Below are 72,089 nucleotides of genomic sequence, written 5' to 3'. Positions count from 1 at the left end.
ACCCTGTGAATGGTGATTTTGTCATCTTTCCCAAAAGACAAGATTCACACATATCATCTGATTTTAGGTCAAATGATTCCAACACTCCATCCTTTTGGAGTTGGGCTATGCGTTTCTTGTTAATGTGTCCAAGACGACAATGCCACAAGCATGCCTTGTCTACACTATTAGACAAGTCAATATTAAATACACTATTTCCTAAGCTATCAACACAAGTCACTGTTTCATACACACCATCACAAGGCAAAGCTTCAAATACAAAAACACCATTCTTATAAACAGAAATTGAACCATTCAAATCATTAAAAGAATATTTAAAACCTTGTCTGAACAATGCATGAAATGAAATAATGTTTCTCGTCATCTCAGACGAATAGCAACAATTTAATAAATCTAATCTAACATCATTACTAAGCAAAAGTTGATAAACTCCGATCTTGGTCACTGGTGAAGACTTCTTGTTTCCCATGATCAAGTTTATCCTTCCTCGCTCTATCTCCTCACTTTCTTTTAGCCCCTGTAAATCAGAACAGATGTGAAAACCACATCCTGTATCAAGGACCCATGAACGAGAAGATAATGAGTTATTAGAAGAAATAGTGTAAATACCTGCTGAAGATGGCTTCGCTTTGCCATCTTTGATATCCTGCAGATATTTTGGGCAGCTTCTCTTCCAGTGCCCTTTGTCATTGCAATAAAAGCAATCTGCATCTTTTGGATCAGAAACATGGGGAATGGTAGCATTGGGCTTAGCCTTTGGGCCATTACTAGATGACCCAGCTTGAGCCTTGTTCTTCCAGTTTTTTTTAGGAGGACCTTTCCTCTTTTTCCCCTTTCCCTGTCCAATAGCCAAGACAGGTGCACTTGCAGGAGTGGAGGCTATACTTTTATCCTTCATCCCTGCTTCAGTTGTCTGCAACAAGTTGTGCAATTGGGCCAGTGTCTGCTCAGTGTTGTTCAAATGGTAAGTTAGAATAAACTGACCATAACAATCAGGTAATGAGTTCAAGACCCTGTCAATGGCCAATTCCTCATCAAAGTGAATGTTGAGCTTGACCAAACGCTCTATGTAGCGTTGCATTCTTTGCACATGAGACACAACCGACTCCCCTTCTTTCATCTTGCAAGCCATGAGTGACTTGACTACTTCAAACTTTTCTTGACGAGCTCGCTTATGGTACTTTTCCATAAGGTCCTTGTTCATCTCAAAGGGCCAGTAGTCCTCATAGTACCTCTGCAGTTCTGGGGACATGGTTGCGACCATGATGCATGCCACTTTGGTAGCATCATCATAATGTTTCTTGTAGGTAGCATATTCTTCCGGAGTAGCTTTAGACTCATCAAGCTCTTTGAGCTCCTTTTCAAGGACATATTCTTTGTCCTCAAATCGAAGCGCCATCTTGATGTTACACATCCAATCGTTATAGTTAGAGCCATCCATAACGACTTTGGAGCAAATGTTGAGCAAAGAGAAGTTATGGTTGGAGGATGATGAAGTAGAAGTGTTTCCAGGAATAGACATCTGAAAGGAAGGAAAGTTTTAGTTAGATTTCAAGATACCTCAATATAATAACCCAAATATATAATATTAAGGTTAGGATCCAACTATGAAGATTCACAACTTAGAAATGGGATGTCGAGATCCAAGTGTAAATTTCATAAAGGTAGGTGAATGACGATTCACCAATTCCACCATTAGACGAAATAAACGAAGTGAAATTCCTAATTCTTTTGAGATACATTGAAACTATTCAATGGCATGTTTTAATCTCAGATTATGCTCTTCTATTTGTGACTGGGATGCCGAGGATCACAAACAAGATGTGAATAACCATGCAAATGTGCTTGGTAACCTCATTGTTTTTATCATTAACTATTGATGTGCAGGTAAACCACACACGCTCCATCAAAATGACAATTATGAGATACCAATTACTACTCTTTATTAGTGTCTTTTAGTGTGCTGGTTAACCACACACGCTCCACTAACGACCAATAAAGCATAATGTGCAATTTCATGGATTAGCATACTTTTCACATTTTTCCTAAAGTAACTAGAGTTGGGATTTTGTAAAATAATGTTCTAGTACTTTCTTTAATAACATTATACTTTTAATGAGATGTAGTTGTCCTATCAAACCCGTTCTGCTAACGACCCTCCACTAATCAAGGAAGCGGTGGGTGAGAGTGGACACCCATTCAACTACCATTTTATAGGCAGTTTCCTTATACCCCCCTTATAGACTAGCTTCGTGAATGAGGCATACTAGCGATTTGACTGGCCATATTCTTATACATATATAATATTAAACTTTTAATTATAATACATATATAAGGTGTGTTTTAAACTTTTTAAAACTTTAAGGTTTATATAAATTTCGAAAAATTAAACTATTAATTTAAATTTAAAATAAACCAAATAACTAGATTTAATAATTATCTATTAATTAACTTTTAATTAATTTATTAAATCTTGTAAGGATTATCTAATCAAATTAAACAATTAATTTAATCTTAATCCTTATCCCTCTAGATTTCGAAAATTAGGGTAAAGGATAATTTCCTTATTTTTCTCAATTATCCAATTAGGCAATAATTATCCAATCAAGTAATAATTATCCAAAATAAGATAAAACCCTAAAATAACAAGCAAATTTCGAAATTCAAGGGAGGAGGCTAGGGTTTTCCAAAACCCTAACCTTAATTTCGATTAGGGTTCATGGAGGCTAGGGTTTTTCGAAAAACCCTTTGAACCAAAAACCATAAAAACGAAAATTTTGGCCTTTAGGGTTTAATGGCTATAAACCCTAATTTGCAATTCAACTATTATAGAAATTCAATTTAAAACAAACAATCGCTCTGATACCACTGATGGGTTTTAGGTAAAACAAATAAACTAGAAAACAATTCCTAAGTTCACATGCAACCTACTTTGGATCTATGTTTTAACTATTGAACATATAACTTTGAATTGCAAAACAAGAACCCTAGAGGAGAGAGGCTAATTTCAAAATTAACAAACTAGGGTTTTAGATTTACATACCTTTCAATTGTTATAGTAAACAATTGATAATCCTCTTGAACTTGATCTTCTTGGAAGCCTAGCACCATAAATGTAATGCCTCTAATGGAATCACACCCAAGAACTAGCAAGAAGGAAACTTGAAGGAGAGAGGGTAGGGTATGCAAAATCGGCCTAGGGTTTCTTCCAAGGAAGGAGTGGCCGAATTTAGGAGCTGGGAGGCTCCTTATATAGCTGAGGGATCTAGGGTTTAGGGAAAACCCTAATACTCCTTTGCTTAGGGCCTAAGCTAACCAAAGGCCTTATCTAAAAGCCCCTTGGACGAAATCCTTAGGGTTTCCCCTATAGATTTCGTCCACCTCCTTCCAAGGAGGTTCTGGAGCCTTCCACTCAACTATTAGATAATTGCAAACTAGTCCCTGCACTTTATAATTAATACTTTTAACCCCAAAATTAATTCTGATTAATTTCTGGCTAACTATTAATTAAACATAATGATTTCTAATTAATATATTAATCTTTTAACATATTAATAAATCATTTATATCAATTTATTAATCTTATAATAAATCAATATCTCTCCTTTCATAATTTCCTTGTCCAGTTGCTAGGTTTGAGGGCAACCCAAAAGGACTGTGCTGCTATCAATTCAAGTACATACTAATTATAGTTATGGGCTTAGACACCTAATCCAACAGTTATATTTGAATTAAACTATTGATAACTTTGGGATTGCTGAGAATCCCCAGGGTTGCTGATAACCCCTTAAATGTGTTGTTAATCCACAGGGCATGCTATTATCCCACTCAGACTGCTGATAATCCCCATGGTTGTTAATTACCCATAACTGCTTTTTATGTTGTGTTGTATGGATATGTAGGGAAAGACTCACTAAGTTTTGTGCTTACAATTGTGGATTAAATGTGTTTCAGGTAGTTCTGATGACCACATGAAGGCGAATGCTTCAGTTTACACTCCAGCTGTCGATTTTGATGATTTTTACATTTTTTATACTCTGATTTGGGATGATTGTACTTGATATACCTGAGATTATATTTTTACTTGGTTTTATAACATATGGGGTTTCTATATTAAAAATGAAAAATTTTGTTGAAATATTTGGGTTGTTGCATGTACTTTGAGTTTTTTTGTGTAAAAATCAACAAGTATTACATAATTTGTAGTTTTGTACAAGTGATAAAATGGAAAAATGTAATCTTAAATAATATCCATAAAACGTACATCAGTTAACAAAAATTTTCATTCAACTTCAGTTGACATTTTCTTCATTGCTAGTCTCGTATTTCACAAGTGGTTTCATTGGTATATCTTTGGGAGGGTTGCATTTTTATTCTGATGGGGTTCTAATTGAGTTACATGTATTAATATAGTGGTGTTGTAATAGTTTGCTTCTGTTACGATCTCACATCGGCCGAAGTACTATAAGTTGGTGGCTTATAAGTCTAGGTGTCCCCTCCTCCTATAAGCTGGCTTTTGGGAGTGAGTTCTACACTTGCGCTTATGGCATTATACGGGCCTAGTATGGGATGGGTCCGTATCAATTGGTATCAGAGTCATCCCCATCTTTCGAGGTGCCAACACTTGGAGTGGTGGCCTACGGAGTGGTGGCTTGGACCCAAAAAAAGGGGTGCCAACCATGACCAACGTAGTCATGACCAACAATGACTCGGAGTGGTGGCTTGGACCAAAAGGGGATGCCAACCGTGACCAACGAGGACGTTGACTCTTCAAAGTGTGGGGTAGTGTTATGATCCCAAATCGGCTGAAAATACTATAAGTTGATGGCTTAAAAGTCTAGGTGTCCCCTCCTCCTACAAGCTGGCTTTTAGGAGTGAGTTCTATACTTGGGCTTATGGCATGATACGGGCCTAGTATGGGATGGGTTCGTATCAGCTTCCTTCTTGTACTCTTTGTTTTGTCGCCCAACTTCCCGCTAGCGTTTTTTTCTATATATTTTCCTGCTCTTCAGAAAAAAAATTTAACATGTAATAATAAAAGAGTTTTATTTATTTATTTATATAAATACTGAATCTGTTCATATAGGATAAAACTAAACAAAGGAAATGAAAGGTATTTTTACTGATATCGTCCTTCTAACCTTTCTTTGTTAATAATTAAACATTGATGAACAAGTGATTCTAATAAATAACCAGTTTAAAACATCGATGTCAAAGTGATTTCAAAATAAACTATAATTATATATTTAATTAAAAACATATCATAAGGCTTGAATTTATTTAACACACGTGTAGTAATAAAAAGACCTATTAAGAACATATTAATATTTTATCAAACTCACAATTTCATCTTCCACACGTAGACGGCAATTTCAGACACGAAGACACGAATCTGTGAGAGACACGACACGACACGAATACACGACACGAATACATCTTAAAAATTGAGATAAAGCTTATTTCTCATCGTGTAATCGTATCGTGTCAAATTCGTGGCTGACACGTTTTCATGACACGAATACACGAATTGTCAGGTCTATGACCACACCACACGTGTACTTTTGGCAGGCCTTGGCGCGGATAAAAGCCTACGGGTTTTCGAATGGCGAATGGGGAACATGTTTCATAGAGCATAAGGTAAATAGAAGTGATGAGACAAGCGGTAATCAAAGGGCTTCTAGCCTAGCGGTATCAGGTGGTGTCCTCCCTCTTTGAGGTTGAGGGTTCAATTCCCGTCGTGGACATAGTTGGATTTAGGTGTTAGTTTAGGAGTAGTTATATATTATATTTGCCGGTTAAAAAAAAAAACAGACAAGCGGTAGACAATAAACGACCTACATCACAAATATTATCAATAAAAGAGAGAAATTAATGTTATATATAATGTGCTAAAAGATATTATCGATAATATCAATTTAAAGAACATCCCCCTTAATAAATAAAGAATTTTTTTTTTCACATGTCGTATTCTAATTAATTTTGACACTTGTCATTTTGTGATAATTTTTAAATAAGTAATATTCACATGTCATTTTTTCCAATTTTTTAAAATTAAAAAGTCACATAATACTTATAGCTATATATGTAAAGTATCAAATGTAATAAATTTTATACTAAATTGCAATTAATATATTTCTTCATTCTTTAATTCAAAATTTTATTTTAAAAAATACTTATTATTTACATTTTAATATTTTATTTTTTTAATCAAATGTAATACAGAGGTTTTACATCTAGTACTTAATATGTAACCAATAAAAGGATAAAAGTCATAGAATAATGTTTTCCATGTAACTATGTTAGATTACCTTATATTTTCGGATCGATAAAAAGACATCAGAGACACTATTTTGTATGATTGTATCCAATTTTTATTCATGAAGGTTAATCGATCCTTCACTAAAATGTCAACTTACAATATAAATATATTTGCATTCTTATTTCTTTTTTTATTTGTATACATAGATTTCTAATTTATATTATAATTTTTTGTTCATGTTTCTTAAATTACATTACTTTCCAATTTTAAATAATAAATTGTTATTTTTTAATAATTGATTGTCTTTGTTTTTTCCAATCTACTTAATTTTATTTTTCATTGAATGACATGATAACATTAATTTAAAATTTAAAGAGTAAATTACACGAATGGTCCATCCGATATTGAATAGTTTGTGCGGTTGGTCTCTAACTCATTTTTTAAATTGGGTTATCCCTATCGTTTAGTTTTGTTTTAGATTTAGTCATGTTTAGACATGAAAGGGCTTTTGCACTTTTTTGTATTTGTCACTTTTGATATTAATGGTTTTGTTTTTTTTAATAATAGTAATCCAAGGACGGCCCAATGCAACAATTGCCAAAATGGTCGCCCACCATTGATCATTAAAAGGTCAAATGTGGTGGATTTAACATGAAGTATTTATCTATGGTAAAAATACAATGTTTTGTAATAAGATAGATAAAAAAAAGTCAGTCAAATCGTTCGTAATTCATAAAAATAAGTGTGCAAAAATTTATGTTATTTATACCATGTTCTAAAAGTACACATCTTCCCGGTCCCAGAAATATAAATTTTGTAAAAATCTAACTTCGATTGAAGAAGTTATGATCAACGGCCTAAATAAAGTTATTAACATCAAAATGACACTAAAAGATCGGTTAGGTTTTGGCTAGTGTCACCAAAATGAAAGTCGTAGTTCTCCTCGTGGTGAGAACTTTAAGACAAAAAATGCCGAAAACGGGGTTTGTATGAGAAATATATGATTTTTATAAAATCATTTAATTATACCCCGTTAGGCTAAAAGATGAGAGTTAAAAGTAGACAAAACAACCTAAAGATAAGTTGTAGTACTCATCAAGATCATCGCATAGATATAAAAAGCGTAAAAATCAGAGCTCGTACGCAAGATAAGTGATTTTTCAAAAATCATTTTATATGCACGTGTAGTGTGTGCGATGCACGTAGTGCACTTTGACATCATATTCGAGTAAATTGCGGATGACGTGGCCCAACGACAGTGGTACACGTGGCGACTCCCCGTTGGAGGCATGTTGCTCTTGCTAAACATATCTATAATAAAACCCTAGTTAACAATTAAGGTTTAGCCATGGTGCTCTAGCTAAACATATCCATAATAAAACCCTAACTAACTCACGAAAGGTCTAGGTTCACAATTAATCCTCCTTTATATAGAAGACCATTTTTCCCTTCTAATACTAAATCCCAAAATGGTTGACTAAAAGTCAAATCGATCAAAAAGTCAACGGTCAACCTTCAGTTGACTTAGGCCCTACGTAGCATAACCTACACCCTGCATATTTAGGCTACGCCCTACGTAGATCCCATGATCCCAAAACTTCTATTAAGCTCTTAATATAATAAGCCAAACTCTCAAACTCCCATATCTGATCTAAATGAATGTCTTAATGGATAAAACCTATGACTTTATCCATTTGCATGATCACAAAGAGCACAAAACCAAAACCTAGGTCCATAAAGATATATATTGCTCAAGAACTCATGCATGGATGGATGAGAGTGCCCAAGCTCTCATTTTTATGACTCTATAACCTCAAAAACATCATAAGGACGCACTCAAATCGTCTGGAGTAACCCATAGTCACAAGAACAAAGATTAAGGGACAAAAAGCATAAAGCCCCATGAGCTAATTAGATATAACAAATATAACATCAAGATGAAAGCTTTATACCGTATGGAGATAGGTGATGAAGTGCAAAGTCTGAATATAAAAAGCTTGGAGCTCACACTTTCTTCTCCAATGGACTCCTTCTTCAAGAATGCACCCAAAATCACACTAAGGCTCCGAAAACTCACAATTGGTGGCTAGGGTTTCAAATGAATGATAGGAGGTGATGGAGGCTGGTAATGGGAAGGATTCCAAGAAGTTAGAGTCGTTAAATAGGGCCCAAAACCTTAGGGTTAGGGTTTTGGTCAGCAGTGGCTACACCATACGTTGGTCATTAAACTCATGTTCCTTATTCAGCATCTATGCCTTGCGTAGCTTTCCTACACCATGCATAAGGCAAAACCCCAAACTTCTAGTTCAACTTCAAACAATCATAATTTCTTCGTTTCAACTCTGTTTTTGGCGTTTTATATGCACGTAAAAGTACTGAAGAGCCCTGCAATTCTATCTAGTTACTTTTGGCGGAACACTTGTTGAACTAAAACCATTATCCATGCAAGAAATCCAACAGATAACTTTTTCCTTTTTACCCTTTGGCTCCGGCACACACATAAGGGCTTAGATCTCATTACCCATATTATCAACCTTCAATAAGGTCTAAACTTTACTTCCTCAAAGCCTAAGGCCCTTATACAATCGAATTGCGGTCTAAAAATCCTGCATTAAGAAATGTCCCGAAACAGGGTGTTACGGTCTAGATATTCACAATGCAAAAGAAATTATGTGCCTCAAACTACACAAGTTCGCGTTTTTGTATCAGGATTTCATTAAAACTGGGAAGCCACAAATATACTAGTACATGTTGGCTTAATTAGATTTTAGATTTCGACTCAAATCATCCCGCACAACACTAGCAAAGTAGCTCTAATACAATAATATCACAATTTTTAAAAAAAAAGTTACTACATTTTTTATTTACACCATCTTTTCAAGTCTATATATTTCCATTTTTTTTAAATGTAGCATTAATTTTTTTTATTTCAATCTACCATGTTATTTTCCTTTTTTCAATTCCCTACTCCACACTTAATTTATATAATGTCTGCATTGTATATAATAACAATTAAAGCATATAAAATAAAAAAGGGAGAAAAGAAACGAACTTTCATTGGGAATATAGTCGCGAGATTATATTGACTGTTTTGGGTTGCTTGTTGATACTAGCCTTGAATTTGTCTGCTAGAAAACTTTTGGAACTGAACATCCTTGTTGTAATTAGTGGACTCTTGGCAAAAAAAAATAGGAGGCAGACAACTAATCTTCATACCTCGAAAATCTGACTAGGGCGTGGCCACGTTGTGGTAAGTGGTAGACGACAGGGTGGTCCCTGGAACTTCATTCGTGAGAAAATCTTTGTCACGACACAGTGAGAATTGGGCGTCATGGTCTTCATGTTGGGAAAATCAGTCTTGATGTAATAGTAAATCGTGTCGCGAGTTAGTTAGGCTTGTGTTGCGTCTTCGTGAAAAATCTAAATTCTTCATTGCTGAATGAATCGACCAGTCTGGAAGCAGCTATTTCTCGACCGGTCCCTCATATCAGTTTCTTCCCATATTTAGCATCAGTAGCTTAGTAGACTCGTCGTTTTTATTGCTCCATGTCAAATGTGCACCCTACACTTATTTGTGTGTCACGCTTCTTGCTTTCTTCTCGTAATAATCCACCCCACTCTTGGATTTTTGCCCATCATCAATTTCTTAGCTGAATTTTTTTTTTTTTTTTGCAACAAAAATAAGAACCATCAAAAGCACTTTTATTCAAAAATAAAAAAACTAAAAATAAAAATAAAAACCTAAAATAAAAAGAAATTGCAAACTAATTTAAAAAGTTGGGTTGCCTCCCAATAAGGGCTTCTTTTTGTGTGAGTCTTAAGTTGGACTCCCAACTTAATAAACTTATAATAAAGTCAATGCTCATCCATCCATTTCATTAAATACTCTTTTTGGACCAATTCGTAAAATTTGACTTTTTGTTTCGAAAATCGGCCAAACAAGCATGAATCTGTAAAATCCCAGAAAACTGAAATGGGTTGGAACCGGTTTGACACTCATCAGAAACGGATTGCACATCATAACTCTCCTCAAAGACGAAATTGTCGTCACGCCATGCTTCGAAACACAATCTGGACAAACAAGGGTCTGCGTTTTGGTAATGATCACACCACAATGTGGTTCCTGCAATTCAACTTGTTCTTGTTCTTCGTCCGAGAGCTTGTTTAAAATGGGGTTTTTGTTGTTTAAAATAACTAACTTGTTTTAACACTCAATTAATCAAACGAAACTAAAAGACTAAATGAAAACAGTAGATAAGAAATACTTCTACGAGAATACAAATCCCCTAAGTTTTTATGCTTGATTTATTAGAAATGTAATGGATTAATGAGTTGATTATTGAATTGTAAATTGAGTAGTTATCTTGCTCGGATTTCCTAGTACTAATAATTAATGAACAACTAACACAAAGATCATGCAATTAGTGAACACATAATTAATTAAATATATTCAAATTATGAACGATATGATCTAGTGATTACCTGTCAATACCCATTTCTAATAAATCTAGGTCGTCACCACCAACCTTCAAACCTATCGGGGAAATCGATTAAAGCTTGTCGATCAGCTATCATTAAAACTGCTCTCGAATCCAGTTTTAAAAATATTCATCTCATTCATCACCAGATTAACCCATCGGGTTAATTAACTTTAGTAATTTCCTGCAATGAAATCAATATTTAATGACCTTGCTTCCATTGAAACTATAGATTCTTAATCAGGGCTTTCCTTGTAGATAAAAGTTATAGAAAGGTAAATTTATTTGATGACAAATGGATATGGGTTTTTCTTTAGTTTGCAAAATGCTTATAAGTTTTTCGGGATGCAACTCTTTATTCTCATATTTCCGTCACCGCTAATCACTGGTAAACCACGATATAGTCCACCATTTTTTATTGTATGCGACTTAAATAACCTGTGGAATCGATTTTTGTTTGAAGCTCGAATTCTAAAAGGGTGGGTATGGAAACAATTTATGGGTTGAACCATATCTTGTAATTTGAGAATTGTGGGTGTGGAAGCGGGATCGAACCTTGATTTTTGGGGTATGTAAACGTAACAATGCCAATAGAGGGGGATTCGATGACATGAATAATGGTCGGCCATATCTTTTTATGGAAACAATAAACAATGAATGCATCACTTAATTTTGGTTTGAAGCACTTTATCTCTCTCTCTCTCTCTGGTTTTCTTCAACAACATACATATACTAGCACACATTAGGTTAGGTATATAAGAAAGGAGGGAGAGAGGCGAGAGGCGTGGGGGTACAAGTAGTGTGGGGGTGTTTTTTTATTTTATTTTCTTTTTTTAGGTGAAACTTAAATAAAGAAAAAGATAAAAGATCACTACTAGAAACTTGAGTTTCAGGGACAGATAAATTCGGTAGCAAATTTTAGGCTTATGGCGAGGGATTTAAGACAGATCAACGATGTTTTAGACAATCACTTTATTTATTCAACATATTTCATATTAGCGAGGATTTACATGGGAATCAGCTACGGATCTCACAAGTGTTTATTGACACACCCCCATCCCTCGCAAATCGGTTGAAACTGAAGGCATTAAGTGAGGGTAGCGACAGATAGAAGAATTGTCCTTTTTTCCAACTGGAACGTGTTTAGCGAGAGAACACCGATGGAAATTATATTTGGGGGATGCACATTTTGTTTTAGTATCGTCGATCTCTCGCTGGAATTGGCGCAACCCAATTCCAGTTTCACGAAATTGCTTAAGTTTCCTTCCCTCCTAAATCAGCTTTATCACTCTAGAGTAGGTTCCCTTCATTATGTTAACCTAATCTCACCCTCTCCGTTCAAACATATGACGACACCACTCACCATTGCTACTCTCGATTCCGGAAACCGTCACACCCCAGCATAAAATCCATAAAATCTAAAAGTAGTTTTCGTTAACTTCTGATTCAGGTAAATCTCTTGATTTTCTTTGCTTTAGTCATATATTAGGTTAGGTTTCGACGTTTAGTTTAGTTGCACAATATTTTACGTTAGAGTTTAATTTCTCCCTTTTTTTTCTTTTTCAATCATCATTTGTCTTATATCTCAGCAATAAATACGCGAATCACCTTGAATCGATTGCATCATGTAATTATAAACTCTATTTGTGATTCCTGAATCTCGTTCTAACTTGACATCTGCATTCATCCGTTGAATGTTTGTCTCAAATTCAACACGTTCGGTAGCTTTCACCGGTGTTTCTGAGTTTCCCTACACTTGTTTCTAAATTGTCTCTTCTAATTTTTTCTCCTCATCATCAAGATTTAAAGGTACATCTTCATTAGACAGACACATGTAATGATCTTGAGCTTGGAGGTACAATTACTATAATTTAGTGTTTCTTTCTACTTCCAATTTACACTCCCCCAACTATTTTATATAATGCCTAAGTGAAAGTCATGTTAAGGTCTTTCTAACTTCGTATATGAAAATCCAAACAGGCTGCAGATGTGAGTTTTTTCAGAGTTCTCTCTCAGGTGAGTATATGTTATTTCATCATTTTGTCACTTTCAAATGTTGAATTATATTTTGTTTATGAATATTTTAATTTGTTGATTAATCACTTAACAGCTAAAACCAGAGGCAGGAAGACTGATGAGTGGTACTATCACTTTTTTTATTACATCCACATCAAGTATCCTGATTGTATGTCTAAATCTTTTCATCACCCTCAAAATAATTTTGTTTTCAAGAAAAATAATTTTGTTTGTATTCCATTTCAGCCAAGATTTGGTGGGACAATATTTGATATTGTTTCAGGAGATCTCCAAACACATGAACAAAAAAGTGAATCGGTAAGCTTAGTCAATAGAACCATACTAGGAATCCTTCTTATTGTCATAATTAGCTATGAAAATTTCAAAATCTCAATTCCTCCATTTCCTGTAAACTAAAGTCAACTCAACTTTGACTCATTTGATCATTTCTTATGTTCAGTTCAATATCCACAACATTGCAAACATGGTTTTTTTCTTCTGCAAGTGAAAGAATCGTTGTTGCCTTAAGAAAAAATATTTTCGCGCATCTTGTTAATAAGGTAAAAATCATAAATGTCTTATATGCCCCTTTTTTCAAGACTCAAGATTCACTCACCCTTCTGCAAAAAATAGCTTTCTTTGATGTTACAAGAACAGGGGAACTTCTTAGTAGGCTTTCTGAGGATACCCAAATCATTAAAAATGCTGCAATTTCAAATCCAACATGTTTACCACATCATGGAAGTTAACATGTAAGACAAACATTACAGTAAAAAAAGTAACTTTAAATTGTTTTTTAACATAAAAACTTATTCATCTTTTTCTTGTTATTAGTATTGGCTTTGGTTGTTTTTCATCTCATTTCAATTGTTGTACGCCAAGTTGGAAGTTATCTTCATGAAGTTTCCCACAAAACTAAAGCTGTTGCAGACGTTGCTTCCTTAATTGATGAGGTGTGTATTGACCATTTTACCCCTATTTGTTATAATACTAAAGCAATTGTTATCACATCCAACATTCTTTTGTATCCAAAGTATCTACTACTATGAAAACATCCCAAAAAGAAAAAAATTACACTTTTGATTTTTTTTTTTATAAATTTGTAAGAACTTTTGGTGTTGTACGCACTGTGAGATCTTTTGCACAAGAAAATTTTGAAATTCCACGTTACTCTAAGAAAGTTGATGAGACATTACACCAAAGGCAGCTAAAGTCGAGGTATTTCCAATTCTTTTGTAGGAAAAAAAAGGAATCAAAACTTCCCCCCAACTTGGGTTAATCACTTAGTTAAAGCAAAATTGATAGAAAAAAATTTATTTTGTATATTGCTTCCTAGAAACAACAATAAATGATACGAAGATCTGATTTAGAGTAGTTAAAAGAATTAGAGGAAATGATAGGATGAGATTGATATTGATTATGTTGGGGATGCTGGTTTTATTAGGAAATTTAGGGACTGAGAGGACATGACTGTAATTTTTAATCATACCATGGTTGTGTTTATGTTAATGTATTATCAAATGAGAGTAAATTACAAGAATGTCTTTTTATTCAGTTTAGTGAACTAAAAAAACTTGAGGTTTATTCAGTTTAGTGAACTCAAAAAAAGTGTGGTTTTGATTAAAAAGTGTTTGAATTAAGTACTACTATATTAATAATCATTTATAGTAAACTTTTTGACAAAAAATAACATAAATAACATCCTTTTATATATAATTTTTCGCAAAAAAAATACATAAATAACAAAACTATAATTCATTTGAAGGTACTGTACATGTTTACCAGATAATGGAATGGTTTAGTGAACCAAATTTTCCCAGAAATATTTGAAAGTCCAAATGTTCCCGGTCACCTACAATTAAAGAGTAACAAAGATTTAATAGGAGGCTGATGAAATGGTTCATTCCATTCCTCAGTAATGATTGTAATGGAATGGAATGAACCATTCCATTCCTTTCCATATATAATTGCAAATTAAATAATATTTATTTTCTTCATGTTTTTTTTTTGATATAATAGAAGGCTTATGAAAGTGATATGGTGTAAATGGATGGACGCCAAAGCTGCAGAAATGGAAGTCAAACATCTAAATTGTTTTTGGATGTTTTGATAAACTTTGATAGTTGGTTTCTAGTATTGTAATGTTAATGTTTTGTTTTGTTTGTATAACTATTTGATGTTTTTCTTGTATAATAATTTGATGATTTTTGTATTTTTTTGTTTTAGATTCATAATAAAAAAATATATGATATTTATATGTTGATAATCGGCAAAAAAAAAAAAGAAGATATATGAATTTCGCGAGGGAGCTACGACGGAAAAAAAAGCCATATCTAGAGTTTGCGAGGGATTAGCGACCGAAAAATGAAAAATCATGACCGAAATTTGCGACGAAATACCTGATTTGCGACAGAACAGCAACGGAAAGTTGTTATCAAATTTTGTCGCCAATGTCCTAAATAACTGTCGCTAAGCTTGTCGCAAAAAACAAAACGAACCATCGCTAAATCCCTTGCTAAGTCATTAGCCATGTTTTAATTAGCTACGGTGAACATCTGTTGCTGATCCATCGCAAATAACATTTAGCGACGGATTCATCCGTCTCTAAAACTCAGGTTTCTAGTAGTGGATATTAAAAGGATAAAAATGTTATTTTATGTAGCTCAGGGACCAACCATGCAGGTTTTACAAACCACATGGACCATATGTGTTACAGAGGGACTAAACTTGCAAATACGAAAAACACAGGGGCCATTTATGTAATTTTGTCTAAACACAAACAACAGGACTCAAAAATTGTAATACTAGTATAACAGTAATGAGTGTTTACTCGTCAAGCTAAAGAAAAACATAGAAGAGAAACAAAAGGAACCACAGTTTTTCCCGTGATAAATTTAAGCAGGTTATGTTACAACAAAAAAAAAATAAAAAAATAAAAAAAATTTAATGCTCCAATCATTAGTTTTATTTTGAGAAAAAGAAATTGAAAGTCTACTCAATCAACTCATACTGCGTGCTGTATCTCAAAACTTTAGAGTGGTTTTGTTAACTGCCAGGAGTATAAGAGGTAGGAATCAAATGTAAGGGAACCTTTTTTGCTACTAATGATCCTTCGGTCTCTGACATATCAATATCCGTAGGATTTAATTCCTCAGGCAGTTTCCAGTCAAAATTGTATAGCATTTGAGCAAGGAGAAGTTCCACGGATACCATACCAAACGTTATGCCTGGGCACATTCTCCTCCCAGAACCAAATGGGATAAAATGATAATTAGTTCCCATGAAGTCAACTGAAGTATTTTCAAATCTCTCTGGCTTGAAGCTCTCAGCATCCTCCCAGTATTCAGGATCAGTAGAGCAAGCCCATCCATTGACAAAGACTTTCATTTTGACTGGTATATCGTAACCACCAATTTTACATTGCTCCCTACATACTCGTGGGAGTAATAAAGGGATTGGGGGGTGAAGCCGTAGAGTTTCCTTGATTACTGACTGCAAATAGCTCAAACCATTTAGGTCTGACTCCTTGATTTTACCCTTCCCCTTGAAAGCTTCTCTTATTTCGGCCTGTAACTTCTCCATCACATTCGGGTGTCTTATAATTTCTGTCATAGCCCAACCAATTGTTATGGAAGATGTATCAGTGCCTCCAGCAAAGATGTCCTACAGTAATGTAGAAAGAAAGTTTATATGATCAATATGAACATGCATTACAATTTTTGTATATCTTTCCTATTTGTTTTGCACAAAATCATTATTGCATGGGGGTCTTTTAACCTCCCACATGGACCTTGCTTGGGGGAATGACTTGCATTTTCATTTGAACATACTTGACATCCATATAGGACAAATTATATTACCAGATAATGATAAGCTTTTGATATTATAATTAGATGACTTTACACGTTAAATTAAATTAATATTGTAGAAGATAAATAACATTTACTAATAAGCCGGATCCTCATGACTGGCAGCTTAGCTGCGATTTTAAAGTCAATGTAAGGAGAGTTATGAAACAGGGAGAAGTTAATTAGCTAGTGCAGGTAGAGAAGTTAATTAGTTATAGTGGATATAAAGATTATTTTAGGAAGAGAAAGGAAGTGAAGAGAATTGAAAAAAAAAATGATAAATTATCTTGTTTCCCAGATTATTTTTTGAAAGGAATTGGAGAGAAAAGATGGGAAAAGAAGAAATGATTTTGCCACAAAATTTTCCTACTAAATTGGACAGACGAAGAATGAAGTAGGCTTAATCATATGTTTTAAATATGTCATTAAAACGTAATCTTTCCTTTATTTTCTTTCTAACCTAGGAACTTCAATATATAATTTTGAACAAATTACACGAATGGTCCTTAAGGTTTTGTTTTTTTCCCTAAAGTAGTCCCTACGAAACTTTTTTCCCTCAGATGGTACCTACGGAGCAAACTTTGCACACAAAAGGCCCTTGTGACTAACTTTGTTAACAGATTCTGTTAAGTTTTGTTAAATGACAAAAATACCCTTTGTTTTATATACATAGATGGTTCTCTCTCTCTCTCTCTCTCTCTCTCTCTCTCTCTCTCTCTCTCTCTCTCTCTCTCTCTCTCTCTCTCTCTCTCTCTCTCTCTCTCTCTCTCTCTTCGACACAAATCCCTAGTCTTAACTTGAAATAAACACCGGAGAACAAAAAACAAACATTATTCAAGCTCATGGGTTTCCGCCACGGAGAAGACGAACCACCGTCATTAAACCCTAATGCAACAGTGAAAACTCTTAAAGGAAAATTTGTCTCTCTTTCTTCTCCGCCATCTTTCCCAAATTGTTGGTCTTGTTCGGGTTCGACAACGCCAGAGTTCAGGTTCGAGTGTGTAGCACATGTGGCTAGAGTAAAACTTCGATCTCCGTCTATGGCTTGAGTTTGCAGCGCCTACGCCTCTTTAAAACCCTGGTAGCGGTGATACGAAACTCTCATATAAGATGGCTTCAGGGAGCAAGGGATGAAGCAATGAGTTGCAGGTTTCATGGGGTTTCTGCAAGGTGGTTCGGCAAGCATTGACAAGGAAACAATTTGGATTGGAGGCAACGACCTTCTTCCATCTGCAACTAAAACACACAGTAAAACCACACACATCGTTCACATGATTACTAAAAGCGCTCACCTCCAAAAATCATAGTTAGGGTTTCAAAAACAACAACAACAATAGGTGGTACGGTGGTGGTTTAGCAAATCGCGAGGAGGGGAGCCGATGGAAGGCTGTCGTTGGCATCTTCTTCCTTTTTTCTGGTCCAATCGGCAACAATCACGAATGGGGAAAGAAGAGCCCATTAATCGTCGAGGAAAACAGTGAGGGTCACCGATGGTACCGTTGATCGGAGTGGGAAGTGGAACAAGTGGCAGGAGGGAGGTTAGATCGGAGGCAACAACCTTCTTCAATCTGATTCATTTTTCCAACGAGCAAAGGAAGGGAGAGAGAGAGAGAGAGAGAGAGAGAGAGAGAGATAAGGTGGGCCCCACCTTTTTTTTAATTTCAAATTAACAAAATATTAAAAATAAATAATAAAAAACAAAGGCCATTTTCGTCTTTTCACACACACTTAACATAATTTGTTAAGAAAGTTAGTCATAAGGATCATTTGTGTGCAATGTTTGCTCGGTAGGTACCATTTAAGGGAAAAAAGTTTCGTAAGGACTACTTTAGGGAAAAAAACAAAACCTTAAGGACCATTCGTGTAATTTGTTCTATAATTTTCTTTTTTTCCACCCTTTCTTTTCTCTCCATATACTTCTCCACCTTCTTTTCTTTCCTTTATTAAAACCGTGAAACTAGCGTGAAAGGGAATCCATCCTCCATATCTCCCAACCCAAATGTCATATAGAAGTCATATTAGGTTATACATTTCCTGTTATTATTGGTAATATTTCTAAATAATAATATAAACCTTTTGGGTTGGCATTATTAGTTACGAATAATTAACAATAAGGAAATGAAGAAAAATAAATTGTTAATTTGTTATGAATTAATAAATTAATCGAAAATTATTTTTCTAATTAATTAAATAGTTTTAATTTTGAATAATAATTAATTCATCGAGATTAATGAGAAAATTCCCAGAAATCTTATGAAACAAGGCAGAAACAATATCTAGAAGGATATTCTACATTATAGCAAGTTTTTAAAAGGCAAAACTGCAAAATTGATCCATGTGGTTTAAAAAAAATAGTGGATAAGATCTAAAAAGTTTTCAAGTTGAATGGGAGGTCTAAAATCAAAAACTTTATGTGGTTTTGATCCTAAAATTAAGAAATTCTGGTGGTTTTGGTCCTAGAAAAACTTGAAATGATGATTTTTCCCTTTTCATTTCTATTTTTGTATTTTTTTTTATATTTCCTTTAATAATTTATTAATAAAAAGTAAAAATAAAAGAAAATGATCTCTTTCTCTGCCTATATATCTATATATATATATATATATATATATATATATATATATATATATATATATACCGTCTTCCCCCATCCCTTATCTTCTTTTGCCCCCTGAATCTCAATCTGGAAGATGTTTCGCAAATACAAAAAACTTCTAACCCATCTGTAAAATGATACCCATTTATCATCGTCTTCTCAAAACCATCATTACAACTCAACTTATCGACGCCCTTGTTCCCACTCCCTTCTTGTTGTTTGTTTCTGGCCACTGTATTCAATTCAGAACTCGCAGGTTCCTTGTCCGAAGCCGGCAGCCATTTATTTTAGTCAAGAGTCTCCTAAAAATGTTGACTGTAAATAATATCTAGCTGATTCTTGAAGCTGAGGTACTCCATATCCCCACTTTCGTCCCCATAATTACATAAATCTCAGTAGTAAAGGAAACAAAATCTCATGTTTTTGATGTATCTATTGCAAAAAAAAAAAAAAAAAAAAAAAAAAAAAAAAAAAAAAAAAAATCCAAAGATGTTAACAATTACCACTCATATTTCGTAACTCCCTTCTCTGATGAAAGTGAAACCAGATGCAGAAACACACACACACACATACCAGATACCTACAAGTCAATTATAGGAAAAGTGTTCATGACTCAGTTTCACTAGAGCTGGAGAATTCGTAATAGTCGAAGAAGTATAACTTAATAGAGACGGAGAACGGAGAATTCGTAGATGGGTTTTGAATCACTAGAAATGGAGAAGTTAGATTTATGGTTATCAAATCTAGGTTTTTTATTCACTATGTGCTTAATTTTGTGAGTATGAATATTTCTTCGATGAGGTATACGTTCAGATAGAGAAGAGAAAGAGGGGGTACCAATGGAGAGGGGTGGGGTGAGATTTTATATTATTTATTTTTAATTATTTAAATAATAAAATAAATAAAGAAAATAAAAAAAATGAAAAGGGTAAAATTGACATTTCAAGTGTATCATGGACCAAAATCACATAAAATTCTTGATTTTGGGCATTTCATGCAAGTTGGAAACTTTTTGGACTCTATCCACAGTTTTTCGAAAACCACAGGGATTAATTTTGCAGTTTTGTCTTTTGAAAATGATATGGATTATCCTCAGAAAACCTATTAACTTAAGGGTACAAGTTGTTGCCTATAAATACGATGCTAGGATGAAACCCTATACCAACTTTTCCTAATAATTTTTGTTCTCCCTCTCTCATATGTCTCTATAGCTTCGAAAATTATAACCCTCTCTCTAGGGTTATAGAATTTTTGACTTATCCCTTTTAGGGTTTTCTTATTTGCTTCTTCGAGTCTTGAGTCTGACTATATTAGAAGGATTCTCATTTTCATCCTACATCATTGCATGAGTTGTTAATCACATGGTCTTAATCAAAAGATCAAGCAGTTAGTATTTTTACTTTTCTTTAGTTGGATTTCAAAGCAGGTTCCTATTATTATAAAAACTTAAATCCTAGAGTGCATGTATACATATGTATTTGTTTTGTTTTTGATGCCTTGATCGTGTACTTTCCGCCGCCTTGATCATGTGCATAAATGCATAGGAAACCCAATAATTATTTGAATTGTTCAGTTGTTGTCTTGAATGCAAACGACCCATTTCGGTTTAAGGTGTTTAGGTTTCTGTTTGGTAATTGGGTGTTTGGGTGTTTGGGTTTTGATCTATTGTAGTGTGTAAATATTGTGTTAAGTTGCGCTACAAGAAATAAGGTCATTACTAGCAACACTATTAGCGGCGACAACGACTTTTAGCAGCGACTCAACCTTGATTCGCCGCTAAAAGTCGTTGTCGCCGCTAATAGCGTCGTCGTTAATGCTTTGGGGACCGAATACGCACTCACATGTTCTGGTAAATCTCAATCGTTCATTCGATGATCTAATCTAACGACTGGGGTTCATTTTCGCATAAACTTAATACCGACAATAAATTGTAGCCGCTAAAGGTCAAAATTGCCGCGCGCTAAAGGTGAAAAAAAGAAGCGGTAATCTTCCCTCCATAATTGTCGCCGTTGTTGATGTTTGTCATCGCTAAAGGTTTAAATGTCGCCAGTAAAGGTGTCGCCGCTATTACTGTTTGCAGATAACAAAAAAAAACAACGATGCCTGCTCTTTCACTTTTTGCTTATTTCGCTTCCATCTACTCTAATTTTTTTACTTCCCCGTTTCTGTCCATCGACTACCGATTCAACCAACGAGGAGATTTCGACAAAGGGGAACTCCCCATTGTGAGATTACCTATGAAGGGGAACCACATATTCCGGCGACACATGTGCATCTCCAGCGACGGTAGGTCTTCAACTTATGATTTATATTTCTCTTTCTCTTACAATATCCATTTCTAGCTCCACCTTATGATTAATTGCAAAATAATTATCAATTTCAGTTTTTTTTTTCTTTGTCTTGGTCACTAATGAGGACCACCAACAACACTACCCCATCTGTTAAATTATGGCCACCACAGGTTCTATATACTATGAATTTTGAGATTTTATGACAAAATATGTGCGTTTGTATATATTATGTGAATTTGGCATATGTATGTATAAATCGTGTATGTGTGTGAAAGTATGTGTATTTGGTGTAACTGTGTGTATAATATGTATGTGAAAGCATGTGTATTTTGTGTAACTAGGATGTTATTATGTATGTATGTGAAAGTATGTAAATTGGATATAAGTAGGATATAATTGTGTATTTGGTATATGTATGTGAATTCATGTGTATTTGCTGTATATGCGGTATATGTATGTGAAAATGTGTATTTGTGTCTATTATGTGCAAGTTGACATATGTGTGTATATTTGGTATAATATATGTGTGTATTTTTGTGTATATATATATATATATATATATATATATATATATATATATATATATATATATATATATATATATATATATATATATATATATATGATCTCGTGGCCCAAAACATCAAAAAAAAAAATAATAAGAAATTTTAATTTACAAAAGTATGATTAGTCATCAATATAAAAAAGGAAAGTTGACTAGGCACATCTAGTCCCATAGGAGCACGTCAACATCATGTGGGATTCTAATATCAGAAAGTCAATGTTGGCATGCTTAATTTCAATTAGATTTTGAAATGCTTAATTTCCACGTCATACCAACTATGTCAGGTTAACGGTGACGTACTAAATTATAGACATAGAATTACCCCAAATAAAATTACAGGTAAACATAGAATTACCCCAAATAAAATGTAGTCTTAATTCTTTTAGGTGGTAGATAATAGATTTGTACTTTGGATTTAGATACCAACTAGTTTCCTGGTTGTAATTCATGTACCTTTAAAATGTGTGTGATGAAAAAGATAGTTTTATACGTATGATTCAAATTGTTTCATGTACCTCTCTATTGAGTAAAATAATGATTTTGTGTGAATAATATATATATATATATATATATATATATATATATATATATATATATATATGATAATGATTTGATAATTTATATGAGTGTGAGTAAGTATAATAACACCCCATTAAAATCAAAGACTAAGAGCTGTTTCATAAACTTTTAAAATGAGTGTGATGAAAACTAATATGGATATAAATGTAGAAAAAAATCCAACGATTTTAAATTTGTATCTTAGAAGAAGTGAAATAATCAAATAATCAATGATACACTATATAAAATAATAAAAATATTTTTTAACCATGAAAAGACACTTCCCAATGCCAGATTCGCAAGTTCCAAGTTACAAGTCGATTAAAAGTTACTTTAGGTAACGTGTGAAAAGTATAAATATTTTTAAGTTCAGATCCCAGTACAGGAAGATAAACGTCTGGTTATAGTATCACTAACAAAAATTTTACCAAGAAAAATCTTAAAATTGAAATTCTAAATTCAAATATGATGGTAAAAATCTGAACATGCTATATAGATTGTGATGAACTTACCACAAAAATTGCTTTAATGTTGTTGTTCGTGATAGGGAACTCAAGACCTCCTTCCTCTTTGATTCGAAGAAGAACTTCTAGAAGATCTTCATCCTGATCGCCACCATCTCTTTTTCTACCTTCATGCTCCTCCCAAATGTCATCGAAGATCTTGTCAAGAGTTTTATGGAGCTTCATTAACTTCGATCTCAGTCCAGAAACCACATAAAGAAACTTAAAATCAGGAAACAGATCCGCCAAATGAAACCCACTATTGACTCTTGCAAACTCATCCAAGAACTCTAGTAGGGCATGTTGCTGTTTACAATTTTTTCCAAAGGAAGCTATGCAAACAACATTATTGATGAGTTCCGTGATAGTTTTGTGTAAGTTTATCGGTTTTCCTGAAGATAACCGGAGAAACTCAATGAACCCATCAAGTTCTTGCTCTCTGATTCGACTGAAAGATCGAACTTTTTTGGCACTAAGGAGTTCCAATGAGGCAATCTTTTTCATTTGCCTCCAGTACTCACCATATGGGGCGAGAGCTATATCGGTGTTCCCATAAAGCACAAGCTCACTCCCAAAAGTGGTGGGACGATCTGCAAGGGCAATATCATTGGTTTTGAGTACCTCTTGGGCTAATCGAGGTGATGAAATAATAACTGCTGAAATTTGACCGAGTTGGATATGCATAATGGGGCCATGTTTTCGTGCTAAGTCTCGAAAAGCACGATGTGGGAGTGTTCCTGCTATCTGGTGTACATTTCCGATCAGAGGTAGCTTTTGTGGCCCTGGTGGTAAGTTAAATGATTTTGAGCGTTTGAACACAAAGTAGAGGAAGAAGATGAGAGAAGAAACAATCAAAGAAATAAAAACTAGTTCTGTCTCCATTGTTGCAGCCTAGCAGTGAACAATGAACTTTACATTACTTGCTATAAATATTTGTATATTTATGTAACATTGGGTTCTCATTTTATTTGTTATTTGATATTTTCATTAATTAATTAATGATATCCTTAAAGAAATGAGAATGATTGCTTTATTCTAATTTCCATCTACGCTACTATTTTGTTTATCATCACCCAGTAATAATTTCTATTAAGGTCCAAAAGATATAATGATAAATGTAAAAAAAAAATGAATTTAGTCTGTCGTTTACAGTATGGTAGCTTGCCACCGGCAATAAAAAAAGGACACTACGTGACATATAGGATGACACGTACAATAGTCGCCTTTAACAACGCAACAAAAACAGATTGTTGCTATAGATCCACCCATAGAAAAAAAAAAATAGTTCCAACAAGATTTTAGGTATTTTTCATTTGGTACAACGTTTAGGAACGATTTTTTGTTGCAATATGGTAAGGGGGAAATTCTCCCTACCATTTTTTATTAGAATATGAGAAGCCGAAATTTCCCCTCTTCTAAAAGTGATAGAAAATTTTATAGAAACTAAATGTTGTTGCTATAGATTCAACTTTTCTGTTTTTTAATGAATCTTTTTTAAATAATATTTATTAATGAGATGAAAATTTATAGAAATGAAAAGTGGTTTTTATTCCTAACGTTAAACACCAATTCTTTTGCCTTTATTCACTTGTACCCAAACCTAAATCACAAGGTCACACCGGAGAGCAAGTCGAAGGTAGCATCACCGCTCAACTATCCCAGGCGAAGGAAGAACTATCAGCGACGAAGCAACTTCGGTATGTATTATTGCCTCTTCTCCGACATGCTTTTCTTTCAAATATTCTTCGCTTACGCCTATATGACAATCAGGAAGGAAAGAGACACATGCGACCAAGTCGAAGGAAGCATCACCACTCAACTATCTCTGGTGAAGGAAGCACTGCCAGAGACGAAGCATCTCATATAAGTATTCTTCCCTGGCTCTCTGACTTGCTTTTCTTTCAACCTTGTTTCACCGATTTTTTTCTATTCACGCTACTGAAATGTCATAGCTTCTAATCTCACGATTTCTAGTGCAAAGTTTCCATTTGATGTTCAGGATTTCTGTAACATTTAATTTCAGAATGTTTCTAATTTCGGGATAACGAACCATAATTTGATTGAGTAAAGATCTTGGTCTTCAATGGAATAAATTTTAGACCTTATTAGATAATAATAATGTTGGTTAAGTGATTTAAGCTCTTGATCTGTGCTTCGGAGACAAAATGGTAGAATGTGAAAAAGTGATATTTTAGATTCTTTGCATATATTAATGGAATAAGTTCGGTATTCATTAAGTCAAAAGTAATTAGAGAGAATTGTGGTGCTTGTTAATACATTCGCGTGCATATAAAGATCATTAAAAATGGATTTGAAACGAAAAAGTTATGATTGTTTGAAAATGGAATGGAATATGGGAAACTTGTCACCACGGCGTGATGAGCTGTGTAACCCAAAACCATAAAATTAGGGTTTTGTTTCGTATTTAAAGGCATTGTTCCATATTTTCAGCCTCCTCCCTTTTCATAGATCGAGTTTCTCCTCACTCCTCTCATCCATTTTTATTGCGTTTTTTTGGATTTTGAGTGTGGTATTCTCTAAAGACTTGGCATTGAAGATTGGTTCTAGAAGATCTCAACCCTCATTCACCTTCTGGACCCTTGTAAGTCGCAAAGTTCCTTGCTTTTTGGTATTTTTGTCTTTAGATCTACGAGTTTTTGGAATTTTAGTGCTTTATTTGATGTTTTGGTCCCTTGTATGGTTTGATATGTGGAGTTTGGACGACTCCATGATCTTTTGGTGGTGGTCTACTTCATATTTGTGGTGGTGATGGAGTAGAGAATGCATGTAAGGGCTCTCTTTACCACCATACATGAAGAAAGTGGGATTTTGGACCTAGGATTTTAGATCTAGTTGATTTGGTATGTTTAAATGGATAAATTTGGAAAAATTTATCCATTAAGATATCATTGGGATCCAGATATGAGCTTTATAGCTCTAGACTAAAGGGTTAAGAGCCTAAAGGAGAAAGCAGTTATGGATGTTTTCCGCAGCGAGGTGGGGTAGTGGCTATGATGAGATGGAGTACGATTCTACCGTCTGTTTTGTCTTTTAGTGACCACGGCGCGTTCAAGGGTATTAGTTGCAACGCGGTGGTTAGTTTTGACTTTGACCATTGACCATTGACTTTTTAACTAGTTTGACTTTTGGTCAAACTTTAATAGAACTGAGTGTTTGGCTATGGATTGGTTCCAGTTTTGCTTTAGGGGGCATGTGTTAGCGATTTCTGTTGCTAAGGTTGCTGTTGAGATTCTGATGTTTAGTTCAAGTGAGTATTCTCACTATATTACTTACATCATCTGTTGTATATAAGTCATTAATGGCTCACGGTTGCTGATAACCCAAACATGTTGAATGTGAGTCGATGATTGCCCGGGGTTACTGATAACCCATATATGTTGTATGTTAGTAGTTGATGGCTTGGGGTTGCTGATAACCCGAGTATGATGTATTTGAGTCGACGATGGCTTGGGGTTTCTGATAACCTACATATGTTGTATTTAAGTTGCTAATAACCCATATTGTGTTGTGTTGTATATCATAATTTGGGGAACTCACTAATATTTGTGCTTATAGTTGTGGATTAAATATTTTAAAGGTAATTTAGGTGATCGTGGGGATGTGAACGCGCGATTGTACACGCACATCAACGGTTTTATGATCAAAGATTCTGCAATGCCTTTCGTTATGACTCTGATTTTGGATTATGGTTCATGAACACATAGTTTTTTCTTGAATATATCTTTATGAAATTGGGTGTTTATTATGTTTTTAAAATGAAATTTTATTTTGAAAATTAGGATGTTACAATTTAGCATTAGAGTGTTGGTTTGATGGATTTAGATGAACACTCGTGTGATTCCAAACACAAACTAAGGATCTGATAATTTTTACAAACCTCTTTAAAAAGAATGATTTTAAAAGGGGAAAAGAAGATGTGATGTGTACAGTAAATCATAGCTCAAGTAAGTGATTCGTCAAATATACATACATGTTTGATATGTTATCGATTCTATAGTATGAATTGGATGCTAGAAGTAGGCTAGGGATCTCCTAATGGTTACATGTTGAATGCTTCCTTAGGAGAGACGCCTGTTTTGCATATTATGTGAATCGTCGGAAAAGTATGTTGGTGTATAGGGTAAGATCTTTCAGGAATTGCATGTTAGAATGGCCTGATCTTTTGGATGCCTTATTGCCTGATGAATTTTCTGCTTGAATGTTACTTGCTTTACGCTATGTAAAACTATATTTATATTAATTAACTATTATGAGAATATGTTAGGTTGCATGCCATAAAGATTAAATGGTCTTAGAATGATTGATTTGGCCATACTGTACAACTCTTATTTTAGTACAACCATTGTAGTGCGAGATCTTTGTAACATCTCAAAAATCATAACGAATTTAAACTTTTTAAAACAACTCATTACTTAAAAGTGTTTACAAAATCATTGTTTTCAAAATATTATTCGATTCAGAGTCTCCCAAGATCCATCAACATAAACCAAGGATGTGTACGGTCACACCTTCGCCTTGCCACAGTCCTCAGAAGTACCTGAGACAAAACTAAAACTGTAAGCCAACGCTTAGTGAGTTCCCTTAAAGTACCACAACATAAACATAACAAACAACAACATGCATACGAAGCCTTCAGCCTGACTAGACCGCCGCACCGGCCTACAGACTATTTGGATCGCTCTCAGAACCTTCAACATGACTGGACCGCCTCACCGAGCCTTCACCTTATCTAGGCCATTCTACGGGCCTTCATCCTGACTGGTTCGCATCGCATGCCTTCAGTCTATCTGGACCGCCTTGGGTCTCTTGGCCTTCAGTCTCCAGTGGTCAGCCTCAACCCAACCACACATAACATGTCGAAATATACATAAAAGATAAGCATATAACCAGTCAGCAGATAGCAAGCAGATCCAACAGATCACTACAACATAGTAACATCCTATATACCAGGATGCAGATCTAATAGATCACTACGACATAACAACATCCTATATACCAGGATACAGATCTAATATATCACTACAACATAGAAACATCCTATATACCAGGATACAGATGTAACAAATCACTACATCATAGTAACATACTATAAACCAGGATATCAATCCAATGGGTTGGCCTTGGTGCCTTCAACCCATAAGTACAGTGAGGAAAACTGACCTCTCAATCTGAATAATAGTTGACGAGGTCCCGACTCCGAATCTCAGCTCTAACCGTCACCTATCCATCCCAATGACCAATTATCAAACACAATCCAAAAATACCCAAAATACCTCTATGTCAAAACTGGTCAAAATCCACAGGTCAACTGAGTCCACCCATCCGAGTCAACTCAGGCTTTGTACGCGGGGTGTACTCGAGCATTGACCGCCGTCGGGGAGGTTGACCACGTATGTGTTGCGTACTCAGATTATGCAGGGCGTAGGGATACTCTTCCCAAAACCTCCTAAGAGCTTAATGCATTAAGCTCTCACGTCCAACTTTCAGATCTAAGGCCAAAATACGACTTAGAGTCATAAAGTTTCCAACTTTATGAAGTTTCATGTCTAATAAGTGCTTAAAACATAATTCCTTAACATCTTAATGCCTTAAGATTTGCTATAGCATGCATGGAGGAGAACCAACCATCATGACCACATTTTTATGACTTAAGATCCTTCCTAAGGTCTGAAAGGACGACTTAATGAGTCAAGAAAATGCCATGCTCAAGAATCATCAAATTTGGGACAAAAAGGACATAAAATCAAGCCCAAAACAAGATCCAAGTATAACTTCACCACGTTTAGAACCTTATACCTCAAAATGGATCTTGAAGGTGAGATGTTCCTGGATCTAGAAGGTATTGATCTTCCAAGATGATGCTTCTTTCTTCACCTTGCTTCAAGGGCACCAAACACACACACTTTTGAGCTCAAATGGTCACACGCAAAGCATTAGGGTTTCGAAGGATGAAATGAAGGTTGGAGGCTGAAGGGGAATGAGGAATGAAGAGTAAATGATTCTTACATATGGGTAAAACCTTAAAATTTACGGTTTGAGGATTCCCCACGTATGCCCTACGTACGCATTGTACGCTCATCGTACTAGGGTCTGCCCGAGTACACCTTGCGTACATAGCGTACGCCTAGTGTACTACTCCTCTAGCCAAATATTACAAAAATGCCACTATGGGCCATTTTGAAATCCTTTTTAATCCCAAGGGTTAAGATGCATTATTATTCAAACATAAGGTTGAAATTGAAGTTGCCATGATATCGGAATGTTTCAATCTTTCATACGAAAGACTATTTAAATTTTGTTTAATGTAATTGTATTAATAAGATAGTTTGTTAACATTGGTAGAAGTTTCTTTCTACAGCTGAAAGCAGGATGGGATGGGAATTCCTAGTGAACTAGGAAATGTAGTTGCAAGTGCTAGTCTGGGCACTTCTGTAAAAGGAATCCTAGAAAGAGTGTCAAGGAAGATTAGTGATATGGGCCTGGTGGAGCATGTGTGTATGTGTTTAGAACGTTTAGTAGTGGTCGCGTGTAGTGTCTTGGGAATTTTGAGGCAATTCTTGGGATCTATACGAATTTGTGTGAAAGGTAGTATTGGCCCTTAGTACCGGAAGCAAAAGATCTATAAGGGAAATGTGTTTAAGGCTACCAGGAAGCTGGTTGATGGTGGATAATGTGGTATAATGCTAGGGGGTATTTTAGCTTGTTTTTGTAGTTATCTGTCTTTCAATTACAGCTGTTTATGATAAGGACGAGTCTGAATGTTGTTCGGGCCTGAGTGGCCATGGTAGATTGAGTCTGAATGATGCAGACATGTGTGGGTTGGTTAATCCTAAGGACCTAAGTGATGGGTTTTACATGTATTAATGAGTATAAATCCTTAACACTTAAGGTACATGCAACCACAGGATCTATATCATAACTGATGGGTTATGGAGGTCACACAACAATGCTCTAAGTGGAAAAACATTTAAACAATTAAATGATTAGGGCACATGGAACCTAATAAGTATCTAAGTCTTTCACATATAGGCAACATACTATGAACTATCTATCTACAATAATTTTCCTATGAAAATCTAATTCATAAAAATAATGACTTGCCTTGAAGATTGGTATAGCAAACAATCTTGAATTCCTTCAAAACTTTTGGTAGAAAGCACCATAAGTATCGTGCCTCTGATGGTTCACACTCGAACCTTAGCAACCAATGAACTTGGAGAAAGAGAGAGAGAGAGAAGAAGAGATAGAAATTTTGGCCTAACCCTCTAAGGAAAAACATGAACCAAAAATCTAAAGCCAAAGAGGATTATATAGGAGACTAGGAAGGTATAAGATAAGGCAGGTATCTCCAAGATTACCCTAATCCCTTAACTTCCTCTTAAGGCATCCAAGGCTCCTTAATGTGCAAGGAAACCTAGAACCTCTTCTAGAATTAATCCCCCCTATAGGAGTTTTTAGAATTGGTAAATGTTCAACTATTGAACATTGGCACCTTTAGTCCTCCTACTTTTAATTAATCCAGTTAATCCCAAAATTAATTCCAATTAAGTTATGATTAAATATTAATTAAATAATATTATTTCCAATTAATTTATTATTCTTATAATATATTAAAAAAATTATTTATTTTTATTTCAAATAAATTTATTAACCATATGATAAATTAATAAGTCAGTCTCTCTCTCTAAAAGTTATCCTATTCAATTGTTATGTTTGAGGGCAACCAAATCGACCGTGCTACCATCAATTCAAGTTTATACCAATTATAGTTAATGGCTTAGACACCTAATCCAACAATAGCACCATTGAAGTAATATTCTATTGAAAAACAAAACCTATAAACCCTATGTCAATTTTCGAAAATCACATAAACAAGTTCGGGTTTACATACCTTTTAGTTATTCTGGTAAATAACTAATCAAAACCTTCTTGAAAACTCTTGCAAGCAAGCACCACAAGTGTCGTGCCTCTAATGGTTCACACCCAAACCCTAACAACCAAGGAAACTTGAAGAGAGAGGAGAGGGAAGGGAAATTTCGGCCTATGCTTCCTAAAGAAGTGATAATCGAAATTTAGATCCCAATGGGTCTTTATATAGTGTAACCAGGAAACCCTAGATAATTCCAAAACCAATATAATACCATTATCTTGTTTTGGTAATTATCTAGCTTCCTAATTATCCTCTAAGGATAATTCTAGATCTCCTAGATCCTCCTTAAAACCGTCCAAGGTATAGGATGGTTCTAGAATGCCTATTGCTCAAATATTAAACAATTACACTTTAACCCCTGCACTTTTAACTAATTCAATTAATCCCAAAATTAATTCTAATTAATTTATGATTAATTATTAACTAAATATTACTATTTCTAATTAAGATATTATTCTCATAATATATTAACAAATCATTTATTCTGATTTCTAATTAATTTATTAACCATATAATAGAATAATAAATTCAGTCTCTCTTTCTAAAAGTTATCCTATTTAATTAGTAGGTTTGAGGGAAAAACCCAAAATGACTGCTAGTATCAATTCAAGTTTATACCAATTATAGTTATTGGCTTAGACACCCAATCCAACAACCTCTCACTTGGATAAGTTTGTTACTATAAATGCTAGTATAACTTCCAAACAGATCAGCAAATTGTAGCTTCCAAAGTCATTGTTGAAATCTGACCCAGTTAGTTATGTGTTCTTAGATAAGTGATCAAATATTCCTCTGTTTTATAAGATATCGTACAGACATGAGACATGGATTATAATCAATCTCATTGTCTAAGTTTTGTTTCCTGAATTCTGATTTGTGATGACAACATAAGACTTCTAATCGAACACATCAATTTAGTCTTGGCTAGGCCTAGCACTTATAAGTCAACACCAAATCACTAAGGGGCCCAAAGATATCGATTTTCCCGTTAGGGCAAAAGGAACGAATAAACTTTGACTTATTATCTTGCACTATTTACTCATCAAATCATGCACAACAATACGTTTTATAGCATCAAGTTACTGATGCGTTTACGCATTATCAATGCACAACTGACTTGTAAACCACAACTCATATATCTTCGTTTTAGGAATATAAGATATTATTGTCTCATAATTACTCGTGATCAAATCTATGAAGTAATTATATGAGCGTGTTAAAAAATCTTATACGAAGTACTCACGAACATTGTAGCAAAACTATTGCTATGTATAAAACTCTTTAGACAATCTACAATCTAGTTTATGACAGTGTTAATTCGCTACTTACTTCCAAAATTATGAACAACTATGGAACTTCGAATAATAAAATTATTCAAGAAGTAAAACATGCATATTGAAACACAATAATAACCTAATGAACTATGGTTTCAAAACTGTTGAATATAAATAAAACTCCTCTTACTTAATCACCATATTAATCAAGACTTTATTCATTTTAGACAAAATTTCACAATTGGTCCCTGTGGTTTGCAGAATATCGCATTTTGAGGACTTCCTAGCAAAAAGTCACTCGAGTGGTCCCTATGGTTTGTAAAATTACATGAAAGGTCCTTCTGCCGTTAAATCTAACTTTTCAGCTGTTAGATTTTAATGGAAAAAACTATTTTACCCTTGTACCAATATTTCAATACACTACAAACCTCAATGACCATTTCTGTAATTTAATAAATTTGAAATTTTGTATATATATAAATTATAAATATAAATTCCGTATATATACAAATTATAAATATAAATTATATATATATATATATATATATATATATATATATATATATATATATATATATATATATATATATATATATATATATATATATATATATTCAACAACTTGATAATTTTTTTTTATCTTTTTGACATTTTGTTTTCTATTTTTATTTTATAATTTTAATTATTTATGGTTTTTTTAATGTTTTTATTTATTTTGATTCAAGTAAATAAACTTAAATTCGATAAACCATATCGAAACCTTTTTTTCTTAATTATGAAATGAAACGTTAATGTTTTTATTTTATTTTATGTTGTTACGGTTTTTTTTTTACTTTGATGCTTCATAGTTACTATCATTAGCAACTTTATGTTTGCCTTTATCATTATCATTATTTCACATTTTGTTGTTTTATATATATATATATATATATATATATATATATATATATATATATATATATATATATTTACTTATTTATTATTCTTCTACTGTTTTTATTAATTTTGATTCAAGTAATGAAAAATAGAAAAAAAAAACAAAAACTCAAACACCAAAGTTGTAAAATACTCTAATATATTAATACATTTTACACTTTTCATATATTTTTGTTTTTTTTGGCATTTTTTTTTATTAATTTTGGTTATTTATGGTTTTCGTAACTTTTTTTATTTTGATTTGTGTAAATAAAAAAGTTATGTTTATTTGCTTTATTTATATTTGTAAGTATAACTATTTTATTTACGCGAATCAAAATAAAAAAAAGTTACAAAAACCATAAATAACCAAAATTATAAAAAAAAAATAACCAAAAAAACACAAACACCAAAATTGTAATATACTCTAATATATTCATACATTTTATACTTTATGGAAAAGTTCAAAAAAAAGTTATCAAGTTGATGAAAAATAAAATGAAACAACGAAAAAAAATAAAAATAGGAAGTAATTAAAAAATTAAAAAATAATATGAAAAAAATTAAAAAAAATAATACTAAAAAATTAAAAAAATACGAAAAAACCAAAAAAAAAAAAATGTAAAACGTATTAATATATTAGAGTATATTAGAATTTGGTGTTTGAGTTTTTGTTTTTTAATTTTTTATTTTTCATTACTTGAATCAAAATAAATAAAAATAATAGAAGAATAATAAATAATTAAAATTATAACAAAAATAGAAAACAAAATGTCAAATAAGGATAATGATAAATGCAAACATAAAATTGCTTACGATATTAACTATAGAGCATAGAAAAACATGAACAGTAACGGACTAAAATTAAAAAAAAAATAAAAAAATAAAAAAACATTAACGCTTCAATTCACAAATAAGAAAAATTAACGAAAAAATAATTTCGACATGGTTTATCGAATTTAAGTTTATTTACTTGATTCAAAATAAATAAAAATATAACAAAAAACCATAAATAACTAAAACTATAAAATAAAAATAGAAAACAAAATGTCAAAAAGATAAAAAAAATTATCAAATTGTTGAAATTATATATATACATATATATAAAATTTATATTTATAATTTATATATTAACAAAATGCGAAATTTATAATTTATATATATATAAAATTTCAAATTTAGAAAATTACACGAATGGTCCTTGAAGTTTGTAGTGTATTGCAATATTGGTACAAGGGCAAAATAGTCTTTTTCATTAAAATCTAACAGTTGAAAAGTTAGATTTAACGGCAGGAGGACCTTTCATGTAATTTTACAAACCACAGGGACCAATCGTGCGACTTTTTGCTAGGAAGTCCTCAAAGTGCGATATTTTGTAAACCACAGGGACCAATTGTGAAATTTGGTCTTCATTTTATAATGTTTCGAGTAATCAACTAACCACTTGAATTAAACATCATTGATGCTATGTTATGAACATGTATACTATGTATCTCTATGGTCCTTCCTTTGTGAACAGATCGACTAGACACTATTCCAACAATGCTTATTTTACAATTCCAAATTCTTGTCACTACTTAAATGTGTTATAATTCCAACCATTCATGCAATGACCTTTTGTGATATTGAGGCTTCAAAGTCACAGAGACATAGCCAACGATATTACAAAATGTTCCATTGGAACTTAGTTACTAAAAACAATTCCATGGTAATGAAGTCTCAAATTCAAGGTACACTCCTTGAATACCTTTCTTGCATTAAAGTTTCCAACTCACATGTAGATTTTAATATTCAACTCCCACTATGGAAATATTTCCATATTCCCATATGACCATCAATTCTGATCGAGAATCATGTCGATATAGTCCATCCAAATTAATACTATACTTCTAACTGTCTAAAAGGAACCAGTTCTTTTGGTATAACCTCCGTTGTTCAACAACTCTAGTCACACAAAGTTCTAGTCCTGTCCCATCTCAATGCCCAAGGCATTTTGAAAAATCAGAACAAGTGAATATTATAGCATATGTAATTGATCCTATATCCGAAGCATATGGGACTCGATTCATTATGTCTTACATAAGGACCTTGTATCTCTTACTATAATATTTCCATATATCGAATTTCCTATGTTGAATCATTTCAACATGATATTCATATATGTCCAAGACTATGTTCTATTAAATCCTTCAATCTAAATTTTTAGATTTGAAACAAAGTATGAGTGCCCTCTCCCATAAGTCTTACTATAACGAAACAATTTCCAAACTTTGCAACTTGCAAATTGAAAACTTTGTTCCCTACGAATAATATTGCCAACTTGCAATATTAGCATAATAATTATGCTACCACTAGCATAAAAATTATGCTCCCATTTGCATAACAATTGTGATCCCACTAGCTTTGACATGTACTCAGAAATCAACTAGAATTCTTGAAATCAATACTCTTGACTTTCTTACTGAAGTCCAGATTTCTGATATGTGATGCTTTGATAAGCCTCCAACTAGACTTTTTAAGCTTATACACATTCATTCGATAGCACATATGTATGTTTAAACCATTTCAGAACTTATAGCTATGTGTCTTGAAAGTTCAAACAATTCCTTGCCATATCTCACAATTTGAACTATGAAAAGGGATGTCGTAATCGTATTACAAATTTGAGAATGCAATTAACAAATCTTTTTGCCACCTAGATTTTATGGTGTATATGTTCCCATCCATGTGAATCTATTTTGAACCTACAATCATAAGATAGGGTTTAGGACCAAACCAAACTCAAATTTAGCTTTCCTTTATGGACTAAACTTCGGTATTCTAAATTTCTTTCCCTATGGTAGCACAAGAGCCTACCAGTGCTTCCGCGTTGTTAAGTAGCTCACCCATATTGACCAACAAGAATGTGTCAAATTAACACGATAGGTTATCAACCTCGGGTCGTGTGCTAGTGATAACTAAAAGGTTTACTATCGAATGACTCCTGAAACTATCAAGATCAATAAGACTCCCACAGACTTCTTGACATAAAAGTTTCTCTCTCAAGGAACATTCCTTGATGAGCTAAAACAAGTATTCAAATAGTGCGTATTTCTGAAAAGAAAACACTTCATAGAATTGGTCTCACTTTATCCTTTGTTTTAACAAAAACATCACAACTTCTAATTCCAAATGTGCTAGAGTAAGAAAACATTATTGCTCCAGATTTCATGAGGTGTTATAAACCTACTTAGTTTGAAATAATTTTTCGAGATACGATATGTAGTAACTAGAGCATGGCTCTAAAACTTGATTGGAAACTAAGTATGACTCATCTCTTGATTGAACCATTTCAACAATATACGACCCCTCTTCTTAGTCAAACAATTGCAGTAAGATGTTCTTCGAGGATCAATAGTGATAGTTCCACAATCATTCAGATGATCACAAAACATGATACTAAAGTACTCTCCTTTCCTTACAGATTGGATAAACTTTTATCTTTATGGCTAATAGATTCATCTATTCGTTGTGCTACTCTTTGAAACCTTTTTCAAAATATTAGTATTATGCTTAATCTTAAAAACACAACCATATATACTGAAGCATCAGTAAATCATAACGAATAGAGTTATTGTCCATTGTGGTGGATCTGAAAAGTCCATATTAATATGTACTAGATCCATTAGTCTCTCACTTGACTTGCATAAACATGTGATCAATGAATTAATCATAATCTTCCAATGATCAAGGTTCTCATACATCACACAATTCGAATTGCATGACTCTAAGCTTCTATCCAGTTGAAACTTGGTGATGGGAATTCTTTATCACTTGGTCAATTATGACACTACCACAAGCGATATAACAAGAATAAAATCCACAATTAATATTGCTAATAATAGAAATGTAACCATCACTTTCATAAATGCCATTGTAAGGAAATATCAAGTAAGTCAACTAGATAAAACAAAATTTCCCTTTTATTGATAACAAACGAAAAACTAGATTTTGTCCGTACAATGCATAAAATTCAAAATATGTTTGTAGACATCTCCTATGCAATCTATTAAATTATAATAACTTCTAAGTAGTAGCTCCAAATTCTGATCATTGAACCATGTGACCGAAACCCATCTCCATGATCAGATTTAGCTCACTCTTCTTAAGCTTCATTCTTTCTCTTAGATCCTGCAATACCATTAAAATATGATCATCACATCATGTATTAAGATTCTATGATTAAGGACTTGTTAAAATAATGGAGTTAGATAATGGATGTACCTGAAGTAGAGTCACACGACTTAACTTTACCATCTCTAAGCTCTTTCAGGTAGTCTGAGCAACTTCATAACCAATGTCCCTTCAATTTGCAATAGAAACATATGGACTTTTTAGGGTGAACACATGGAACTATCTCAGAACTAGCCTTTATCTTTACCATACGATCAAACTGCTTGATCTTGGCCGATCCCTTTCCATTGGGAAGAGAAATCTTCCCTGGACGACCATTGTCACCATTGTTTATGTCCATACAAAATTTAGAACTAGACCCTTCGAGCACATTTGCTTCGTTTGTGCTCTTAAGCATTTCTGCTTCAGTAACAATAAACATTTGGGTCAGATCAATTAGGGTCACGTGTAGGTTCTTCAGATAAAAGTTCTCAATCAACTGACTATATGACTTAGGAAGCGAAAGAAGAACCAAATAAATGGCTTTCTCCCTTGGGAAAACGACACCCATTATATCCAATTTGTCGATGTACGATTTCATTTTCAGAACATGCGCACACACATAATTTCCATCTTGATTTTTACATGCCAATAGGTGTAACACCCCAAAACCGGAACGGCGGAATCGTTCGGGGGTGGAGGACGTCATGTATAGTATCACAACAATGCAAAGTAGTAAACAGGCAACAACATCATCCATTGCATTAATAATATAATTTAATACAAGTGTGTTCTGTCAAGTTATATAGACACCAAAAATATACATCAAAATAAAAGATGAGTCTTGAACGAGCTCCATCTTCTCAAAACCTGGCACCGGTACCTGTCTACTGGTGACTTGAGAATACAAGTTATTTTGAAAGAGTTTATCAGCTTTAAAGCTGGTGAGTTCATAAGTATATTAGTGTCTATATTTGTATGAAAATGTTTGTAAGTCTGTAATGTATAAGTTTGAAAATGTTTGTAAAAGTTTGTAATTGTTTGAACTCCCCTAGAAAACCCTATGTTTCCTACTAAAAGTAGCCTTCTACCAAGGCATCTAGTGTCTGTGTGTGTGTCTCTTGTAAGAGTATGTATTTTCCCAAATCTGACTATCATGAACCAAAAATATAGTTTTTACATTATTGTTTATTGTGTGAATATCACAAACTGAATGCAATGGGAAAATGAAATAGTACTGTAGTGTTGTATTAAGTAACTACTGTTGTACTAACTACCTTAAACCAATTGTTATTTAAAGTACCATGTGATCGGCCTGTATCCTGCTACCGACTATAGAACGCGACGATGTAAGACGACGGAAGAAATGACGTTTGGCACCCGTAGACTTGCAAGTCCCACTGTAGCGAGCAGCAAGGTGTAGGATAGTTAATCCAGTATAGATCTATACACAAACTCATACGCTCCCCACTTAAGGAGATTCTGGATACAAAAACGGTCATGACAGGTAATGCCATGCCCCGTTACGTGGCTCACATAACTGTAGTAATGTTCTAGTATATGTATGTGCTAGCTGTATTGTGTGTTCTCTCCCTGTCTAGCATGTATGTATGTTCTCTCTATATGGTATTGTTTGTTTCTCATCATAGTATTCTCTATCTGTATGTTATGTTCTCTCTGTATAGTATTGACTCATGTATGAACTGACTCTTTGTATGTTTCATTGTTCTAGTAATAGTATTAGTATCTCCCTAAACTATACCTATTATAGCTTACTAGTAATGTTGTTTGAATGTATGAACATGTGTGTATACCCTTGCTACCCAAAGGTATTGAACTGAATGAAAGAAGGAACCTTTATACCTATATACATATACATAATATATAACTAGGATTCAAACGACCTTCGGACAAATAACCTGAATACCCTAAGTCCACAACCAAACAAGGAACAGGAAGTAAGGTGAGCTATCAGTCCTAAGTCCTTTCAATCCTACTTATATAACTATATCTATATAGGTACACCTTTAACAGAAAATAATTTTAAAAGAGTTTAATAAAAGTATTTGATATGTACAAGAGTTTGTAAAACAGTTTGAAGTAAAACAGTTTGATAACACAGTTTGAAAAGTAAGAAATCCACTTGTTTGGTAGTTAGTAATCGCATGTGATTGATATAATAACTAAAATTGTTCAACTTGTATTCCCCCCCATAAAAGCATTTAAAAACATTTAAAAGGTTAATTAAGGAGGTATGAACTCACCTGTAGTGAGTGGTTTGGATGAACGGATGGTATAGGATGCTAAGTGTCAAGTGACGACTTGAACACACATGCGGATCCTATTTAACATATAATGATACATATATGAATACAATTAGTGCTTATAACAACTAATTATTGAATTTGAACCACCTTAGGGACTAGTAAACACTTATTTTGAAGTTTTATAACCATAGATGATTGTATATAAGGGGTATATGGCTATACAAGGGAGTGTATGGTCAAATTACACACTATTTGTGTGTGCGGCCAGGGTGTGTGTGCGGCCGCACACTCCCTATGGAATGTGCCAAAACGTATTTTAAGGCTTTAAGACTCATCTAGGAAGGTTTCTTACTTCATGCTTTGGCCTTATATGTAGTTCATTGCCATTTTTGGACCTAAAAAGAGTGTGTGCGGCTATAGTTGGTGTGTGCGGCCGTACACATGGTGTGTGCGGCCGTACACACTTGAAGATCATATGAAATGGCGTTTTTTCATGTGTAAATTCAAGGGTCTTTAGCTTATAACAAGCTACTGCAAGTGTATACCCGATTTAGAGGCTTAAAAGTGTAGTTAGAAGCCCCAAAAGTAGTGTGTGTTCTTGGTGTTCTTGGTGTTCTTAGTGATCTAACACCAAATTGGTGTTTTCATGGATCAAATCAAGCGAAAAGGCTAGTTAAGGTCATGTATTATCTATTCAAAGGATGAATCACTCACTTGATTGAAGATTGAAGTGATACTTTGGATGATACTTGAGAGAAAACGAGTTCTAGCTTTGAAGAAGTGGAAAAAGTGTTCAAAATGACTAATTGTTGAATATATAGGTGGGAGTGTGTGGTTGGGATGGGTGTGTGGCCGCACACTCTTGTGTGAGGCCGTACACACAAGTGTGTGGCCGCACACTCCATATGTTGGAGTGTTTGGCCTGATTTTGCTTGATATGCATCGAGTTATCCCCTTTCTAGGCTCCTACCTTGATGGTACTAGGTTTAGAACACTCAAATAGACTCTATATAGTGCTAAAGGATAGCAAAACAAGTCTAATTTTGGTTGAACCAATTTATTGTACATGATAAAAATTTCAGGTTGCCACAATAGGGCTTGAGTACTTTCGTATCTTTCAACTCGAAGAAAACATGACGTGGGGAGAGTAACTGGAGGACGTGGTGGAAGAGTTAAAGAAGCATGATGTCCAGTTCCACCATTTCCCGAAGTGGCAGATCATCTTCAGAAGGATAAGGAAAACCATTTCCACAAGGATGAGGAAGACCATTATCGTCTTGACTTGACATCTATAAAGGGAGAAAAGATAATTCAAGTTAGTTGATTTTAATCCTTAATTATTAACCCATATATTTAAATTAAGGCTAGGATCCATATTTTTTATTCGAATTTTGAAGAGGGATGCCATAATAAAATCCTAATCTATTTTTGGTACGTAAGGCTTTTACCAATTTCAATATTATGAAATTCCTATATCTTTTGAGATTCATTGAATCTAATCAATTGTAATGCCCCGATTCTCGAATATCAATTTATGGTGATAAATTCTCATGAATTCAAGGTCTACTCGACGAGTTGGTTGCCTGACTCGTCGAGTAGCAGCAGGTTAGGCCGCACACTTAAGTGACCTACTAGCCGAGTCCAGGAAGGGACTCGACGAGTAGTAGCTGGAGGATGAAACCCTAAATTCCGGGGTTTGGCACCCTATTTAAAGAATCATAAGCATCCTTCAGCCTCTTTACAGTCCCTTGAGAGCTTAGCAAAACCCTAATACGTGTGTGTGTGCCCTATTATGTGTTTTAAGCTTTGGAAGAGGATTATTGGTGAGAAGAGCTTGGGGGAAACAAGTGTATTGAAGCAAGGAACTCGTGGGAATCAAGATCTACTTCAGTTGGCATCTTTTGGGAAGGTATTAAGCTGTTATCTTAACCCCATTTCATTCTAGATCTCTTTGGATGAAGTTTAGGGCTTCTTGGCTTGGTTATGAAGCTATTCTTGGGTATGAGCTCAGATCTGAAGTTGTAACTTCAGACCTGAACTCTCTTTAATTTGTAAGTCCATAAAGCTATCAGCTTTGGCAAGTGTGAACCCCTCCTTAAGTGTAAAACCCCATTTCAAGCTTGGATTTGGCATTATGAGTCATTAGAGCCTTGCATGCACGTAAAGTTTGCAACTTTCCATGATAAGCATGCCTTGGGAAGTTGGATATGCAATATGGAGTCTTAGCATGGCTTAAAAAGTATCTGTATGGATGAAGGACTGAAAAGACTCAGCTGGTCGCATGGTAGACTCGGCGAGTCATATGAAGATGGTCTTGTACTCGACGGGTTGGATGAACAACTCGGCGAGTCCGATGAAGATTGCCTTAGGCTTGGCGAGTGGCATGGTGACTCGGCGAGTTGGTAAGTTATGCAAGGAACTCGGCGAGTAGCTGAGGGTACTCGACGAGTTGAGGTCAACATGGACTATTGACCTTGATAGTTGACTTTGACTTTGACCAAGGGTTGACCAGTTGACTTCTGAGGGTATTTTGATAAATTGGATATGAGGTGAGTTATCCTCACTGTACTCAAGGGTCTAAGGCACCAAGGCCGACCCTTTGTTCTGTTATTGGGATTATTACTATTGTGATATGTTATTTCGGTATCCTGGTAGATAGGATGGTTATATGCTTGTATGATCTGTTGGATCGGTATCCTGGTAGATCGGATGTGGTTATGCTTAGTGTCGTATAGTTGGTCTGACTGTCTGCATGCTAGTTGTTATGCACGTTAGGTAGATCTGTAGGACTACCTGTAGTATCATGTGATTATCTTTATGTGCATTATTTGCTTTATATGTCGACATATTATGTGGGATGGGTTGAGGAGAAACTGCTCCGTGCGGTAACCAGCAAACCCGGGAGCATTCCAGATACGAGCTGAGGGAGACTCGTATTGTGGGCTCGATGGTAATCCAGATGTGAGATGTGGGCTCGGAAGGCAATCCAGACTCACACTGTGGGCCCAGGGGTAATCCAGTCTGTAAAGCTGTGGACCCAGTACATGATGTTAATTGTATATTGTTATGTGAAGTGTATCGGTATGTTGGCATTCCAACCTAATGGTTGAGGGCCAGGGGTATTCCATCCCGATGGATGATTGGACCCATAGTATGTTGTTGTTATTGTATGTGTATTGTTGTGTGTATGGGTATTTTGGGGGTAACTCACTTAGCTTTCGGGCTTACAGTTTCAGTTTATTGTTTCAGGTTCAGCGGATGGCTGCGGGTAGGCGAAGGCGTGACCGTACACTTCCTCGATGGACAATTATGATTTCTGGGAACTCTGATGTATAAACTATTTTGAAAACAAATTGTAATAATTGAATGGTTTCAAATGATTTAAAAAGTTTTAAATTGGCTCGAATAATATGGGTGTTACATCAATGGCATGTTTAATTTCAGATTATGCTCTCACTTTTGTGACTGGGATGCTGAGGATCACAAATGAGATGTGAATAATCATGAAAACCCACTTGACAATCTGGATGTCATTTATCATCTCTCATTCATGTATCGGTTAACAACACACGCTCCATCAACAACGATAATTTTTTGAGATGTCCATCATATCTCTTTATAGTTCCCCATTAGTGTGCCAGTGAACCACACACGCTCCACTAACGACGTATAAAGTATGACGTGCATTTTCATGGATTAGCATACATTTCACATTTTTCATAAAGTAAGTAACAGTGGGATTTTAGAAAATAGTTTAGTTACAATATTTCATTATACTTATTAATGGGATTATGTCCTATCAACTCCATTCGACTAATGACCATCCACCATACAGGAGAGCGGTGGGTGCGAGTGGACACCCATTCAACGGCCATTTTATAGGCTGCTTCCTTATACCCTCTTTATAACATGGTTTCGTGAATGGGGTGTACTAGCGATTTGACTGACTATTCTTCTACATGTAATATATATTAAACTTTTAATTATATATACATAGTATAAGGTGTATTTTAAAAAAATTCAAATTTCAAGGTTTAATATTTTAATAAATTAAGCATTTAATTATTAAATTTAAACTCTTTTATGGATTTATTAATTATCTTTTAATTAATCATTTTATTAAATTTATTATAAGATCCATAAGGATAATTTCAATCATATAAATCTATCATTATCTTGTCTATGATTATCTCCTAACATTTAGGGTTTTATTTAATTATCTAATATGAGCAAAAAATCGGATTATGGCAGATTTTATAAAATATAATTACCGAATAACAACCACATAAATCAAATTAGGCAAGAAAATCCAAAAATTTGGAATATATTATGCTCAACGTCATGAGCATAGGCCCTCACGTCGTGAGTACAGTCTGTCAGCAAACAAATTTCCGGATTTATCTATGCTCATGTCGTGAGATCGGTTTTTCAGAAAAAAATTGATTTTGTTCAATTTCAAGCAATATAATCAATTGTTAGACAACCCTACGCTCTGATAGCATTGATGGGTTTTACATTTATTAACGCGGATAAATCCTTAACACTTAAGGGCACATGCAACCTAAGGATCTATGTCATAACACTATTGAAGTAATATTCTATTGAACAACAAAACCTATGAACCCTATGTGAATTTCCGAAAATCACCCAAATAAGTTAGGGTTACATACCTTTTAGTTATTGTAGTAAATAAATAATCAAAACCTTCTTGAAAAACTCTTGGAAGCAAGCACCACAAGTGTCGTGCCTCTAATGGTTCACACCCAAACCCTAGCAACCAAGGAAACATGAAGAGAGAGGAGAGGGAAGGGAAATTTTGGCCTATGCTTCCCAAAGAAGTGATCATCGAAATTTAGATCCCAAGGCGTCTTTATATATTGTAACAAGGAAACCCTAGAAAACTTCAAAACCAATATATTACCATTATCTTGTTTTGGTAATTATTTAGCTTCCTAATTATCCTACAAGGATAATTATAGATCTCTTAGATCCTCCTTAAAACCATCCAAGGTATAGGAAGGTTCTAGATTGCCTCTAGCTCAACTATTGAACATTTACACTTGAAACCATGCACTTTTAATTAATCCAATTAATCCTAAAATTAATTCCAATTAATTTTTGATTAATTCTTTACTAAATATAACTATTTCTAATTAATATATTATTCTCATAATATATTAACAAATCATTTATTTTGATTTCAAATTAATTTATTAACCATATAATAAAATAATAAATCAGTCCGTCTCTCTAAAGGTTATCCTATTCAATTAATAGGTTTGAGGGCAACCCAAAAGGACCGTCCTACTATCAATTCAAGTTTATACCAATTATAGTTATGGGCTTAGACACCCAATCCAACACTAAGGGCCTTGTCCAAAATAGAATCAGTTTGAGTCATGGGACTCATGTATGAAGTGATTGTGATGATCGATTAGAGGATTGCAACATTTGGCAGGGTGGCCAGCCGATGGCTTGGGAATGTTGTTTGCTACGAATGGGTTATATTATTCCAGGCTCCAATATTCAAGGGGAAAGAGATCGGATTCGTGTCAATCTATAGAAGAAGGGATGGTGTTTTCCATATCAGTTTCTGTCACAAGGAAAAAAGGCATGTTTGCTATGAATCGTTTTTGTATTTCAGTATAAGACGTCTGGGATTTGATTGTTCCTCTGCTCAATCGCCGGAGTGGATACCATGTTGCAAATCGAGTCTTCAACCTAGTTTTGAGAAGCTTGGGTGTATCTATTGTAGATCAATAAGTTTTTTTGCAATGGAAAAACTAGAAGCCCAACGGAGGAAGAGGGAGTTAATGTGTGGTCAAGCATCGCATGTGGATAAGTGAGTCATGTTGTTATGATGGGTTTATCAGAGCCATTGTTGGAGCATCTATAATGGATTCTTGACGCTTTAGTGAAGGGTGAGACTTTGGGTCATTTCCTCAAATGTAAGTTTTGATTGTTGGAGGTTCAACTCTTATGGTGTCTTGTCAATCAGATTGTATTCTAGTTGACTTTGCAAATAATGAGGATCCGATGCTATGGGAGGTTCTGAGGTCTCCATCTAAGATTGAGAGTTTCCTCGGAGTTGGTTGATTATTATTCGAAGGTATATCGTAATCCAATTTATGTACTCTCAGAGTCAAGGTTGGTAGGTATCTTCTTAAGTTAGTCTAAGGATTTGTTTTTTGCAGACGTTAGTTAGGGTTGGTTTGAACCCTAAGTGGGAGAGAAGTAAATATTCTAATCAGGGCATCAAATGACTGTTTGATTTTGTAGTCTTAGTACAATGGGTCAGAGGAATTGGTGGTTTAGATATATGAAGTTTTTGGGTCAAATTTTATTGCTTCATAAGTGTAATATCTTGTTTTGAGGTACTTTCGCTTTTAACCCTTATATTGTCATTTATTACATTTTGGTCCTTGAAATGTAACTTTTATGGATGGGAGGGGATAATATTGCCATTTTTGGAATTATAGGGCGGAGCCACATACGCTGGGCGTACGTTTGCGTATGCTGGGCGTACGGGGTGAAGTCCTAAACCCTAATATTTAGGGTTTGGACCCTATTTATTCTTTATTAACTCTCAAACCTGGTCCCTTTCATCAGCCTCCATCCTCTCAAAATGTTTTGGCAAACCCTAATCTACCTCGTGATTATTTTTGAGCTTGTGAGTGTATGTTTTTTTGCCTTTGAGCTTGTGAGACCATCTTGGAGGAGTGAAGCACGTTAGATCCAGCATCACTTCATCATTTGACATCACTTGGAGGTATAAAGTTCTGAACTTGGTGAAGTTATGCTTAGATCTTGTTTTGGGCTTGATTTTATGTTCTTTTGGTCCCATAAGCTTGGTATTATGAGTGGGGGTTACTCTAATCCATCTGAGTTGTACTTTCTGAGGTTTTGGAGCCTCTTAAGTCATAAAAAATGTAATCTTGGACACTAGTTTCTTCTTATGCATGGCCTAAATTGTCTTAATGGATTAAGAGGTTCAGATCTTTGGTGTTGGGTACTTAATTGCCATGCAAGATAATAAAGTTGGAAACTTTATGGTCAATGACATCAATTTGGAATTGGATCTGGAAAATGGACTTAAGGGTTTAAGGATTAAGCTCTTAGTGAGTTGGATTGGCAGCCAGCTGCGTACACTGGTCGTATAAGGCGTACGCTATGCATACATGGTCAACTGGCCCGTGCCTGGTCAACCAACGAGTACACTGGGCGTACAACTGAGTATGCTAGGCGTACTCAACTGGGTTGACTCGGTTGACTTTTTGGCATTTTGAATGTTACCTGATTTTGACCAAGGTTGACCTAGGGCTATTTTGGATATTTTTGAATTATGTTTGAGAATTGGTCATTTAGATGGATAGGTGATAGTTAGAGCTGAGATTTGGAGTCAGGAACGCATCAGCTATTGTTCAAATTCAGAGGTGAGTCTTCCTCACTGTACTTGTGGGTCGAAGGCACCAGGATACCGATCTGTTAGATCGGTATCCTGGTATATAGGATGTTAGCATGCAGTAATGATCTGTAGATCTGCTTGTTATATGTGGACTGGTTATATGTTTATCTATTATGTATATGTCGACATGTTATAGTTGGTTGGGTTGAGGCGGTGTTGCTCTGTGATGAATGCCAAGATACCTGGGGCGGACCGAATATATTGTAGGCCATACGAGGTAGTCCATTTAGGCCGAAGGCCCGAAGAGCAGTCCGGATAGGCTGTAGGCCCTACGAGACTATCCAGTCATGCGAAGGCTCGAACAACAGCCCAGATAGGCTGTAGACCCACCAAGGTGGTCAAGTCAGGCTGAAGGCTCATTTATGCATGCTATTGTGTTCTTATGTTTATGTGGTGGTACATTGGGGGGAAACTCACTAAGCTTTTGCTTACTGTTTTAGTTTATTGTTTCAGCTACTTCTCATGATCGCGGGAAGGGAAAGGTGTGACCGTACATATCCTCTTGTTTTATGGCCTTATACATTTTTGGATACTTTGATATTGATAAGCATTTTGGAAACAATGATTTGCAAACATTTTATGATTATGGGTTGTTTTGAAAAGTTTAAATTGTTTTGATTTTTGAGTCGTTACAAGTTGGTATCAATGCCTTGGTTTGAGTGAATTGGAGGAACATCTATGGGAATCCAGTCTCAAAATAAGGAAATGCAAAGGTTTTAAAAATGATTTTAAAAAATTGATGTGTACGATCAGCCGAAGCCAGTAAGTAGACCCCAAGTTACCACACTGTTATTTGATATTATGTTATGTTAGAACAACATGCTAGTGATAGTCTAGGGATCTTCAGGAATTGGATGATAGAATTTCCTGATTATATGATGTTGGATAGCCTAGGGTTCTTTATTATATTCGATTGACATCGTTACTGTAGTTGCTTAGTGTATGCATCGTAGTTGTACATAACTAAGATTTTATAGCTTCAGAATGTTTGTTTAAGCCTCATTTCGTGTTCTTGTCTAGATGAAGGGCATAGGGTAGAATCAGGTATTCGACTGTCTATAGGGTCCAATGTTATGTATGATTAGCATACACGAGTGGTGCAGGGTTGGTGGAAGTTTCATGAATGAGTTATGTGGGGTCAACATGCCAGTTAAAGAATGTCTAGCCTTTCTTTAGGAAGGGAGAATAGGATGTATGGATATTCTAGTGTGTCTTGTTAAGGTCGTTGTGATGATCATCTAAGACAAATATGGGCCCGTACTACTGGAAGCACAGGACACGTACGCGTAGCAGGGAAGTCACAACCCCTGGGGTTTAGTTATTTGAAATAAATCCTATGATATGAATTGCTTTTTATCTGATAGTTACTCGTTTACTTCAGTATGGTGTTCATCAGGGGATCCAGATCGGGAATAGGAGCGAGTGGCCAGGATAGGCCAGGGATGACTGAGGAGCGGGTTATGGAGATGATTCATGATGGGGTTTTTTCTATTGTCCGAGGGCAGAACTGAAGCTGTTTGGGTCAATCAAGACCGCCATGATGGAGTTCTTTGATGAAATATATGCTGCACTTTTTGAGACTGCTGCTGTTGCAGCCACCGTAGTCGTTGCCACTGTAGGGATTGGCGCTGGGAGAGCCTTCCAGTATCAGGACTTCGACAATACGAAGCCCCCAGTGTTAAATGGGGTTTAGGATACAATTATCGCTATGAGGTGGTTGTCAAATGTGGAGGGGTGCTTCGTTACTTCTTCTTGTCTAGCTGACCAGAAGGTTAAGTGTGCTCTGAACCTTTTTCGGTGTGGAGCGAAGGATTAGTGGAGGTTAGTGACTAGCTCGTACTCTCTAGAGAAGAGGGCTTCCGTGACTTGGGAGAAGTTCTCTGAGATGTTCCACTCGAGATTTGTTGTGTTGGTGGAGCGGGAGAGGCTGGCTTAGGAGTACTTGGATTAGAAACAGGGGACCAAGTCGATGACGGAGATCACCAAGTTGTTTATCGAGAGAGCTATGTTTTGCCCTGACTACTGGAAGCACAGGATCTGTACTTGTAGCAGGGAAGTCACAACCCCTGTGGTTTAGTTATTTTAAATAAATCCTTTGATATGAATTGCTTTTTATCTGATAGTTACTGGTTTACTTCAGTATGGTGTTCACGAGGGGATCCGAATCGGGAGCAGGAGCGAGTGGTCAGGATAGGCCAGGGCTGACTGAGGAGCGGGTTATGGAGATGATTCATGATGAGGTTTTTGAAGGGTTTTAGTATAATACAACATCCTATGTTGCACATACAACCCTAAATACCTTGGATCTATGTTTTCACTAATTATACATGCAAATGGTTTCCAAGGCATTAAACCTATAACTAGCATGCATTTTCATATACCAAATAAGATACTAGTTAGAGTTCCATACCTTTATTTTTTGGAGCTTGATTCCATGGAGCTTAAGAGCCGAGTGCCTCAAGTGTGACACCTCAAATGGTTCACACAACACCAAAAACAACTTGGAATAACTTGAGAGAAAAGTCCTTATGCTCAAATCGGCTAGCCCCCTCATATGAACCCCTTAGTGCCGATTTCTTGAGCCATGGGGTCCTTATATATTGTGACAATTAGGGTTACACTATGTAACTCATGTCTTTCCATATTCTTCATACTCCATGGGTTAAAACTTCCATGGGTTACTCCATGGGTTTAGCCCAACATGAAGAACTATGGATCATAAGCCCACATATATAAGAATGAATGATTTACACAATCAATCCCCATATATTTAATTAGTATCTTTTGATCAGAAAGTTAATTCCAAATTAATTCTTGAACAATACTAATTAAATAATATTATTTCTTATTAATATATTAGAACTTATAATATATTAATAAAATCATAAATATCCTTTTCTCACAAAAGTCTATCCAAATCATTTCGATGCCATGCAACCCAAATGGGCCATGCAAAGTCGGGCCGAATACATACCAATAATAGTTATGGGCTTAGACATCTAATCCAACAGTCTCCCACTTGGATAAGTCTAAAACTATTATTGCGTATGACTCCAAAACCCGACTAGCAATCGTAGCTCTTAAAGCCGCTGCCGAACTCTGAACAAATCAATGACGCGTCCATTCGATAAGGGATCATATATTCCTCCATTCTAGATATCATATGGACTGAGACATGGATTATAATCATTCTCTCTGTCCATCTGTTGTTTCCCGATTTCCGATTTATGACGACTGACTAATTGAACAAATCGAATCAGTCTAGGCCCAGCCGAGCACTTACGTTTGTCATCACTAAATCATCAAGGGGCCCACATATATCGCTTTTATCCCTCCAAGGGTAAAAGGAATGGATAAACTTCGACTCATATGCTTTTTCTACTACTCGTTGAATCATACACAAAGGTACATTTTATAACATCGAGTTACCAACGTATTATCGACTGTGGATGGTTTGGATAACTTAGTCAATCGGAAAGAACGACCTAGTTATTCTGGAAGTCAAAACATGCAAAGTGAAACACAAGAATAATAATAATCCTCTATGGTCCCAAGCACCTTTGAGAGTAAATAAAACACCTTTTATTTAAACACCATATTGATTACTCATTATTCATTGTATAATGTTTCAAATAATCAACTTTATACTTGAATCGAAACAATAGTCATGCCATGCTCCAAGTATGCACACTATGTTTCTCCAAACAATAGTTATGCCATACTCCAATTATGCACACTATGTTAGTCTATGATCCTTACTTTGTGAAATAGACCAATTGAACATGATTCCAATGATGCTCATTTCACAATCCCAAATCCTTACCGTAAATGTAAGAATTCCAAATTCCTACCATTTACCGAAATCTATTAGATTCTAAACTTATATGCATTGATCCTCTTGTAATGACTATGCACAAAGTCACAAAGACTTGCCAACATACATTACAGAGTATTCCAATGGAGAGAAATTCCATGGAAACGAAGTCTCAAATTCAAAGTACATTGATTTGAACATCCTTCTTGCATTAAGTTTTCTAATCTTACACAGATTTAAAGAATAACTTCCACCTATGGAAACTTTTCCATATTCCCATTTTGACTATCACTTCTGAACAAGAGTTGCCTCTTTCCAGAATATGTCAATATGGTCCTTTCCAAAAATTTACACCATACTTCCAACTGTCCATGAGCAACCAATCTTTGGTAAACCTCAGATTGTCCTCGACAATTGCTTAATCATTTTAGTCATATCCAATCCTAGCCCTTTTCCCCTCTTAATGCCCTAGGCATTTGGAAAATTTAGAACGGATAAATATTATAGCACACGAAATCGATCCTATACCCGAAGCATATGGGACACGATTCATGATGTCTCACATAAAGAGATGAACCTAGATCAGTCTTCTGCTACACTATTTTTTATTTGCCATGTTTCCATAATTTGACTATGAAGAGGGATGTCGTAATCATAATCGAATTTGAGAACACAATATATATATGGAATTTGCTTATGTTGAACTATTCCAACATAAAATTCATATATATATATATATATATATATATATATATATATATATATATATATATATATATATATATATATATATATATATCCTTGATTAAAGATGATTAAAATCTCAATCTAAGCTTTTAGAATTGAAATGAAGTATAATTTCCTCTCCCTTAATTATAGCAAAACAACCTTTTCAACCCCTGCAACTTCACGAATTGAAACTTTTGTTTTGTATAATTAACATTGCCAATATTGAAACACTTATCATAATTATCATGCTCCCACTAACATGATGATTATTAGCATAACACTTATGCTCCCACTAGCTTTTACATGTACTCAGAAATCAGCTGGACTTCTAGAAATCAAAACTTTATTGACTTTCTTACCAAAATTCAGATTTTTGATACGAGATGCGTTGATAAAACTTTATTAAAATCATAAACCTTTCCTTAGATAGCTCACATGTGTGTCTAAACAATTTTTAGAACTATGAAAAGGGATGTCGTAATCATATTCTCAATTGTTTAGACCTTTTCCATTTGTCACAAGTCCATGTTAGTGTGCCGGTTAACCACACATGCTCCACTAACGACTTTGAGAATGCAAAGATCACAATTGCTGTTAGAACAAAGTTCTTTTAGGATCGTTAGATTTTATGCAAGCAAACAGTTAAGAATGTAATCAAGAACACAAGAATGGCTTTGAATATGTCGTATGATAAATACTTCAACACCTCAGAAGAGCTCGATTAAGAACTTCAACTGTAGAGGTGTTTAGGGTTACAAAACAATGAACGTAAATAATCAACACCGTCTAATGCATACATGCATGCATATTTATAGTATAACCCTATCAGATAAACATGGATGGACAGGCCCAATCCAGATACAAAACATAAAGCCGAAGACGCAACACAATTAGACTCAACAATCTCCCCCTTTGCGTCAATGGGACCGAAAGCTCACTTCGGTTGAGCTGCAGAAGTCTTCTTTATTGTTTTGAACACCTTCGGAATGATAGCCAGCAAATGATGACGGAACGTTATGTACCACCGAAGCATGTCAGTAAAATTCTTCTCGTCAGCTTCTGAGTTCTGCTTGCACCGATGTATAATGTTGATGATGTGCTCTAAGCAATCAGTTGAAAATAAATGTTTATCAACAAGAGCGAACAAAAATTTGTGAGCTTCGCCTTTTGTAAACATCACAGTAAGATGTTTTGAATCTATTTGGTCCATCTTCATCTTATTCACATCTCCTGGTTTCGATGTTGGCTTGATGGTCGGTTTCTTGTTCATTACTTTCGCTATTTCTTGATCCATAGCTGCAACCTCATGGATGTAAGAAGCCAACATCCTCTTCAAGTGTTCCAAAATTGGTTCATATTCCCTCGGATTTGTAAGCAGAATATTGAATAATAAAATCCAATCATGAGGGTTTAGATTCGGAAGATCTGCTAGAGATATAATCGACACCGAGTTTGCAGAACCTCGTGTGATTTTGAAATTGACATTTACAAATCTCCCAGCAGAAGTAGGTTTCAGTACCTTGACAGTGATTATTTTCTGTGCGCTCCATGTCAAGTACTGAGGTTGTCCATACTTCAGATAGAAATCAATAAGCTCTCGGTCAACCTTTGGATGAGGAAAAGGAACCTCAGCAGTCGAATCAAAGCAGTGGAACGTGAATGCCTTTCGTATGATTGGCATGTCGAACTGCGAGTCCTTAGAATTATCACAGTCAAAAGAAGCAACATGTTCCAACCAATAAATACTTGGAAACCCTATAGCTTGATTGATAAGTGCCTCTTTAGTCCATAAGGGAAACAAGGCCTTCTTGTAGTTCAAGGCTTCTTCTTCTTCCTTGTTTCTCCTTTCCATCTCCTCTGCGTCCCTTGCAACCTTCAAGGTTTCATCAAGCTCTTTATCTCTCTTCTTTCGCTTAAGAGCCTCAGCAATAGTTTCACCAGATTCGTTACTGCTATCATCATCAATCTCCTTTTGGTTTTCTTGTCGACCAGAACCTGAAGCTACATTATCCTTCAGTTCGGTTGTAACTTTGACCTTTGGTTGAGCAGTTTCGGTTTCAGTCTTAACCTTCGGTTGATGAGCACCCTCTCCCCCTTGTTTTGGAGCAATAAATCTCTCCGAAACACCCTTCATCTCGTGTAACAATGCAAGGGCGGGAAGAAGTTTTGTTGTAAGATGATTCCGAATGGTCAAAGTGAGGATAAGATCATGAGCACCAAGAATGTTGGTGAGCATATCCTTCACATCCCCTGCACAGCTGCGAAAAACAGCTCTTTCGGTCTTTAACAAAGAAATTTCTTTTTCTGCTTGGGCTAGCTGCACTTTCTGTACTTCAACCATGGATGTTTGGCGAGCAAGTTCTTCCTTCAAAGCACTTTCTTTCGCCAAATCAGCGAGAAGAGATTCAAGTCGAGAATTCACTGAACTGATAAGTGAAGAGTTCTCGGCTTGGATAGAGGAACGCACAGCCTCAAACTTAGTTTGTTCTTCTTAAAGAGACTTGGAGAAACAATCCACATAAGCATTTACCTTTGCTGCATTTGTATCAGCATGCCCTTTAAGTTGTCAAGAAAAATCTGAGTACTATGTACAATTTCAGTAACATCAGTGGTGGCCTTTTTGCAAGAGGAGGTAGACTCATTAATAGCTTTGGTGGATTTTTCAATGGAATCGGTGTATTGTTCAAGAACTGTATCTAGAAAAGCCTTGAGTACAACACCACTATATGACTTGCTGTCCTCAAGCAATTTATCAAGCTTGTCGTGAATGCTCTGCAGATTTTGTCTTGTGACTGGGGCATCATCATCCTCATCAGTAGGAAGCCTATAGGGACTGAAGTATGTAGAATCATACTCATCATTAGCACCACCGAGAGTGGCACCGGAGTCGGTTGAAGGTGAGGGTGAAAGGGGTGTAGAAGTAACTGGGGGTTCTGTTTCAGTAGTCGCCCCCGTATCAGATACGTTGACTCCTACTGTCAGTTCAGGAATAATGGTTGTAGTGGATTGGGAAAAATAGGAGTTGAGATGGGAGTTGTAGAAATAGGAATAGACGAAACTGGTGGTGATGGTAAGGAAGTTGTTGTTGGAGATGTGGTAGATGGGGGAATAGGAGGAACCGAAACTGGAACTGTCTGTTTTGGTGATGGAGGTAGGGTTGGAAGTTTGTTATGAGGAGATTCGGTTGGAGTAGGAGATCGGGGAGGAGTGTTACCTCTCGGTGATGCACGACGAATTTCCTCTTCTTCACCTTCGTCGTCATTTTCTGAGCAAGGAGGAGTAGGACTCTTGGACCTTTTTGCTATCTTTTTAATCTTCTTCGGTTTAGAAGAATCCCCTTTATCAGACTTTCGCTTCTTGGTCTTGGTAGGCTTAGACTTATCCTCCTCTTTTGGCTCTTTCTTGGTAGAAATCTGTTTAGCTTGGTTACTCGGCTTGTCAACAACATCTAGGGCAGACTGCTGTTCAGGAGATAGAACTCTCGGTTCCTTGGGAGGAAGTTTTCGATAATCAGCTATGAGTTTACTTTCGGCTGTAACACATCTATACATTGTCTCAGGGATAGAGCCAATGTGAGGGAACTTCAGAGGATCAGAAATTATGATTTTCTTGGTGTGAAACGTAGCAATAGACGCAACTAGGGCATCCTTCATCACCGGAATTTCCAAAGAATTTATCGCCCTTCTGGTAATGAGAGTCCAGAATCGTGCACATGAAATTTCAGAATGCCTCGTTGTAGTGTTGAGGCTTTGCACCACTTGAGACCAGATGATCGTCCCATAATCAAGATTAAGACCATTGTAAAGGCCGTAGAGAAGGGTTAGGAAAGCCTTGCTGGTGCCATCAGATCCAACACTTCTCTCCGCCAAACTCTTGATAAAAAGAGTAAGCAGTCCATTCCATGGGGACGGTAGGCAGGACTTCTTAACCTTCGTTATTGTTGTAAGCATGTCAGTGTATCCCATTTCGTACAACATCGAGAAAAGCTGTGTAGTGGTGATGAAATTGGGTGAAATCACAGATGAATCCACAGCGAGGTGCAACAAGGAACAAAATCTCCCTTTTGAAATAGAAGCCTTTTTAGAATGGATTAGAAAGTAGATTCTTTCCTTGTTCTTGTCATATGAGGCAGTAGAATAAACTTGTGATAGAAGGGACATCGGAACGGCTTCCACCTGTGTTAGGGCTAGAACCAGTGGAGAATACTTCAAACACTCAACCACCTGCAGCATATACGAGTCGTACTGAAACGGATTGAGTTTAATAATCATGTTCTGATTGGTCTTGATCGAAAGCAATGTGGATGAAGCAGTCTGATCGTGAACGGATGAAGAAGTCGCCATTGTTGATCGAAGGAAGAAGATGAACAGTTTGAACTTGCTTTGTAATTGGAGAGAATTTGTGGCTGGTAAAAGACAAATAGAATTAGAAACCCTTTATGTACCGTTGCCAGGAGAGAGAAAAATCATCATGATAATGACGCGGTCACTAAAACGTCGCCTGAAAAAGCGCGATGTGACAGGTTGGTTACTCCCAGGTATACGTCAGCATGCGTGGGTAGCTCGACCGTTCAAATTCATCCGCCCAAATCCTTATCCTCAATCGTTGTTTGAAATTCAGTTTCGCTCCAAGATGTAGAATTACCCCTGTTTCGCCAAAAAATAAACACAAATCGAACCAACAACAACCATAATGTTGGAAAATTAAAATTTTCGTGCAATAGAGTGACAAAAGATAAAGAAATAAAGCAAATGTGTATTGGATGTGAGTGATGTCTCATTATAAGACAGAAAGCAGGGGATTCCGGGCAAGAATCGCTTCCTTCAAAGTCAAGAGAGACTTGAAGTGCTTGTGTGGGTTCCCGTGAAATAACGATCAAATGCTTGTAGAGAAACATTGAAAGGCTTCTTTTTAAGGCATATGCTTAAGGTAGCTTATCTTCAACCGAACGTCGATGCTTAACATAAGACCGAACATTGGAAGAAGTACTTGTGAGACCGATGTGGTCTGTTGAACAAGTAGGTGGAATATATTTTATAGTGACTAAAGAAGATATAGAAATCTCAAAAACAAAAAGAAACTAGATCTTTATGGGAAGAAAAAGCCTTGGTGTTAGACAAATTCATAAAAGATCACTCAAAAATAAAAATGAGATTTCATTCGGTAACCAGTAACATCTTGAATATGATAATTCACCATCAATTCGTTGTTGGTATTGGATTGTGGGTTTCACTCAGTACGTGGTATACATATCTAAGATCATAAACACAGATTTTGTGCAACTATAAACCTTAGTGGTAAAAACTGAGAGTCTCAAGGGTTACAGTGATGAACCGAAAGTTGATGGAGAAAGTAAGGAGGGTGGTTAAAGAACCAAAAGTACCTTCTGCTATAAAGACGTGACTAAGCAGAAAAACTCTTAACTCATATGAGAAGAGTAAGGTAGCTCTAGACTGAGTTGATCTGAACAGCCCACTTGGGAAGAAACGATAGGTAGAGATCGAATCATTAAGGCCTTGCTCTAAGTCGTAGAGGCTTTGGTCAACATGCTGCAGCATGCTTCTAGGGACCCTCAACTAGTTCTTATGAAAATAATTATACCTGTCTTAGCTCCAAATCCTGTTGCACTGATACACGTGTGACCTAATGAAAGGAACAAACAAACAAACACACCACACAAAAAAAATATTTTTGAAGTTTTGAAATTTTCTGAAAAACCAATAAAAAGAGAAAAAGAAAATAATTTTGGATTTTTGAAGTTTTCTGAAAAATAATAAAAACAGAAAAAGAAAATATTTTTGGATTTTTGAAGTTTTCTGAAAAATAATAAAAACAGAAAAAGAAAATATTTTTGGATTTTTGATGTTTTCTGAAAAATAATAAAAACAGAAAAAGAAAATAATTATGCATAAAACACTCTTTGAACAAAATATACAACCAAAACCTTATCTGAAAGGAATGAAGCGAAATAGACCGAGCAGTCGGTTCATTTCGGTTCCTTAAAATTGCAGAGCCGAAATAGACCGAGCGGTCGGTTCATTTCGGTTCCCGAAAATTATGGAGCCGAAATAGACCGAGCGGTCAGTTCATTTCGGTTCCTCAAAATTCCAGAGCCGAAATAGACCGAGCGATCGGTTCATTTCGGTTCCCGAAAATTATGGAGCCGAAATAGACCGAGCGTTCGCTCCATTTCGCTTGTCTAATTTTTAGGTGTAGAATTAAGGATTCGTTACCGACTCTGCTTCCATCATTCCCAAGCCTTGCAGAATTTTATTGAAACTCGCTTCAGGTAAGGCTTTAGTGAATATGTCAGCCAACTGATCAGAGGATCGAACAAAATGCACTTCCATGTTTCCATCCTCTACGTGATCCTTGATGAAATGATATCTAAGTGCAATGTGCTTAGTCTTTGAGTTTTTGGATTGTGACATATCCTTATTGCACTTTCTGAGTCACAATAGAGAGGAATCTTCTTCATACTTAGCCCATAATCTCTTAGTTGACTTTGAATCCATATGACTTGAGAAGTACAAGATGCTGCAGCTATATACTCAGCTTCGGCTGTTGAAAGTGACACGCAGGTTTGCTTCTTGGACTGCCAACTAACCAGTTTTCCGTCAAGAAATTGGCATCCACCTGTAGTGCTTTTTCGGTCCAGACCACATCCTCCAAGATCAGCATCAGAAAAGGCTTGAATGAAGAATCCAGATCTAGCAGGATACCAGAGACCGAGAGATGATGTTCGCTTCAGGTAACGAAAAATATTTTTCACCGCCACCATGTGAGGTTCTCTTGGATTAGCTTGAAACCTAGCATAATAACAAACATAAAACATAATGTCCGGTCTACTAGCTGTTAGATACATAAGGGACCCTATCATTTGTCGATATAGTGTTATGTCAACAGCAGGATTTTCCAGAGAAGGTGTTAACTTGGTTCCAAACGCCATAGGAACCTTCACTTTTGAGTCTCCTATCATGCCAAATTTTGTTAGCAGGGTCTTTGTGTACGCCTCCTAGTTGATAAAGATACCTTCTGGTCCCTGTCTAATATTCAAACCAAGGAAAAAATTAATCGGACCCATTGCGCTCATTTCAAATTTAGTCTCCATCAACTTCCTGAATTCAGCTGTTAAGCTAGGATTCGTGGAGCCGAAGATGATGTCATCGACATAAATTTGAACTATCATTAGATGTTCGCCTTCTTTCTTTCGGAAGAAGGTTGGGTCAACCGAACCTTGCTTAAATTTAGACATTTTCAGAAAGCGAGTTAAAGTTTCATACCAGGCTCTCGGTGCTTGCTTCAAACCATATACCGCTTTATCCAGCACATAGCAATGATCAGGGAATTTCTCATTCACGAACCCGGGAGGTTGCTCAACATACACTCTTTCTTCTAGTTCCCCATTCAGGAAAGCGCATTTGACATCCATTTGGAAAACTTCGAAGTTTTTATGAGCAGCATATGCCAGGAAGATTCTAACTGATTCCAACCTAGCTACTGGAGCGAAGGTTTCCTCATAATCTATCCCTTCCTCTTGGCAATAACCTTTCACCACCAACCGAGCCTTGTTGCGAATGACATTCCCTTCTTTGTCTAATTTATTTCTGAAGACCCATTTTAAGCCGACTACTGAAGCATCCTTTGGTGTAGGAATCAGCCTCCAAACTCGGTTGCGTTCAAACTCATGGAGCTCATCTTGCATTGCTTGAACCCAATCAGAATGATCAAGTGCAGCATTAACTGTTTTCGGCTCGATCTTGGATATGAACGAATTAAACATACATAATTAAACTTTAGAGAATAATGCAGTTTGTTTCGCTTTCAACTGTGAGGGAGTGAGTACTTTTTCAGATGATTCTCCAATAATTTGAGCTTTGGGATGGTCCTTGGTCCATTTGGTTAACGGAGGATAATTTGGGTCATATGCTGGATCCAATTCAACATTCACTTCCTCTTCAAGTTCTGATTGATCACCTTCGCCTTCGTCAGTTGCATTCTCTTTCTCCCCCTCGACTGGTGAAGTGTAACCTGTGGCAGCATCAGAATATGCATCCTTTATGGGAGTTGGATTCTCTCCCTCGATTGGACTACTATTGGGTGGGTTTGGAGCAGTATGTTCACCCTCTCTTGGACCTTTAGGAGTTGGGGATTGAATAGGACTCTCCCCCTCGAAAGACATTTCGGTTGTCTTTGGAGCTGAAGAACTCTCCCCCTTGAAGATTGAGTCGTTGATGGGAGAGTCAGTTGAGGATTGAACACCTATAGTTTTAGGAGGTTCACTTTCCATTTCTTTGGCAGCTTCATCTATGATCTTCTTGAGATTATCAATTTTGTTATCTGCTGCTTTCGCCTCTGAGTGTGCCGCTTTCTCTGGTTCATCGAATAACCGAATGTACTCTTCAAACAAGTTGGATATAGGAACCGAAAACTGTCCAGATTCAGGAAATATTTCACATAAGTCATTTGCACTCCTTTGCACTTTCTTCATATAATTATCGTCAAAGGTGACGTAATATGTTTCTTCAATTCGTTTGGAGCGTTTGTTCAACACTCTGCAAGCTTTTGAAGAGACTGAATATCCTAGAAAAATTCCTTCATCTGCTTTGACGTCAAACTTGTTTCGGTTCTCCTTTGAATTGAAGACGAAGCACCTTGAACCGAACACATGAAAAAATTTGACGTTGGGCTTTCGATTGTTTATGATCTCGTATGGAGTGATTGAGAATCTCTTGTTGAGCAAGGATCGGTTCTGAGTGTAGCACGCGGCTGCAACTGCATCAGCCCAGAAGTATAACGGAAGAGAAGCGAAACTGAGCATGGTTCTGGCTGCTTCACACAAAGAACGGTTTCTTCTTTCAACAATCCCATTCTGTTGTGGTGTATAAGGGGCCGAAAAATTGTGCGTTATCCCCTTGTCAGCCAGAAAGTCCTCAAAATCGTTATTCTTGAATTCCAGACCGTTGTCACTTCTGATATTCCTCACCGTCTTTCTCAGCTGCACTTCCACTTGCTTGATAAATGTCTTCAACTTAGGAGTTGCATCTGATTTCTGTTTAAGAAAGAAAACCCAGGTGAAACGTGAAAAATCATCTACAATCACAAGGATGTACTTACTACCACCGATGCTCTTGATAGCCGAAGGTCCACATAAGTCAATGTACAATAGTTCAAGAGCTTCAACAACCTTTGTATTAATTCGTGTAGGGTGACTCTTTCTGCTTTGTTTGCCCATCTCACATGCAGCACACAGATGTTCCTTGTCAAACTTGAGAAGAGGGAGGCCTCGAACGTGATCACCAAGCACCAACTTATTAATGTCTTTGAAGTTCAGGTGCGATAGACGTCGATGCCACAACCAGCTTTCATCAGTGTTTGCCTTTGACAGCAGACATATTGCTGGTTTTCCTCGTATTGGGTTGAGATTTAAAGGATACATTTCTCCTTTGCGTTCAGACTTTAGCATAACCTTTTTCGATTGCTTTTCTATTATTTCAGAGCACTCATCATCAAATGATACTTTCAGACCTGTTCCCACAACTAATTGTGACACGCTGATGAGGTTATGTTGCAATCCTTCCATATACGCCACTTTTCGAATCGAGAAATCTCCATTGGTAATCATACCATATCCCTTGATTGTTCCATAGCAGTTATTTCCATACTTTACACACCCACCATCTTTTAGGGACCGAAACTCCCTCAGTTCTTCCTTCCTTCCTGTCATGTGACGCGAGCAGCCACTGTCTATATACCATTCATCATCGAACTGCTCATCACTGATTACCTACAAATTTAAGCAGATTTAGGAACCCAAAGTTTCTTGGGTCCTGGTGAGTTTTGTTGGGTTTTAGTATACTACTACATCCTATGGTGCACATACAACCCTAAATACCTTGGATCTATGTTTTCTCTATTATACATGCAATTATGAACTTTCCAAGGTATTACCCTATCTAGCATACAATACTTGATACTTAGGTAATCAAATGGATAGAATACATACCTTTGTTTGATGTAGCTTGTCTCCATGAAGCTTGAGTGCCTAGTGCCCCAAGTGTGACACCTCAAATGGTTCACACAACACCAAATGCACATGGAATGACTTGAGAGAAAATGGAACACTCCTTGAAATCGTCTAGCCCTCATATTCACACATTAGTGCACGATTTCTTGAGCCATGGGATTCTTTTATATGGTGGCTATTAGGGTTACACCATGTAACTCATAACTTTACCCATTCCTTATGCTCCATGGATTTTAACCTCCATGGAGTATCCATGGGTCACCCCATGGACTTAGTCCAACATAAGAAATCTTGGATCACAAGCCCACATATATAAGAATGAATGATTTACACAATCAACCCATATATTTAATTAGTCTCCTTTTGATCACTTAATTAATTCCAAATTAATTCTTGATCAATACTAATTAAATAACCTTATTAATATATTAGAACTTATAATATATTAACCAACCTTAAGTGTTATTTCTCTCATAATAGTCTATCCAAATGCATGATGCCATGCAACCCAAATGGACCATGCCGGGTCGGGTCAAGTCTTACCAATTATAGTTATGGACTTAGACATTAATCCAACAGTCTCCCACTTGGATAAGTCTAAAACTATTATTGCGTATGACTTCAGGAACCGATCAGCAATCGTAGCTCTGAAAAGCTTCTGTCGAACTCTGACCTTGTCGATGAACTCTGACCTTTGTCAATGACTTGTCCATTAGATAAGGGATCATATATTCCTCCATTCTAGATATCATATGGACTGAGACATGGATTATCAATCATTCTCTCTGTCCATTTGTAGTTTCCCGATTTCCGATTCATGATGACTGACTGATTGAACAAATCAAATCAGTCCTGGCTTGGCCAAGCACTCACATGTATCATCTTTAAATCATCGAGGGGCCCACAGATATCGCTTTTATCCCGAAGGTAAAAGGAATGGATAAACTTCGACTCATATGGCTTGTTCTACTACTTGTTGAATCATACACAAAGGCACGTTTTATAACATCGAGTTACTGAATGCGTTTTCGTGCAATCAATGTACAACCAACTCATAGTAACAACTCATATCTCTAGGTTTGAAGAATATAAGATATTATCGTCTCATGATCACTCGTGATAAAATCCATGAAGTGATTCAAATGAGCGTGGGTTGAATCCAATACTCAGAACTTATGAGCACTCATGAGTGTTGTAGCACCACTTTGTCCACCAACTTGGACCTTTACAAACCAACCCATGACAGTCTTGATTCATATCTACTTGCAACATATGACCGACTGTGGATGGTTTGAATAACTTAATCATTCAGGAAGAGCGACTTAGTTATTCTGGAAGTCAAAACATGCAAAGTGAAACACAAGAATAAATGAATCAAATATGATATCAAACCCTATGAATATAAATAAACACATTTATTTATCACCATACTGATTACTCATTATTCATTGTTTCGGTTTTATCAACTTTATACTTGAATTAAAAACACTAGTTGTCCCATGCTCCAAGCATGTACACTATGTTTTTCTTAAACAATAGCTTTGCCATACACCAAGTATGCACTCTATGTTTGTCTATGATCCTTACTTTGTGAAATAACCAATTGAACATAATTTCAATGATTCTAATTTCACACTCCCAAATCCTTATCGAAAAATGTGAGAATTTCAAATTCCTATCATTTATCGAAATTTGTTTAGATTTTAAACTTATATGCACTGACCCTCCTGTAATGAATATGTACAAAGTCACAAAGACTTGTCAACAGTCATTATAAGGTATTCCAATGGAGATCAACTCCATGGAAACCGAGTCTCATATTCAAAGTACATTGCTTTGGATATGCTTCTTGCATTAAGTTTTCTAATCTTACACAGATAACTTCCACCTATGTAGACAACTCCATATTCTCATTTTGACTATCACTTCTGAATAAGAGATGCCTCTTTTCAGAATATGTCAATATGGTCCTTCCAAAATTAGCACTATACTTCCAACTGTCCCTGAGCAACCAATCTTTGGTAAACCTCAGATTGTCCTCGACAATTGCTTAATCATTTTAGTCATATCCAATTCTAGACCTTTTCCCTTCTTAATGCCTCTGGGCATTTGGAAAAATTTAGAAATGACAAATATTATAGCACATGCAATCGATCCTGTACCCAAAGCAAATGGTACACGATTCATGATGTCTCACATAAAGACATGATTCTAGACCAGTGTTTTGCTACAATATTTTTATTTGCCATGTTTTCAAAATTTGACTATGCAGAGGGATGTCGTAATCATAATCGAATTTTGAGAGTGCAATATATAGAATTTCCTTAAGTTAAACCAATCCCACATGAAATTCATATATATATTCTTGACTAAAGATGATTAAGGTCTCAATCTAAGCCTTTAGAACTAAAATGAAGTATATCCTCTCCCATAATTATAGCAAAACAACTTTTTCAATCCCTGCAGTCTCACGAATTGAAACTTTTTTTTTCTATAATTAACATTGCTAACTTGCAACACTAACAATAATTATCATGCTCCTACTAACATGATGATTATTAGCATAACACTTATGCTCCCACTAGCTTTGACATGTACTCAGAAATCAGCTGGACTTCTAGAAATCAATACTTTATTGACTTTCTTACCAAAGTTCAGATTTCTGATATGAGATGCTTTGATAAAACTTTATCAAAATCATACACCTTTCCTTAGATAGCATGCATGTGTGGCTAAACAATTTCAGAACTATGAAAAGGGATGCCGTAATCATAGTCTCAATTGTTGGAAGTGTTTCCTCCCCATCATTTTCATGAATCGGAGAGAAACGTTATGACCCTTAGATTTTATGGTGTATGTGTTCTTATCCATGTGAATCGTCAAAACCATAGTCATAAGACAAGGATAATGACAAATCCAAACTCATATGGACTGAACTTTTGCAATCTTAACTTCTTGCCACCTGGTAGTACAGGGCCTGCCATTGCTTCCAAGTTGTTATGCAACCAATTGAGAACTTTCAGAACTCCTATGCAAAGCCAACTTTAACTGGAATGGGCACAAAATATGTCAACATGATAGGTTATAAACCTCAAGTCGTGTGCTAGTGAAGAACCTCAGGTTTTATTCTTGATTAGTTCTTGAAATTCTTTTTAGGATCTTTAAGACTCCCACTGTCCTCTTGACATATAAGACTATCTTGCCAAATATTCAAGAGATAGTGCAGATTCTTTATCAAGACAAACACTTCACACAATTGGCCTTAGTTGGTCTTTGTTTAATCCAAAACATCACAACTTACCAACTTCAAATGTACAAGAGTAGGACACTTTTACTCTTACATTTGACAAGTGTTATAAACCTTTCTTTAAGATATGTCACTCAACTTATAGTCTTGGAGTATGACTCTAAGACTTGTTTTGAAACGAAGTATGACTCATCTTCTTGATTTAACCATTTCAACAATTCATGACTCCTCTTCTTAGTCATAAGAATGCACTAAGATGTCCTTATAAGACCAAATGTGATGTGGTTCTTTAATCATTAAGATGATTACAAAACATGATACTAAAGTACTCTCCCATCTTTTCAGATTTGAGAAACTTTTATCTGTCTGCCTAATTTGATTCTTCCCATTCGTTCTGCCATACATTGAGACTTTTCCAATGTTTCAGAATTATACTTAAACTTGTAAGTATAACCATATTTACTAAAATTTAGTAAATCATGACGAATAGTCTTAACGAGCTTTGTGGTGGACTTGACCAGTGCACAAGAATGTGTACTCGATCCCTTTAGTCCTTAACTTGACTCACACATCCATGTGAACAAGTCTTAATTTTCCAATGCTTGAAAGTTCTCATTCATCATACTATTCAACTTGCATGATTCCAAGTTTCGGTCCAATTGAAACTTGGGTGATGAGGAACTTTCCTGATTTGGTAAATTTAGACACTACCACAAATGAAAGAATCAAATCCATTTTCCAATATTGCTGTCAGTGGAATCATATAAGCAACAATTTTCCACAAATGCCATTGTAAGGATACTTCAAATAAACAAAAATTAAACAATTTTCTTTTATTTTAAAACATTGCGGAAAAACTTATCCTTACAATCCACATGGAAAATTGTTGTTATCTATTCCTTAGCAATATATCATAACTTCTTAAGCAACTGCTCAAAATTCTGATGCGATCGAAATCCACCTTCGCGATCAGAATCAGCGTATACTTCCTTTAAGATTTCTCTATATTCTTTGATTCTTAAAACATCAACATGTGACCCAGTCACATCATGTAATGAGGATCTCAGAATAGAACTTAACAGAGTTAGATAATGGGCTCTACCTGATGTAGAGTAAAACTTATTGACTTTAACATCCTTAGGAAAATTTGGCAGCTTTGCAATCAACGCCCCTTCCTTTGGCAAAATAAACATATGGACCCTTTGGTAATGGGACTATCTCAGACTTAGCCTTTCTCTTTACCATTTGCTCAACCGGGTTGACTATGGCCAATCCCTTTCCATTGGGAAGAGAATGCTTTTTCTGAATTTCCAGTGTCACCATTGTCACTGTCCATAAAGTTTTTGGGAAGTTGATCTTCTAATCAAATTTGCTTCACTATCGTTCCAAATCATTGTTGATTCAGCAGCACCAAGCAAATAGATATGATCATTAAGGTTCATGTCATAGTCTGTATCATAGTAGTCCCAAAGGAACTCACTATGTGACTTAGAAAGTGATTGAACATCCAACTTTCTCAAGACTTTGAAACCCAACTCTCCCGGCTTGTCAATATGTGACTTCATCTCTAAGATGTGATCACACATAGACCTTGCTTGCCATTAGGGCTTGAGTGACCTTGAACTTGTGGGTTAGGGAGAATAATTCGAGGAGGTGGAGGAAGAGAAGTATGACTTCCATGAGCCAAACTCGGGAAGTCATATTCATTAGGAAAGCTTGGTTTGGGAAGATCATTGTTGTCTAAACCAGACATCAACAATGAGAGAAATTCACGTAAAGTTGATTTAAGTCCTTAATATAACACCCAATATGATATATTAAGGCTAGGACCCAACAAACTATTTTATAACTTGGAAGAGGGATGCCGTAATCCAAGCTATAAATATTTGAAGGTAGGTGAATGACGATTCACCAATTTCCACCAAGATAAACGAAATGTATTATTAGGTTTTAATTGGTTTTGAAACTCCTAGATTCTTTTGAGATTCATTGAACTTTTCAATGGCATGTTTCAATCTCGAGTGTGCCCTTCAGGTTTTGTGACTGGGATGCCGAGGATCACAAAACAAGGTGTGAAGTAACCATGCAAATATACTTGGTACCCTTAATATTTACCCCTCAATCGATGTGCCGGTTAACCACACGAGCTCCACCGATACTATGATAAATATTAAGTTACCCTTTGCCTACTTTGTTAAATCCAGGTTAGTATGCCGGTTAACCACACATGCTCCACTAACGGTTTAAACAAAGTGCAAAGTGTAATTTCATGGATTAGCACCTTATTCACATTTTCCTAAGTAACTAAGATTGGGAATTTATAAAAAGTTTAGTTACTTAGTATTTATCATTAATACTTTTAATGAAGGGAGAATTATAGTCCTTGTCCTACCCGTTCGGCTAACGACCCTCCACCAGTCAAGGAAGCGGTAGGTGAGAGTGGACACCCATTAAACTGCCATTTTATAGGCAGTAACCTTATACCCCCCTTATAGACCGGCTTCGTGAATGAGGCCTACTAACGGTAAGACTGACTTGCTCTTATACATATATTTATTATTAACTTATAATACTATAAAGTATAAGGGTTGAATTTTTACTTTTAAAATTCTAAGGGCTAACTTGGAATTAAAGTATTCATGGGGAAAACCTTACAAATTCCAAAACTTGAGGGCAAGTTTTGAAAATATTCAAAACTAATTAATTCCATAACTTATGTGTTTAAAGTAGTTTTAATTAAAAAAAAAAAAAAACTCTTCAAGTTCCATAACAAAGATAATTCACATCAATTTTTTTTTTTCAAGTAATTAGCATAACTTTTAAACTAATACAATTCGATTTTTCAGCTAATTTTGCAAGTATAACAAGAAAACAAACCTGGCTCTGATACCACTGTTGGGTTTTAGTATACTACAACATCCTATGATGCACATACAACCCTAAATACCTTGGATCTATGTTTTCTCTATTATACATGCAATTATGAACTTTCCAAGGTATTACCCTATCTAGCATACAATACTTGATACTTGGGTAATCAAATGGATAGAATACATACCTTTGTTTGATGTAGCTTGTCTCCATGAAGCTTGAGTGCCTAGTGCCCCAAGTGTGACACCTCAAATGGTTCACACAACACCAAATGCACATGGAATGACTTGAGAGAAAATGGAACACTCCTTGAAATCGTCTAGCCCTCATATTCACACATTAGTGCACGATTTCTTGAGCCATGGGATTCTTTTATATGGTGGCTATTAGGGTTACACCATGTAACTCATAACTTTACCCATTCCGTATGCTCCATGGATTTTAACCTCCATGGAGTATCCATGGGTCACCCCATGGACTTAGTCCAACATAAGAAATCTTGGATCACAAGCCCACATATATAAGAATGAATGATTTACACAATCAACCCATATATTTAATTAGTCTCCTTTTGATCACTTAATTAATTCCAAATTAATTCTTGATCAATACTAATTAAATAACCTTATTAATATATTAGAACTTATAATATATTAACCAACCTTAAGTGTTATTTCTCTCATTATAGTCTATCCAAATGCATGATGCCATGCAACCCAAATGGACCATGCCGGGTCGGGTCAAGTCTTACCAATTATACTTATGGACTTAGACATTAATCCAACAAGTTTTTCACAGAAAAAGGAAGTACAGAAGAAATATCAACTAAATATGTTCTTTTTACTAGAGTCATTTGATCTTTTCTTTTAATGGTATACACTTGATTTTTGTTTTATTTTGTTTAATTTTTGATGCATTAGTTGGTGTGTTGTTAGCTGGTTTAGGACTTTTCTTTTGAATCCTAGGTTTAGCTGACTTTTTCTTATTATTGAACTCAGAATCAAGCTTTCCCTTGCCTTTGATATCCTTCATTGAAGTTAATTTTCTTTGGGAGTTAGAAGGACCGAAACTAGACTGAGGACCGAGACTCGACTTTCGGTTCTGACTGCTGTTGTTGGGACCGAGAGTAGGCTTTTGGTTGTTAGCCTTGGCGGTTGGACCGAAACTTGTCTTTCGGTTCTGTGAGTCTATGTGGGGACCAAAACTTGTCTTTCGGTTCAGTACGCTAGTTTGGGAACCGAAAGTAGACTTTCGGTTCTGAGATTTGGAATAGTAGGAATTTGGGCTGAAGTTTTCTTTTCCTTTCAATTTTTCCTTTCCTCTATCCGTTGATTCTTTTGTTAGGAGATATGTAGTTGGGATTTTGGGATTCCCAGTGACGTTTTCGCTCATTCAGATTCCTTGCGTATCTTTGATTTCTTAAGCGTTTCTGTTCAGCTAACTCCTTCTGTGATTTGTGGATATTGAAGCTAGCCTTTGGCTTCTCCTTTTTACTTTCGGTTGTATTTGTTGGAACAGTTGGTTCTGTCATCGGTTCTTCAGGGATTTCTTTAGTTCCACTTGTGCTTGGTTTGTCGAAACTTGAGGGTTTGTTGATGGGTTCAACAACATATCTTCCTTTAACCCTCCATGAAGTTTGCTCAGATAAGCCCACGGTTTCGTCTGCGTTGCCAATAGGGGCAGACCAGAAGTAATCGTTACATCCTTCAGCATTGTCTTTGTCGACCAAGACGTTTAATTCTTCTGTTTGTTTAGCAGTGACCCCTGTAACTGCATATACCTGATTCGACACAGTTTGAACCTTTTGATAGACCATAGCTTTTTCCTTGAGTTTCTGTGGCGTTTCTTTCGACAATCGAGCGAATTCAACTGAATTTTCAGAAATGAGGGGTTTCTCATTCTTGGTTTCGCTTTTCATAAACTCTGAGCAATCAACTACATCTTCCACTGAGATTTCGCTCATCTCACTTTCCTCATCAAATTCAGACGTATTTTCTAAGTTCATTTTATTTTCTGAAATCAATTTTGCGTTAGACGAGTCAAATGATTTAATAGTTTCGGACTTTATTTTTAACCTATCATTTTCATCTAAAAGATCTTTGAGCATACATTTATGTTCCTTAGAGTCAATGAAGGTTTCTATCTTGTCCAGTCCGATTTTGTAATGAATTGACGTTTCTTCTGAGGACACTATTGATTCACATTCTGCTATGACCTCATCCTCCTTAAATTCAAGGAAGAGTAACATCATCTTATGAATCTTCTTTCCTATCTCACAACTTAAATGCAATTGAGCAATATTAAAGTATAAACGCTTAGCAATTAAACAAAAAACATTCCTTTGTTTTAAAAACTTTAAATTGTCTCTTTGTAAATAAATACTTTCATCCCTAGCCCTAATTAACTCCGCCTCCTTTAGCTCAATCCACATCCTTCTCTCCTCACTTTTTGAAGACACCCTGCTGAGTTGGTCAGTTAGGTTAGAATTCGCTAAGCGAGTTTGCATGAGACTACCACTTAAGTTAGAAAATTTAAATTTTAATTCATTTAATTCTTCTTCGTAATCTGTTATTGGAACTTTAAGGGATTCAAGGATGGATTGTACCTTTTTGATCAACCGATCGCAGTCGTTGATCTTCTCACTCACAGGCTTGGCCGCAAAACACTTGTCGTCAGTCAGGTTCGGTTCCTCACTTGCACTTTCGGTTGATGAACCAGCTGTGACAATTAAACACCTTCCAGCCGAACCTACTTCCTTTGCCACATAAGCCTTTCCATGAGTGGGCTTTCTCACCTCTTCATCTTCAGAATCGGTTGACCAAACTTCGACGCCACCAGACTCATCTTCACCTACATTCTCCTGCACAATCAAGGCATTCATAGAGCTGTTAGTTGCCTTCTTTTTCTTGATCTCTTCCAACTTGCGCATGTAGTACGTCTCATCATCTTCACCATCTCTTTTCTCAGCCATTTTCCTTAGCATGCAGTCTTTGGCAAAGTGGTTCTTGCCGTGACAGTAGTTGCAGTCGAACCCAGAGTCTCCTACAAGTTTGCTCTCCTTCTTGTCTTCATCCCTTTGAGAAGAGACTTTCGCTTCGTCCTTCACCCTCTCAGAACTATAACTTCCCTGCCAGTTTCGGTTCTTGTTGACAAGAAATTTTCTTCTTGCAAACTTCTTTGGATTGGTGACCATCATAGCATACTCCTCGCTTGTAAGGTCACACTAAGACATATCAGACGCTTCTTCTTCTTCTGCAATGCTTTTTGCTTTTGAGACAAGGGCCAGCGATCCCACACAAGAAACTACTTTCGCTTCTTTGGTTACTACATTTTCATGGGACTTTAGTATTCCCACAAGTTTCGCTAGTGAGTAAGATTTAAACTGTTCATGCGCTTTCACGGTTGAAACCACATCCATCCATTCTGGTCTCAGACCGTTCATGAAGGTCACCTTCTGCTCGATCAACTTTCTTTCTATTCCATGCTTGATCATCTTACTTAGAAGATGATTGAACCGATCGAAAGTTTGTATGAGTTTTTCTTCTGGTTTCTGTTCGAAAACTCCAAATTCTGACAGCAGCAAGGTTTGAATGGAGTGTTCCAGATCTTCATCAGTTGAATAAAGTTCTTTCAACCTATCCCAGATTTCTTTGGCCGTCGTGCATGATCCAACCAATCGAAAAGTGTCGGATTGCAAGGCGAATCAGATCATTCTCATGGCCTTCACGTTACACAGCAACTTGTCTTTCTCATCTTGTGGCATCTTCTCTACACCCGCCACCAACTTGTTATATTCCTTTTGGGACTTAACTGTCGTGTTCGTTCCTGAATGAACGAACGGCCCAAGTGTGATAGCTTCCCAGATGAGATATCCATTATCTTCAGATCCAACCACGTAGTCTTCAAACTGATGCGCCCATACTTCATAGTCTTGAGTGTAGAGTATGGGTATCCTGGTTGTTGATCCAATGCTGTTTGAGATGTTGATGGGATTTGTTTGCGAATCTTCGTGAGACATGGTGAGCTGCTAGAATCAAACCTGTAAACTTGATATTAGGGTTTTATCTTAAACAGAGTTGCCGTCGATACGAAGGAATGTGTATAGATCACACAGTCTCATGCTCTGATACCAATTGTTGGAACAAAGTTCTTTTAGGATCGTTAGATTCTATGGAAGCAAACAGGTAAGAATGTAATCAAGAACACAAGAATGGCTTTGAATATGTCGTATGATTACTACTTCAGCACCTCAGAAGAGCTCGA

The 72,089-nt window shown here is 35.8% G+C and overlaps 1 protein-coding gene across 1 annotated transcript; it reads right to left on the bottom strand.

Moving 5' to 3' along the window:
- Positions 1-15,592: 15,592 nt before the first annotated feature.
- LOC145161404 (cytochrome P450 Tp9025-like) lies at positions 15,593-24,051 on the bottom strand. The gene is made up of 2 exons (XM_079080915.1): positions 23,124-24,051; positions 15,593-16,416 (listed from the first exon to the last, which is right to left on the bottom strand). Exons 1-2 carry the CDS (start codon positions 23,994-23,996, stop codon positions 15,799-15,801), a joined length of 1,491 nt encoding a protein of 496 aa, XP_078937041.1. The 5' UTR covers positions 23,997-24,051; the 3' UTR covers positions 15,593-15,798.
- Positions 24,052-72,089: the final 48,038 nt, after the last annotated feature.

The sequence above is a fragment of the Lactuca virosa genome, chromosome 1 (genome assembly GCF_052849685.1).
Source record: "Lactuca virosa cultivar CGN04683 chromosome 1, Lactuca_virosa_CGN04683_v6, whole genome shotgun sequence".
In the NCBI taxonomy this organism is placed as follows: Eukaryota; Viridiplantae; Streptophyta; class Magnoliopsida; order Asterales; family Asteraceae; genus Lactuca; species Lactuca virosa.
Note: the sequence above shows the minus strand (reverse complement) of the source record. Positions and strands in the feature narration are given on the sequence as shown.

Excerpts from the sequence above, each read along its gene's own strand:
- LOC145161404 (XM_079080915.1), bottom strand. The coding sequence starts at position 23,996 with ATGGAGACAGAACTAGTTTTTATTTCTTTGATTGTTTCTTCTCTCATC. Across the intron at positions 16,417-23,123 it reads ACATTAAAGCAATTTTTGTG|GACATCTTTGCTGGAGGCAC; the intron begins GTAAGTTCATCA and ends ACATTACTGTAG.